Consider the following 55000-nt stretch of genomic DNA (forward strand, 5'->3'; position numbering starts at 1 on the left):
AGTGTTGGTGGAGCTGGAGCGAGAATGAGAGACAGACACAAAAAGACAATTTGGAAAAAATACAAGCGTGTTGTAACCCTGATCCAGGCTCTTGTGGCGACGTTTGGTGGTCCGAGGAACCCACTGGAGGGCAACCTCCACAAAATAATAATCACCTTTTTCTTTTAAGCAGTCACATACAAAGCTACCGTAAATTCGGGACTAAAACACACTATATTTTTTTATGACTCTTTAAACTCTGCGGCTAATAAAACTGTGCCAATAATGTATGGATTTTTCTTTGCTGACGGCCATAAAACAAATATTGTTTTAAAAACAAACAGGCAAAGACACTGAAAAGGTGAGTTATTGTTTGTGTCCTGGCGCCATCTTTTGAACGAGTTCGCTCACTGCAGTTCCTGCCATGCCCTTCTGTTTAAAGCTTTCAGCCGGAAGTACAAACGCCATTCCGTATTACTAAAACTGTTTATACTCACTAAAGTGTCCCATGTGTGATGTGTACAGGGAGTGTTTTCATGCATATTCTAAGATGTTAACGAGTGTCTGTGTTAGTATTATTAACTCACACTTTCTTTGGTATTCCCCCCAAGTCTTCTGTCTTTTCTTTTTACCAACACATCAAATCAAAAGACTCACCTGAGAACGGCAAGGAGGTCTGAGCGTTTGTTGAAGGCTGACGTTTGATAAAGTGAGCTGAGAGACTTGACTGCATGTCCGCCAGAAGTGTGAGCGAGAGGCAACATCCATAAAAGCTGCATGAGAAGACAAAGCAGGCGCTCAGAAAGCAGGACAGATTACTTTCATCCACTGAAGAAACAAACATTGATTGCTGGAAAAAATGTTTAAAAAATAAGACACAGGCAATTGATTAAAGGTTGATTTGCAATGCAGACTCACACTAAGCACTTCACCTTATCGATGACTTGTGAGCACTTCCAGTGTGATAATGTTCGTTGTTGATTGGGATTTATTAGGTTTGAGTGTTGGAATCTCAGTGACCTTACAGATTTACTTCAGTTATTTATTTCTCTGCTGAATACGAGCGGATTAAGATGGCATCTTCAAGAACATTATAGGTAATTTGGTGTCGCCATGGCAACGATGGAGGAGCTTTTATTTCAAGTATATGCCAGAGAACAATTTCAAGCAGAGGTCCACCAAGTTATCCAGGCCAAGGACCCCCGAAGTGATGTAGAGATGAAGTGGGGACCCCCTGCTTTGGTATCTTGTATGAAATTGGGTTTTAAAATACGCTGGTTCTAAATGTACTTTGTGAACCACTTTTTTTTTATATTTATTAACATTTGTAATATATCTTTTTTTGATAATATAAAAATAAAAACAATTATTAATAATATAAATTTTGTATGTATATAATGTACATAATATATTAATATATATATATATATATATATATATACATATATATGTACAGACATTTTTTTAGTAGAAAAATTTGATCTAAATGATTTATTTTTTATTTATAAATATGTGTGTAAAGGGGACAAGGGGTAGAAAATGGATGGATATATATATATATATATATATATATATATATATATATATATGTATATATACATATATATATATACATACACATATACATACATATACACATATACATATATATATACACATATACATACATATACACATATACATACATATATACACATATACATACATATACACATATACATACATATACATACACATATACACACATATACACATATATATATATACACATATACACACATATACATATATATATATATATATATATATATATATATATATATATATATACATATATACATATATACATATATATATATATATATATATATATATATATATATATATATATATATATATATATATATATATATATATATATATATAATGGGTCGGAATAGCTCGGTTGGTAGAGTGGCCGTGCCAGCAATTGGAGGGTTTCAGGTTCGATTCCCACATCAGCCATCCTCGTCTCTTGACACTTTACCCACCTGTTTCAAGTGCCACCCAAAAACTGGTTTAAATGCAACTTAGATATTGGGTTTCCCTATGTAAAGCACTTTGAGTCACTAGAGAAAAGCGCTACATAAATATAATTATTCTATATGTACACACGAATACATATATATATATACATACATGTATATATACATATATATACATACACACATATATACATACATACATGCATGTATATACGTACATACATATATATACATACATACATGCATATATATACGTACATACATATATATACATACATACATACATATATATATATATATATATATATATATATATATATACATATACATACATATATATACATAGAATAGCTTAACATACTTCACTACACACCGCAGGAGGATACGTTAGCTCACCACTAACAGCTAGCTAGCAACCTGAATGTAGACAAACGCCATGGTTGGATCTACACCTGACATCCACTGTAATGATACCGAGTACAAGAGCGTATTTAGTCGATACAACTATGATTAGATTGATTTTTTTATCATCACATTTATATTTTTTAAAATATATATTATGTTTATAAATTCAGGAGATACGTCCTTGGACACCTGAGGACTTTGAATATGACCAATGTATGATCCTGTAACTACTTGGTATCGGATCAATACCTAAATTTGTGGTATCATCCAAAACTAATGTAAAGCATCCGAACAAGAGAAGAATAAGTGATTATTACATTTTAACAGAAGTGTAGATAAAACATGTTGAAACGGAAAACAACCAGATGTTAAAATAAACATTTTTTACAGCTTGTCCCTCATAATTTTGACAAAATAGAATGATAAATGACATAATATGTTACTGCATACGTCAGCAGACTAATTAGGAGGCTTTGTTTGTTTACTTACTACTAAAAGACAAGTTGTCTTGTATGTTCGCTATTTTAAAGAAGGACAAACTTGCAATAATAAACTTATGTTTAATATACCCTAAGATTTTGTGTTAAAACAAAGTTAATAATGCCATTTTTTGTGGTCCCCTTTTTTTAGAAAATAACCGAAAAGTATGAAAATACTTTTTAGTACCGGTACTAAAATATTGGTATCGGGACAACACTACATTGGAGAAGAGACAAGCGGTAGAAAATGGATGGATGGATGGCTGAATTGGTCGGGGCCTGTGAGCCGGTGTTCAGTCTGCAGCCGGACGTGACGTCGCAATAAAACAAAAGGTATGCAAATGTGGCACCGTTTGATATCACGATACCAGGTGGTACTGCCTATAAAATAACCAAATTCGGTACACGCCGCTATGTGGACCTCAGGTACTTTTTCTTCCTAAATTAAACAGGTGTAAGAAATGTGTTTATAGTTCTTGAATAGAGGTGTGTGTGTGTAGGTGTGTGTTGTCTGACAGATATCAACAGCGAGGGGAAGTGTGTGTGTGGGGGGGGGGGGGTGTCTTTTCATTTCCTTGAACTTGAAGTTGCATCAGTAACTTTTCCTTCCTGCCATCCATTAATTTTCCTCTGGCGTTGCTGTCACCGCTGACATTGATGGCGCCCGATGTCTCAATAATGAAACGCGGGAGGAATGTTTTCTTCCACTTTGAAGAAAACTGGCCGCCGCTCGATGGCGGTTTGAAACTGAAATACTGTTGTGCTTTGTGTCTGTGTGGGACTCCCTGGGTAGTAAGTCTGCTGGTGTTTGGAATCTCCAGAAAAGAGCCCTCGATTGTTTCTGACCAAATAAAGGACGGCGTCTAACGTCTCCTGCAATTAACGCAGCCTCGTGAATATTTGTCCAAACGGGGGTCAAAATGTGGCGTGACCGGGGCCCGGTATCGGTATTGATCCTTGGCTGGTTCTCCCCTCTGAGGTTCCACATGTAACCATCAATCAGGAGCAGCAATCCCTGTCTCCAACATCCACTGATGGAATATTGACAAATTATGACATTTGAAAAGAATGATGGCTGCCCTGAAATGTTGTAAATCTATGAGGCCACTTGTTAACTGTCCGCCGCCTCCGGCATTTTTTTTTACCGGATAGAAAAATGTCGGATTGACGGGTAGATAACAAAGCTTGTGAAAGTTCTTTACGATGGGGAGAGGGAGAGGGGAGTCCAACTAAGTCAAGTGTGTCAGATGTAGAGCTGGGTATTGGACCAGAACAACCCAAAACCAAGTAATATCAAAACTGCTTCTGTCAAACGATACCTGCAATCCGTTCTTTTTGTACCCACATCAAGAACAAAATACTGTTTCTATTTTTTTTGCTCACAGACAATCACTGCAAGCGTACTTTGATTCAATGCACCATGTGATTGGTCCACCACCACAACAACAAGAGTTTGGATGGTGGTAAAGTGGGTGGAAGCAATGCAGAATTGGCTGGTCATCATTCTGATGTACACACACACACACATTATATGTATTATATATATATATATATATATATATATATATATATATATATATATATATATATATATATATATATATATATATATATATATATACACACATATATATATATATATATATTTATATATATATATATATATAAATGGGTTGTACTTGTATAGCGCTTTTCTACCTTCAAGGTACTCAAAGCGCTTTGACACTACTTCCACATTTACCCATTCACACACTGATGGAGGGAGCTGCCATGCAAGGCGCCAACCAGCACCCATCAGGAGCAAGGGTGAAGTGTATTGCTCAGGACACAACGGACGTGACAAGGTTGGTTCTAGGTGGGATTTGAACCAGTGACCCTCGGGTTGCGCACGGCCACTCTCCCACTGCGCTACGCCGTCCCTATATGTGTGTATATATAGTATATATTACAGTTGGTACAAAATGCGGCTGCTAGACTTTTGTCAAGAACAAGAAAGTTTGATCACATTACGTCTATACTGTATATACCTTTATATACATATATACATACATATATACCTATACTGTATATACCTTTATATACATATATACATATACTGTATATACCTTTATATACATATATACATACATATATACCTATACTGTATATACCTTTATATACATATATACATACATATATACCTATACTGGCTCACCTGCACTGGCTTCCTGTGCACTTAAGATGTGACTTTAAGGTTTTACTACTTACGTATAAAATACTACACGGTCTAGCTTCATCCTATCTTGCCGATTGTATTGTACCATATGTCCCGGCAAGAAATCTGCCTTCAAAAGACTCCGGCTTATTAGTGATTCCCAGAGCCCAAAAAAAGTCTGCGGGCTATAGAGCGTTTTCATTTCGGGCTCCAGTACTCTGGAATGCCCTCCCGGTAACAGTTCGAGATGCTACCTCAGTAGAAGCATTTAAGTCTCACCTTAAAACTCATTTGTATACTCTAGCCTTTAAATAGACTCCCTTTTTAGACCAGTTGATCTGCCGTTTCTTTTATTTTCCTCCTATGTCTGTCCCACTCTACCTTGTGGAGGGGGTCCGGTCCGATGACCATGGATGAAGTGCTGGCTGTCCAGAGTCGAGACCCAGGATGGACCGCTCGCCTGTGTATCGGCTGGGGACATCTCTACGCTGCTGAGCCGCCTCCGCTTGGGATGGTTTCCTGCTGGCTCCGCTGTGGACGGGACTCCCGCTGCTGTGTTGGATCCGCTTTGGACTGGACTCTCGCGGCTGTGTTGGATCCACTATGGATTGAACTTTCACAGTATCATGTTAGACTTGCTCGACATCCATTTCTCTCGGTCCCCTAGAGGGGGGGGGGGTTGCCCACATATGTGGTCCTCGCCAAGGTTCTCATAGTCATCATTGTCACCGATGTCCCACTGGGTGTGAGTTTTCCTTAACCTTATGTGGGCCTACCGAGGATGTCGCAGTGGTTTGTGCAGCCCTTTGAGACACTAGTGATTTAGGGCTATATAAGTAAACATTGATTGATTGATTGATATAAACACATATACATACATATATACACATATATGTATATATGCACATATGCATGTATATGTATGTATATGTATCTGCTGATGAACTCTTGGAGTTATTAAATTTTTTTTTAAAAAGCTGATACTGATGCAAAAAAAGGCCGATAGCGCTATAAATGATTCCCGAGCGCGGCCACCGTTGCTGCTCACTGCTCCCCTCACCTCCCAGGCAGTGGAACAAGGGGATGGGTCAAATGCAGAGAGTCATTTAGTGTGTGACTATCAGTGGTACTTTAACTTTATTGGTAGATCCCTGTTGAAAACGGCTATAAATCCTGCTAAAGTCAGTCAGACTTCCTTGGCAGAGGTCGGAGCCTCAATCAGGGAACACAAGACAATATCGCGAACAATCAGTATGAAATGATAAAAGCCTTACAGAGGAACTTCATTGGCAGACCAACCCAATGGCGCTCGCTCACACTACATTTCCTGCGCTAATTTCCCCTCCTCCTCTGGTTATTGCCCACGACTGGGGTTTTAATGATTGCATCTGGCGCCGCCACAAATTAATTCCTGCCGCTCTGGCAAAAAGTCGTTCCCCACCTGATTATGCAAAGCAGGCCTATATTCTCCCTTTGAAGTGGAGTGAAAGCTGCTTAGAGATTCTCCCCTCGAGGAACCGAGGCAGCACGGGGAAACGTCAACAAACCAGGAGTTCACTGGGAGGTCAGCAAGATGGCGGCTTGTTTCGTACCCCGACTTCATGGCCACGCGTCCTTTTTGGCGTCGCCTCGCCGTGTGAGCGCACTTAAAGAGGTTACAAAAGTAGAGAAGGTAATAAAAAGGTGTGTGTGTTCACCCAGGAAGAGGGAATGAGACGGGTGTTCCTATTTCAGCAAAGTAATGTAATGTTTCTCAAATATGGTCAGTGGCCTTTTTATGCGGGGAAGAGAAAACATCAACATTTCTTTCTGCAATACAAACCAACCCTATTATATATTTCACATCCAGAAATCTAATATTTTTAATTCCAAACAACCATCATATTTAGTACTAATTGTATCTTATTTTAGCTACTTATTTGCCAAACTCTTTAGTTAGTGTAGTCAAATTTGTCAAAGCACAAGCTTTGAAGAAACTGGAACACAACAAACTCATTTTAGCGGACTGGTCAAATCATGGCATGATAACGTAAAAATAGAGACAACTTCAGATTGTTTAAAAACGGAACAAGGACATTATGAAAATGTACAAATCAGGTTTCTTTTACACTTCCAATTTGCGGTTAATAGTATTCTATCTTCATTTGTCATTATTTATACTTCATGATTAAATGATGTGATAATGTTCATCATGAAAATAGGCGGAGTTGAGTATGGCAGAGTTTTAAAATGCTCCCATTGGGTATGATGATATCAATATCAAATTACAGGATCTTATTAATGTAATTTACTAATTTCCCTAACATAATGTGGGTTTTTTTGTACATGTGTAGAATTATCTACAACAAAACCTGTGAATTAGACTCATTTCAATAATCACACATTAAGTTAGAAGGGGATACATATTTTTTTGGGGCATATTTATGTGCCCCCATAAAGAAAACAATATACACACACACACACACACATACATAGTGAAGTGAATTAAATTTATATAGGCTTTTCTCAAGTGACTCAAAGCGCTTTACATAGTGAAACCCAATATCTAAGTTACATTTAAACCAGTGTGGGTGGCACTGGGAGCAGGTGGGTAAAGTGTCTTGCCCAAGGACACAACGGCAGTAACTAGGATGGCACAAGCGGGAATCGAACCTGCAACCCTCAAGTTGCTGGCACGGCCACTCTACCAACCGAGCTATGCCGCCCATGATTGGCTATAAAAACAGCTTCCTAAAAAATGCTCAGTCTTTCACAAGAAAGGATGGGGCGAGGTACACCCCTTTGTCCACAACTGTGTGAGCAAATAGTCAAACAGTTTAAGAACAACCTTTCTCAAAGTGACATTGCAAGAAATTTAGGGATTTCAACATCTACGCTCCATAATATCATCAAAAGGTTCAGAGAATCTGGAGAAATCACTCCACGTAAGCGGCATGGCCGGAAACCAACATTGAATGACCGTGACCTTCCATCCCTCAGATTGAAGGTGCAAGCGGGGATCGAACCTGCAACCCTCAAGTTGCTGGCACGGCCGCTCTACCAACCAAGCTATACCGCCATCCACATATATACATGTATATACTGTATATATACACACATATATATATATATATACACACACACACACACACATATGTGTATATATATATATATATATATATATATATATATATATATATATACACATATATATATACACACATACATACGTATGTATGTATATATATACTGTATACACACACACACACACACATATATACATACACATACATATATACATATACATATATACATACACATACATATACACACACATATACATTATATATATACACATTTTATATATTTGTAATAAAAGTAAAAGCAACTTTTCTTACCTTCTGCTAACGTGTATTTGGGATCTGCAAGTCCTGGAAATTTGCGCACCTCCGCCTTTGTAGTCCGTGTCAACACCGTAGTCGATAAGCTTCTTCTTTTTCTCTATCTTCTTGTTATGGGACATTCATCCTCAGCTGTTGCCATTTCTAATATAAAGTAGTGTAAAGTTCTTACTTATATCTGCCAGTAAACTCGCCATGGATGCCCTAAAACATACCGGTGTAGTGAGTTTATATTATTCACCGAAGGAACTTTAATTAGAGAGTTCCGGTCGGACGCTTTTTTTACAGGACGCATTTCCAGAGTTGTTGTTGCAGTAGTGAGCCCCGGATGAAGAGATGCTGCTCCGTTATTGATTTAAATAAAGTCTAAAATAGACCTGACTTGGCAGTGCGCCTTATTACAATCCTGTGTGTTCTATGTCCCGGAAAACACGTCACCAAAAAATGACAAAGAACAGCCAACCATGTGGGAAAGTAGTCGAAAGTAACTGAATGCAATTCACATATGAAGTGATTTTAAAACGTTTTTTTTTCATTTTCACATGTCATTTATTTTTCCTCTTTCTGAGCCGAGACACAAACATCGGTCCCCAGGTTTTACGAGGCTGCGGGAGGACTAGAATGCCCAGTTTGTGGTCAGGAGAGGACGCACGGACACACTGCGGCTGCAGAGGCTGGGGGTGGGTTACCTGCCCGCCTACGCGGAATGAGAAGTGGGTCGATAGGGGAAGAGCAATCTCCTCCCGGAGGTCCTCGGGTTCGGCTTCAGGACAGTCTCTGAGCACCGCCTCCACCACGCCAAAGTTCTCGGCGCTGGACATGGTGCATGTTGAGTAGACCACAGCCCCCCCTGGACGCACCGCAGACAGGGCAGACCTGCACGGAGCGGACATGCAACACATTTCATTCCAAAGGCGGCCGAAAAGAAACTTTTGACTGAATTTTATCCTCACCTGGGACATAACAACATCTGCAGTCCAATGAGCTATTAAGCTGTGTCAGACATTCTAACACTGATACTGATAACTGAGAAATATGTCAAACCTTCTGGGTAATGTAGTATGTAAACGTTTACTTCTAGATTCATATATTCATTTAACATTTATTTATCCGGATATTTTTTTTGTTGCAAAGCTGAGCTAGCAAAGAGACAGCATTTACATATATTATATGTATGATAGATGTGTTGAAGTGTGATGATAATCTCGCATCATCTCCCAATTATCAACAAACATTTGCGCGACAGATCGCTCTCAACAGTTCACAAATGTAAGTCAATATTTTGGGAAAATAAATTAATGTTTAGGATGGACGGACACTTTTCAAGTGCCAAACATACACGGAGAATGTCTGCAACTTAAAGGGGAACATTATCAGCAGACCTATGTAAGCGTCAATATATACCTTGATGGTGCAGAAAAAAGACCATCTATTTTTTTAACCGATTTCCGAACTCTAAATGGGTGAATTTTGCCGAATTAAACGCCTTTCTGTTTATCACTCATGTGGTGATGACATCAGAACGTGACGTCACCGAGGTAACACAGCCGCCATTTTCATTTTCAACACATTACAAACACCGGGTCTCAGCTCTGTTATTTTCCGTTTTTTTGACTATTTTTTGGAACCTTGGAGACATCATGCCTCGTCGGTGTGTTGTCGGAGGGTGTAACAACACTAACAGGGAGGGATTCAAGTTGCACCACTGGCCCCAAGATGCCAAAGTGTCTGCCGCCAGACCCCCATTGAATACGCCAGAGTGTCTCCACATTTGACCGGCGATGACAGACATGGCACAGAGATGTATGGATAACCTGCAGATGCATTTGCAACGATAAAGTCAACTAAATCACAAAGGTGAGTTTTGTTGATGTCGACTGCCAGCTAATCGATGCTAACATGCTACGCTAATCGATGCTAACATGCTATTTACCGGCGGTGCTAAAGCAGACATGGTACAGAGATGTATGGATAACCTGCAGATGCATTTGCAACTATATTACGTTTCCTTCCACCCACATTTAATGCGAAACAAACACTTACCAATCGAAGGATTTAAGTTGCTCCAGTGTCACGAGATTCGAAAGTCCTGATCGTTTGGTCCGCACATTTTACCGGCGATGCTAACGCAGCTATTCGGCCATGCTATGGCTATTAATAGCGTCAATAGCTATTCGCTCAATAGCTTCAGTTTCTTCTTCAATACTTTCATACTCCAACCATCTGTTTCAATACATGCGCAATCTGTTGAATCGCTTAAACCGCTGAAATCAGAGTCTGAATCCGAGCTAATGTCGCTATATCTTGCTGTGGTATTCCCATTGTTTGTTTACATTGGCAGCACTGTGTGACGTCACAGGGAAATGGCCAGTGTCTTCGCAGAGAGCGAAAATCAAGCACTTTAAAGCTTTTTTTAGGGATATTCGGGGACCGGTAAAAGTTTGAAAAAAACTTCAAAAAATATAACAAGCCACTGGTAACTGATTTTTATTGTTTTTAACCCATTTGAAATTGTGATAATGTTCCCCTTTAAGGACGGAGCAGACCTTGGACAATATAGGACCCTTTGGCGGTGTTTCTATTTATGGTTATAATTAGTTACTACTGTTAATAGTTATAATTAAAACAGTGCAGTCATTTAACAATGACCTATAATTACATACATTTTTCTGCAATTTAGTGTTTACTCTAGCGTGGTATAAATCAAGTAAAACATCAGTACAGTATTTGCTTTTCAAATTTTTGTGAAACCATGTGCTTTTTGAGGTTAAGGTTTGCAAGGAACAATTAAACATGAACTCCATCCATTCATCCATCCATTTTCTACCACTTATTCCCTTTTGGGGTCGCGGGGGGCGCTGGCGCCTATCTCAGCTACAATCGGGCGGAAGTCACGGTACACCCTGGACAAGTCGCCACCTCATCGCAGGGCAACATGAACTCCTTTGATATATTTTGTACATTAAAGATGCTAAAACAAATGGAATGAGTAAGTAAAACTATTCGGAAAAAACATTATCTTAGGTTTTCTGTTGTAGGTGACATATGTATACACATATACAGATTAATATACACATATACATACACATATATTTATACATATACTGTACATACACACACATATACAAACCCTGTTTCCATATGAGTTGGGAAATTGTGTTAGATGTAAATATAAACAGAATACAATGATTTGCAAATCCTTTTCAAGCCATATTCAGTTGAATATGCTACAAAGACAACATATTTGATGTTCAAACTCAAACTTTTATTTTTTTTTTAAATAATTAACTTAGAATTTCATGGCTGCAAAGTAGTTGGGAAAGGGCATGTTCACCACTGTGTTACATCACCTTTTCTTTTAACAACACTCAATAAACGTTTGGGAACTGAGGAAACTAATTGTTGAAGCTTTGAAAGTGGAATTCTTTCCCATTCTTGTTTTATGTAGAGCTTCAGTCCTTCAACAGTCCGGGGTCTCCGCTGTCCTATTTTACGCTTCATAATGCACCACACATTTTCCATGGAAGACAGGTCTGGACTGCAGGCGGGCCGGGAAAGTACCCGCACTCTTTTACAACAAAGCCACGCTGTTGTAACACGTGCTGAATGTGGCTTGGCATTGTCTTGCTGAAATAAGCAGGGGCGTCCATGAAAAAGATGGCGTATATGTTGTTCCAAAACCTGTATGTACCTTTCAGTATTAATGGTGCCTTCACAGATGTGTAAGTTACCCATGCCTTGGGCACTAAGGCACCCCCATACCATCACACATGCTTGCTTTTGAACTTTGCGTCAATAGCAGTCTGAATGGTTCGTTTCCCCTTTGGCCCGGATGACCCGATGTCGAATATTTCCAAAAACAATTTAAAATGTGGACTCGTCAGACCACAGAACACTTTTCCACTTTGCATCAGTCCATCTTAGATGATCTCGGGCCCAGAGAAGCCGGCGGCGTTTCTGGATGTTGTTGATAAATGGCTTTCGCTTTGCATAGTAGAGCTTTAACTTGCACTTACAGATGTAGCGACGAACTGTGTTCCTGAGCCCATGTGGTGATATCCTTTAGAGATTGATGTCGGTTTTTGATACAGTGCCGCCTGAGGGATGGAAGGTCACGGTCATTCCATGTTGGTTTCCGGCCATGCTGCTTACGTGGAGTGATTTCTCCAGATTCTCTGAACCTTTTGATGATATTATGGAGCGTAGATGTTGAAATCCCTAAATTTCTTGCAATGTCACTTTGAGAAATGTTGTTCTTAAACTGTTTGACTATTTGCTCACGCAGTTGTGGACAAAGGGGTGTACCTCGCCCCATCCTTTCTTGTGAAAGACTAAACATTTTTTGGGAAGCTGCTTTTATACCCAATCATGGCACCCACCTGTTCCCAGTTAGCCTGCACACCTGTGGGATGTTCCAAATAAGTCTTTGATGAGAATTTCTCAACTTTATCTGTATTTATTGCCACCTTTCCCAACTTCTTTGTCATGTGTTGCTGGCATCAAATTCTAAAGTTAATGATTATTTGCAATAAAAAATGTTTATTTTTTATGTTATTCCAAAACCTGTATGTACCTTTCAGCATTAATGGTGCCTTCACAGATGTGTAAGTTACCCATGCCTTGGGCACTAATACACCCCCATACCATCACACATGCTGGCTTTTACACTTTGCGCCTATAACAATCCGAATGGTTATTTTCCTCTTTGCTCTGGAAGACACCACGGCCACAGTTTCCAAATATAATTTGAAATGTGGACTCGTCAGACCACAGAACACCTTTCCAAAGAGAAGCCAGCGGCGTTTCAGGATATTGTTGATAAATGGGTTTTGCTTTGCATAGTAGAGTTTTAACTTGCACTTACTGATGTAGTGACCAACTGTAGTTACTGACAGTGGTTTTATGAAGTGTTCCTGTGCTCATGTGGTGATATCCTTTACACACTAATGTCAGTTTTTGATGCAGTACCGCCTGAGGGATGAAAAGTCTGTAATATCATCGCTTACGTGCAGTGATTTCTCCAGATTCTCTGAACTTTTTGATGATTTTAAGTACCGTAGATGGTAAAATCCCTAAATTCCTTGCAATAGCTCGTTGAGAAATGTTGTTCTAAAACTGTTTGACAATTTGCTAACAAAGTGGTGACCCTCACCCCATCCTTGTTTGTGAATTACTTAGCATTTCATGGAAGCTGCTTTTATAGCCAATCAGGGCACCCACCTGTTCCCAATTAGCCTGCACACCTGTGGGATGTCCCAAATAAGTGTTTGATGAGCGTTCCTCAACTTTATCAGTATTTATTGCCACCTTTCCCAACTTTTTTGTCCCGTGTTGCTGGCATCAAATTCTAAAGTTAATGTTTATGAGTTTGAACATCAAATATGTTGTTTTTGTAGCATATTCAACTGAATATGGCTTGAAAAGGATTTGCAAATCATTGTATTCTGTTTATATTTACATCTAACACAATTTCCCAACTCATATGGAAACGGGGTTTGTATGTATACACACACACACACACACACACACACACACACACACACACAAAATAGTGTCTTCAAAATGTGCAGTACTATCAAAATATGGACTTTTGTCAAGGCGAGAACCTATCATCCATGTTTACACTGTTCTTTGGGAGGGACTATGCTTCACAATACAAACTTTCTGATTTATGAACCATGTTCAATTAAGTTTGTAAATGCAGGTTCCATTATAGCTATTTTTGGGCTCACTTTTCAAGCAGTGACCTCAAAGGCAGTAGAAAGTTGAAAGTGCAGCTCCTAATAAATCTCCAGAGAGCAGGCAGACATTGGGACTTGCCGTAGAAGTTGGACCTGGAGCCGTGGCAGCCGGCTTCTCTCCTTGAACCTCTGTTCCACCTGCTGGTCAGCAGACGAGAACAGCCAGCTCCTGTCGTTGGAGCATGGAGCGTCAACCAGGACCTGTCACACACGTGCAAGTGAGATGTTGTTCCTGCTCTGCTGCTGAACCCAGCCTTGCTACACAAGCAGGCTCTGCTTTGACACGCCACAAGATACCAGACCCAGCAACCAATCAGGACGCAGGAATAAAAAAATGCCCCAACTCACTTTTTTTTCCCCACTCTCTGATCTATATCCTGGAGAAAATGTCTTACTGTCCAGTCAGTGCAATCTCTTGCAACACCCTGATGTTTGATTTATCTCAGCAAGACCTGCACCATCAAAGAACTTCTAATAGATGGCAAGGTGAAAAGGTGCTTTCAACAAGAAATCTTAATAAATCCCATAAATAATATTACATACGTAATAGTACTTTTTTATGTTGTGCATATTAATAGGGTACATTTGGAATCTAATACAAAGACACTACTATTTTGTCATACTAATAATTAATAGAACATTTTAGGGATGCACCAAAATGAAAATTTGTGGCCGAAGCCAAAGCCGAATAAAATTTAAACGCTTGGCCGAAGGCCGAATACCGAATAATGAATGCAGTTTTTCACAATTTTTTTTATATTGCATAAATAGCCTAGAACAGGGGTGCCCACACTTTTTCTGCAGGCGAGCTACTTTTCAATTGACCAACTCGAGGGGATCTACCTCATTTATATATATCATTTATATTTATTTATTTATGAAAGAGACATTTTTGTAAACAAGTTAAATGTGTTTAATGATAATACAAGCATGTGTAACACATATAGATGTCTTTCTTTCACGAAGACAAGAATATAAGTTGGTGTATTACCTGATTCTGATGACTTGCATTGATTGGAATCAGACAGTAATGATGATAACGCCCACATTTTCAAATGGAGGAGAAAAAAAGTTGTCCTTTCTGTACAATACCACATGAAAGTGGTTGGTTTTTGGCATCTAATTCATCCAGCTTCCATACACTTTACAAGAAAAACATTGGCGGCAAATTCCGTAGCTTGCTTGATTGACATTCACGGCACCCGAGGGTCTTGTGAGAGGACGCTGGCTGCTGCCAGTTCATTATTATGAAAAAATGACAGAGAGGAAGGCGAGAAACACTTTTTATTTCAACAGACTTTCGTCAAAACTCTAAAGGCCGACTGCACATTTCCTATCTTCACAATAAAAGCCCTGCTTCATGCTGCCTGCGCTAACAAAATAAGAGTCTCGGAAAGCTGGCGTGCACAAGTGATGTGCACGCCAGCTTTCTGAGGGATCGCTTGTGCACGCCAGTTTTCCGAGACTCTGTATTTAGTTAGCGCAGGCAGCATGAAGCAGGGCTTTTATTGTGAAGATAGGAAGTGTGCAGTCGGCCTTTAGAGTTTTGACGGAAGGTACGGCGCGAAAGTCTGTTGAAATAAAAAGTGTTTCTCGCCTTCCTCTCGATCATTTTTAATAATAATGATCTTGCAGCAGCCAGCGTCATCTCACAAGACCCTCCGGTACCGTGAATGTCATTTAAGTGACGTCTTGGTGAAGATTGATGATCACTCATTTTTAGGTCTAATTTTTTAAAAAGCCTGGCTCGAGATCGACTGACACACCCCCCGCGGTCGACTGGTAGCTCACGATCGACGTAATGGGCACCCCTGGCCTAGAATAAATATTTAGACATGTATTTCAAATAAAGTATTTTTTTATTGAATATTGACATTTTTTTAATATTCCAGTAGTCTTTGCTTTTCAAAAAAAGCACAACCTTTTTCATTTATATTAGGCCTTCAAACAAAACATGCATTCCAAAAAAAAATAAAGTGCATTAAAGTGGATAAACCCACAACAAATGAATTATTGTCCTTTTGGCAAAAGTCTGCTTAGCCACAGTAGATATGCTAATAATGTAAACAGAAGGCTCAAGTAAATCTCAATAAGTGTGTGCTTGTAACCTCATACACTTATACAGGTAGCCTACACAACAGGCTAATAATATAAACAGAGGCCCCACTAAATCTCAATAAGTGTGTGCTTGTAACCTCATACACTTATACAGGTAGCCTACACAACAGGCTAATAATATAAACAGAGGCCCCACTAAATCTCAATAAGTGTGTGCTTGTAACCTCATACACTTATACAGGTACACAACATTGTAACCTCATACACTTATACAGGTACACAACATTGTAACCTCATACACTTATACAGGTACACAACATTGTAACCTCATACACTTATACAGGTACACAACATTGTAACCTCATACACTTATACAGGTACACAACATTGTAACCTCATACACTTATACAGGTACACAACATTGTAACCTCATACACTTATACAGGTACACAACATTGTAACCTCATACACTTATACAGGTACACAACATTGTAACCTCATACACTTATACAGGTACACAACATATCCCAACGTCACTGCACGCTGGTTGATTGCGTCACCGCGTCCAAAAATTGCGTCACACGCCACTATTCGGCCTTGTTTTTAACTCATTCCACCGAAGGCCGAATGTGGCTTTTTTTGCCATATTCGGCCAAAAATATTCGGTTACCGATTAATCGGTGCATCCCTAGAACATATTATATTTGTATTTTGGAAGTTGTTTGCAGAAATAAATTGTATCTAACAAAGAACTGTCAAGTAGCAAATAAAGATAATGATCATAAAAACTTCATTCATTTCAATTAACATGTCTGAAACGGCCAATCATCAATGTTTTTAAGTGTCTCTAATGTAAAAGAAAAATGCACGTGTACTTATAAGCACTAACATGTTTATTAAGATGACTCTTAAGCAGAGGTGGGTAGTAACGCGCTACATTTACTCCGTTACATCTACTTGAGTAACTTTTGGGATGAATTGTACTTCTAAGAGTAGTTTTTATCCAACATACTTTTACTTTTACTTGAGTATATTTATAGAGAAGAAACACTACTTTTACTCCGCTCCATTTATCTACATTCAGCTCGTTACTCGCTACTTTTTTTTTTTTATCGATCTGTTAATGCACGTTTTGTTTGTTTTGAGTTTGTCAGACACGCATTCAAAGTAAGAACTACACATGCCTGCATTTCACCAATCAAATGCAGTCACTGGTGATGTTGGACCAATCAAACAAAACCAGGTGGTCACGTGACCGTCACACGTCGAAGCCGACCTAAACAAGTTGAAAAACGTATTGGGGTGTTACCATTTAGTGGTCAATTGTGCAGAATATGTACTGTACTGTGCAATCTAATAATAAAAGTTTCAATCAATCAATCAAAAGTGTAAAGGAAAAAAGACACTTTTTATTTCAACCGTACTTCCCGTCAAAAGCCTAAAGACTGATCGCACACTTCCTGTCTTCACAATAAAAGCGCCGCTCCATCGCGCCTGCGTTAACAAAATAAGAGTCTCCCAAAGCCAGCGCAAACAAGCGAGCAAGCTACGGAGTTTGCCGCCAATGTATTTCTTGTAAAGTTTATAAAAACCAATATGGAAGCTGGACAAATAAGATGCCAAAAACCAACGACTTTCATGTGCTATTAGACAGAAAAGAGGAACTTTTTTTCTCCTCCATTTGAAAATGTGGACATTATCAGCACTATACTGTCTGATTCCAATCAATGCAAGTCATCAGAATCAGGTAATACACCAACTTATATTCTTGTCTTCATTAAAGATAGGAATCTATATGTTAAACATGCATGTATAGTCATTAAAACAGCTTTAACATGTCAACAAAAACGGCAAAATAAATAACTATAAATTATATACTGTATATATATATAATATGTGTGTGTATGTATATATGAGGTAGATCACCTCGACTTGGTCATTTATTAAGTAATTGATTAACATTGAAAAACTTATTGGGGTGTTACCATTTAGTGGTCAATTGTAGGGAATATGTACTGTACTGTGCAATCTAATAATAAAAGTTTTAATCAATCAATAAATGCCTACTGAGCCTATGGTGCTGTTAAGTTATTGTGGCTCAATTTGCCTTAATTTTTTTATTTTAATGTAATATTATTTAATATATATTATTGTTTTAGTTGCTTAAGAGATATTCCTGGCTATGAATTTGCTCATTGCTATTTTTATGTTTTTGTGCATTACTTGTTGCCGTCATCATTAAACAAACAGGTTACTCATCAGTTACTCAGTACTTGAGTAGTTTTTTCACAACATACTTTTTACTTTCACTCAAGTAAATATTTGGGTGACTACTCCTTACTTTTACTTGAGTAATACATCTCTAAAGTAACAGTACTCTTACTCGAGTACAATTTCTGGCTACTCTACCCACCTCTGCTCTTAAGTGGCTATTTTCCTTTTTCAATAAAATGCATGTTAAAACTAATTTGTAGGGGAAAAAATCCACATGTGGTGATGGCTAATATGGAATGAAAACAAGCACAATATATAGCAAATAAAATATTCCAAAAATGATTTGAAAACTAGAATAGCAACATGCAATTAATCATATAGAAAGATATGCAACCCCCAAAATAAATTTGCACACAAAAAATATAGATTTGCAACCAACACAAAATATTTGCAAACCAAAAACCATAATAAATATTTTTGCAATGACAAATATATATATTTGCAAACAAAAACAAATATTTACACACATAATTAATGGACTTAAAAGCACGGAACAATAATTGCAACCCCAGAAAAAATTTGCTAACTAGACAAAAAAATTGCTAAATAATCATAATGGATTTGCAAAAATATATTTGCAGCCCCCCTCACTAAAAAAAAATTAAATAAAAAAATATTTTTTGTGTTACAAATGATTATTGTTACCACATGATTGATGTTGAGTCGAACCCCTCAATTGCAACTAAAACGTTCTTGTTTGAAAATATATTTTTTGAATTTCAAATATTTTTTGGGGGGCTTAAAAAAATATTATCTTCTTGGTTTCATAACAAGACAATTCTCTCCTTTCTTGGGTGACCAATAAAAAGGATTCTAACCTCTTCTTATTAGGAGGCCCCGCCCACAAGACTTGCATGGAGTCATCCATCCATGCATTTTTCTACCGCTTTTCCCTTTTGGGGTCGCGGGGGTTGCTGGAGCCTATCTCAGCTGCATTCGCTTGTAAGGCAGCATACACCGATAGTCAAATACATAGAAGTTGTGATTAAAAAATATGTTTAAACTCAACCAAAATATTACTTGCAACCACCCCAAAAATGCTTTTAACAAAAAATATTATGTTTTTATTTTTTATTTCAAATCCTTTTGTGCTTGGTTTCATAAAAAGATGCACATTTCTTTCCATACTAGGAGGTGACTGAGACTGACCAATCAAATGTCTTGTTGAGAGGAGGCCACTACCACAAGATTGAAGTAAAAAAAAACTAATTTATTTTGTAATAAAAAAAAATATTTCCAACCTGAAAAAATACTTTAAACAAAAACGAGGTTTGCAAACTAAAAAACTAATTCCAACCAAATAAAGCAGCGGTCCCCCAACCTTTTTGTATCCGCGGACCGGTCAACGCTTAATAATTTGTCCCGCGGCCCGGGGGGTGTGTCCTTTTTTTTTCTTTGTCATGAAAAAGGGACGTTTTTGTCTTGAAAAGGGGAGTTTTTTGTGGTTAGTGCACTATTTGTAAGTGTATATTGTGTTTTTTATGTTGATTTAATAAAAAAAAATAAAAAAAACATTTTTTTTTTAAATAAAAAATTCTTCTGCGGCCCGGTGGTTGGGGACCACTGAAATAAAGGATAGGAAAAAAAAAAGGTTTTGGTTTGACTTATTATAATTTTTTCATTTAAAATCCATTATTATTGTTAGTGTGTGAATGTGAGTGTGAATGTTGTCTGTCTATCTGTGTTGGCCCTGTGATGAGATGGCGACTTGTCCAGGGTGTACCCCGCCTTCCGCCCGATTGTAGCTGAGATAGGCGCCAGCACCCCCCGCGACCCCAAAAGGGAATAAGCGGTAGAAAATGGATATTATTGTTATTTGCAAATCAATTGTTTGTGGGGTGGGGGGTTGAAAATGGCCTCTAAAGTTCCTATTACTCTGTGAAGTGAATTATATTTATATAGCATTTTTCTCTAGTGACTCAAAGCGCTTTTATATTGTGAAACACAATATCTAAGTTACATTTAAAGCAGTGTGGGTGGCACTGGGAGCAGGTGGGTAAAGTGCCTTGCCCAAGGACACAACGGCAGTGACTAAGATTGCGGAAGCAGGGATCGAACCTGGAACCCTCTAACAACCGAGCTATACCGCCCCTGCGAAGGCTTAGTTAGTATGGTCAGGTTTCTTTTCTTCTTCTTCGTTTATTTAAAAAAAATGCATGTAAGATTATTGTTATTATCAAATAGCAATGTTGACATAATTGACAGTAAAAGGGTGTCTGCTAAAGAGCAAAAGAAAGTGTGTATTTGTTTACCTTGTCATATTTCCCAACTTCCCTTTGCCCAAAGGAGCGTCCGTCCTGGGCCGCCACCAGCACTCTGCTGCTCATCCAGCGCGGCAGGAAGGACTCCAAGGTTTTGGCCAGCCGCTGGCGTCGCTGAGAGTCGGGTTCATTGCAGCAGAGGAAGGCTGCAAAGTAATGATCAAGAGCTTAATGCAGGGATGTCAAACTGTTTTTTTATTGAGGGCCACATGGCAGTTATGATGAATTATTGAATACTTCACAGCAAGTATTCCACTTTGAAATATGTTTTGGGTGAAAATGTTGCTTTTTTTTCCCCCACAAAGAGCATAAAGAATAAAAAAAATAAACTAAATAAGTCATGTATTGAAAATTAAGACAGTGCTGCACATTTTATGTTTTTTTTTCAATAAAAAAACAGGATTTTCGTTAAAAAAAAGGACATACAATAAAATATAAAAATCTAACTTTATATCGATAGATAGTATATTTAGAGATTTAAAGTCCTACTGAAAGCGACCACACAGTCTGATAGTTTATATATCAATGATGAAATATTAACATTGCAACACATGACAATACGGCCGCTTTAGTTTACTAAATTGCAATTTTAAATTTCCCGCTAAGCGTCTGTTGAAAACGTCCCGGTATGACGACTTGTAAGATGACACGTGCGCGTGACGTCTCGGGTTGTAGCGGACATTCTTTTCCAGCCCGATCCCAGCTATAAGTAGTCTGCTTTAATCGCATCATTACACAGTATTCTGGACATCTGTGTTGCTGAATCTTTTGCAATGTGTTCAATTAATAATGGAGACGTCAAAGAAGAAAGCTGTTGGTGGATTGCGGCCGCCTTTAGCAACCGAAACACAGCCGTTGTTTCTTTATTTGTTGTGAAGCTTTAATATGGAACAGAGCGGTCAAGCGAACATGTTTCTTTACCACATGTCAACAGGCAGGTTTCGGTGAGAAAATTGTGGTAATAAGTCGACTCTTACCGGAGACATGACCTGAGCTTGCGTCCTCCTGCAGCTGTCAAAGAGGCAGCTGCGACTTTCTTGGCAGCTCCATGGCTTCTATCAGAGAGACTGGGGGTCAAAACACCCCTCCGACTTTCAGGTATGACTTTATAATCTCACTAAAACACTAGTAACACAATAAGCAGATAAGGATTTTCCAGAATTATCGTAATAAATGTGTCTAATTACACCTGAATCGCTCCTACTACCGTCGCCTTTTTTTTTTTGCCTAGTGCTTCACTCTAACTTTCCTCATCCACAAATCTTTCATCCTCGCTTAAATTAATAAAGAAATCGTCGCTTTTTCGGTCCAAATGGCTCTCGCTGCTGGTGGCCATGATTGTAAACAATGTTCAGATGTGAAGAGCTCCACAACCCGTGACGTCACGCGCACATCGTCTGCTACTTCCGGTACAAGCAAGGCTTTTTTATTAGCGACCAAAAGTTGCAAACTTTATCGTCGATGTTCGCTACTAAATCCTTTCAGCAAAAATATAGCAATATGGGGAAATGATGAAGTATGACACATAGAATGGACCTGCTATCCCCGTTTAAATAAGAACATCTCATTTCAGTAGGCCTTTAACATACTTTGTAGTTAATAATTTAAGTATTTAAAGTTTGTAGGTAGCCTCAGTCATTTAATTCAGTGGTCCCCAACCTTTTTGTATCTGCGGACCGGTCAACGCTTAATAATTTGTCCCGCGGCCCGGTGGGGGGCTCCTTTTTTTTTCTTTGTCATGAAAAAGAGACGTTTTTGTCATGAAAAAGGGAGTTTTTTGTGGTTGGTGCACTATTTGTAAGTGTATATTGTGTTTTTTATGTTGATTTAATAAATTTGAAAAATTCTTCTGCGGCCCGGTACCAATTGGGCCACGGCCCGGTACCGGGCCACACCCCGGTGGTTGGGGACCACTGATTTAATTGATTACTATTGAAATTGTTGTATGGTGTTCTAAATAAACTTGAACTTGAACTATTTTGCTACATAGAATTTTTCAGGTACACACCTTAGATTAATATAATTCAGTACTAGATGCATGTTACGGTTAGCATTTTTGCTTTTTTTAACTGATTTAGCAGGCACAGAACTCAGGTCATATTTGGGTATTTCACTAATGCTAACTGTAAGCACACTATTGTTAGCATAATACATTTTTAAAAATCAATATATTGTACTGGTTTTGAAGGTGAAAACTACCAAAAATGGCCACGCGTCCTTTCATTAGTCCGTCTGCGGCCCCACTGGTGAAAATATGCCTCATATTATGCCGCGCTGCACAAACTTTTAAGTGCCGCATCACTTTTTGAGGATTAATTCTTAAAAGAGTGCTTAAGTAAAGGCGGCGTCACCTGGGGTTGCGCACTGCATTACGGCCAAAGCTTTGCCCCCGGGGGCGGCGCACAGGTCCAGAACTTTCTCCCCGTCTCCGACTTGCAGAGCGAGGACGGGAAGCAGGGAGGCGGCGTTGAGGAGGTAGTACGGCTTCAGCTGCCCGGCCCTGTGAGCAGGCGACGGGAACCGCGTCGGACGCGGGTGGATGTAACACCGCAACGGCGGCGGGGGCGGGGCGAGGTCCGCCTCCGACGGGAGGGGGCGGGAGTCGCCCTCGGGACCCTCTCTCCGAGGCAGCAGCGTGGAGAAGCCCTGTGACAGGAGGGCGCGCTCGGCGTCCGTCGCCGCGGCGAAGCGGTTGAGCATCACGCCGTGCTGCCAGGATGCGGGGTCGAGGAGCACCGACCTGCGGGACGGGAGCGGCACCGGTGGGCAAAACACCATACAGTAAAAAAATGACGCAATCACATCCTCTTACCTGACGGACGCCCACGAGTCCCCGAGCTCTTCGCCGTACTGCCGGTCAAAACGATCCAAAACCGGCTGACAAACCTCTCTTTTGCCTCCTCTGGTGACCTGGAATGATCGGAATGAAATCAGCGTCAAATTTGGAAATATAATAGTCCTACGGGGTGGTGTGGCTCGGTTGGTAGAGCGGCCGTGCCGGCAACTTGAGGGTTGCGGGTTCGAGTCCCGCTTCCGCCATCCTGGTCACTGCTATTGTGTCCTTGGGCAAGACACTTTGCCCACCTGCTCCCAGTGCCACCCACTGGTTTAAATGTAAAAAAAAAAACTAAAGATGTTGGGTTTCACTATGTAAAGCGCTTTGAGTCACTAGAGAAAAAGCGCTATATAAATATAATTCACTTCACAATTCACTACTTGACTGCTGGCGTCCCGCTGGGAACCGTGGCAACGCTCTGTTTATGTGGGGCTGACTCATTCAGCTCTGCAACCTCGTTTGAGGCACCGCCAGGAGGGAGACAAGCTCATATTTTCACACGCAATCAAGAGCGATATTCAAAAAAATAACTTAATCATCAACAAAAATATCACCAAAATACAAAACCCAAAACCAGTGAAGTTGTCACATTGCATAAATGGTAAATAAAAATCGTTTTCAATTGAATAGACTGCTAAGACGGGCTTCACGGTGGCAGAGGGGTTAGTGCGTCTGCCTCACAATACAAAGGTCCTGCAGTCCTGGGTTCAAATCCAGGCTCGGGATCTTTCTGTGTGGAGTTTGCATGTTCTCCCCGTGAATGCGTGGGTTCCCTCCGGGTACTCCGGCTTCCTCCCACCTCCAAAGACATGCACCTGGGGATAGGTTGATTGGCAACACTAAATGGTCCGTAGTGTGTGAATGTGAGTGTGAATGTTGTCTGTCTGTCTGTGTTGGCCCTGCGATGAGGTGGCGACTTGTCCAGGGTGCACCCCGCCTTCCGCCCGATTGTAGCTGAGTAAGGCGCCAGCGCCCCCCGCGACCCCAAAAGGGAATAAGCGGTAGAAAATGGATGGATGCATGAACTCCTCGACTCAAAAATAACACTAGCAGAAGAGCAATGTTGTAACTTACACGACGGCGACCTCTGCTGGACAGAATGTGAATTACAGCAGGCGTCAACACCGGTTTAGAGGCTGCTTTATATTTCATTTCATTAGCGATACTTAATTACCTAAATTGGCGTACATTTTGTAACACATATTAAGTGAGCAAGTAATAAAGATTATAGTTTACCTGGGTAATGGAGTCTTCTTGTGTGTTTATGGCAGCCACGTGACCCTCATCGACATTAGACCAACACGGCCGTCGAAGCACGAGTCTAACGCCCAACGTCCTCTGTAAACACAAGAGGAAGTGAAACATTTGTCTTCTCCATAGAAGTAAAAGTAAAAGTAAAAACGCCGAGGATGAGCAACAAACTGATGTTACTTCAACATTTACCCCAGGAAGTGTTGGGAGTTGAATGCCAAATTTCAGGTATGAATCTGGACCACAGCGCCACCTGCAGTACTGGAGGACACACGACACAGCAGTGCGAGTGCTGGGGAGTATCTAACCAGCTTTCTTTTGAAATAATCCACACACAATTTATACATAAATATTATTTTTAGACTTCGGTCTCTGTTACTTCAATGTTCATCCTCCCTTACTATAATCATCTGGTCCCAAGTATTTATTTTCAGCCCACGTTGACCATATTCAAAGCATTTAAAAACATTTGTATGGAGGTACATTTGTGTCTTAACTATGAAAGCTTTTTGGAGTCTGGGGACGTATTTATCTAACGTCTTAGAGTGCTATTTTACACTTAAGTCCTGAGAATTTGCAAATTTAGTCCTGCTCTCAAACTTAACAATAAAGCTATTTATCAACTTTCTTAAAGGCCTACAGAAAGCCACTACTAGCGACCACACAGTCTGATAGTTTATATATCAATGATGAAATATTAACATTGCAACACATGCCAATACGGCCGCTTTACTTTACTAAATTGCAATTTTAAATTTCCCGGGAGTTTCGTCCTGGAAACGTCATGTAATGATGACGTGTACACAAGACTTTTTTAAGGTTTTTAAGAAGTATGAGCGCTACGCACACACACAGCTAAAAGTCGTCTGCTTTAACTGCATAATTACACAGTATTTTGGACATCTGTGTTGCTGAATCTTTTGCAATTTGTTCAATTAATATTGGAGAAGTCAAAGTAGAAAGACAGAGTTGGGAAGCTTTAGCCTTTAGCCACACAAACACATGGTGATTCTTTGTTTAAAATTCCCGGAGGTGAAACTTTACTATGGATCAGAGCGTGGTCAAGAGAACATGGATCCCGACCAGCAGGTTTCGGTGAGAAAATTGGGGTTAAATAAATCAATCAATCAATCAATGTTTACTTATATAGCCCTAAATCACTAGTGTCTCAAAGGGCTGCACAAACCACTAGGACATCCTCGGTAGGCCCACATAAGGGCAAGGAAAACTCACACCCAGTGGGACATCGGTGACAATGATGACTATGAGAACCTTGGAGAGGAGGAAAGCAATGGATGTCGAGCGGGTCTAACATGATACTGTGAAAGTTCAATCCATAATGGATCCAACACAGCAGCGAGAGTCCAGTCCAAAGCGGATCCAACACAGCAGCGAGAGTCCCGTTTACAGCGGAGCCAGCAGGAAACCATCCCAAGCGGAGGCGGATCAGCAGCGCAGAGATGTCCCCAGCCGATACACAGGCAAGCAGTACATGGCCACCGGATCGGACCGGACCCCCTCCACAAGGGAGAGTGGGACATAGAAGAAAAAGAAAAGAAACGGCAGATCAACTGGTCTAAAAAGGAGGTCTATTTAAAGGCTAGAGTATACAAATGAGTTTTAAAGTGAGACTTAAATGCTTCTACTGAGGTGGCGTCTCGAACTGTTACCGGGAGGGCATTCCAGAGTACTGGAGCCCAAATGGAAAACGCTCTATAGCCCGCAGACTTTTTTGGGGCTTTGGGAATCACTAATAAGCCGGAGTCTTTTGAAGGCAGATTTCTTGCCGGGACATATGGTACAATACAATCGGCAAGATAGGATGGAGCTAGACCGTGTAGTATTTTATACGTAAGTAGTAAAACCTTAAAGTCACATCTTAAGTGCACAGGAAGCCAGTGCAGGTGAGCCAGTATAGGTATATATGTATGTATATATGTATATAAAGGTATATACAGTATAGGTATATATGTATGTATATATGTATATAAAGGTATATACAGTATAGGTATATATGTATGTATATATGTATATAAAGGTATATACAGTATAGGTATATATGTATGTATATATGTATATAAAGGTATATACAGTATAGGTATATATGTATGTATATATGTATATAAAGGTATATACAGTATAGGTATATATGTATGTATATATGTATATAAAGGTATATACAGCATAGGTATATATGTATGTATATATGTATATAAAGGTATATACAGTATAGGTATATATGTATGTATATATGTATATAAAGGTATATACAGTACAGGCATAATGTGATCAAACTTTCTTGTTCTTGTCAAAAGTCTAGCAGCCGCATTTTGTACCAACTGTAATCTTTTAATGCTAGACATGGGGAGACCCGAAAATAATACGTTACAGTAATCGAGGCGAGACGTAACAAACGCATGGATAATGATCTCAGCGTCTTTAGTCGACAGAATGGAGCGAATTTTAGCGATATAACGGAGATGAAAGAAGGCCGTTTTAGTAACGCTTTTAATGTGTGTCTCAAAGGAGAGAGTTGGGTGGAAGATAATACCCAGATTCTTTACCGTGTCACCTTGTTTAATTGTTTGGTTGTCAAATGTTAAAGTTGTATTATTAAATAGAGTTCGGTGTCTAGCAGGACCGATAATCAGCATTTCCGTTTTTTTGGCGTTAAGTTGCAAAAAGTTAGCGGACATCCATTGTTTAATTTCATTAAGACACGCCTCCAGCTGACTACAATCCGGCATGTTGGTCAGCTTTAAGGGCATGTAGAGTTGGGTGTCATCAGCATAACAGTGAAAGCTAATACCGTATTTGCGTATGATGTCACCTAGCGGCAGCATGTAGATGCTGAAGAGTGCAGGGCCAAGGACCGAACCCTGGGGAACTCCACACGTTACCTTAACATAGTCCGAGGTCACATTGTTATGGGAGACACACTGCATCCTATCAGTAAGATAAGAGTTAAACCAAGACAGGGTTAAGTCTGACATACCAATTCGTGTTTTGATACGTTCTAATAAAATATTATGATCGACGGTATCGAAAGCACCGCTAAGGTCGAGGAGCAGCAACATAGATGACGCATCAGAATCCATCGTTAGCAATAGATCATTAGTCATTTTTGCGAGGGCTGTCTCCGTGGAGTGATTTGCCCTGAAACCGGATTGAAAGGTTTCACATAGATTGTTAGACGCTAAGTGTTCATTTAGCTGCTCCGCAACAATTTTTTCGAGGATTTTCGAAACAAAGGGAAGGTGAGACGCCGGTCGGTAGTTTACCATGAGTTAAACTACCGACTGCCTTTAGCAACACAAACACACGGTGATTCCTTGTTTAATATTCCTGTAGGTGAAACTTTACTATGGATCAGAGCGCGGTCAAGAGAACATGGATCCCTACCACATGTCAATCAGCAGGTTTCGGTGAGAAAATTGGGGTTAAAAAGTCAGTTCTTACCGGAGATCAGCTGAGCTTGTGCCGTCCATGAAGCTGCAGTCGACTTCCCTCAGAGACACTGGCGTCAACACACTCGTGGACACACCCCTCCGACTATCAGGTACTATTCAACTCACTAAAACACGAGCAACACAATAGAAAGATAAGGGATTTCCCAGAATTATTCTATTAAATGTGTCTAAAAACATCGGAATCTGTCCCAATTGCGTTTTTTTTTTCTTCCTAGTCCGTCACTATCAATATCCTCAAACACAAATCTTTCATCCTCGCTCAAATTAATGGGGAAATTGTCGTTTTCTCGGTCCGAATACCACTTTTTGTTGGAGGCTCCCATTAAAAACAATGTGAATATGTGAGGAGCCCTCACACTTGTGACATCATCGTCTGCGACTTCTGGTACAGGCAAGGCTTTTTTATTAGCGACCGAAAGTTGCCAACTTTATCGTGGATGTTCTCTACTGAATCCTTTCAGCAAAAATATGGCAATATCGGGAAATGATCAAGTATGACACATAGAATGGACCTGCTATCCCCCTTTAAATAAGAACATCTCATTTCAGTAGGCCTTCAAGTGTAAGAATCACTCCTACTCTCCAGGATATTTAAGAGACCTTCAGAGGTGTAGTAAGTGGTTAGGAGTTGCCAGTGGGGATGGCACTGAGGCCAGAGAGACGTGCGCCAACGTTCAGGGAGCGGAAGGATCCATCCATCCATCTTCTTCTGCTTATCCAAGGTGATGGTCGCGGGGACAACAGCCTAAGCAGGGAAACCCAGACTTCCCTCTCCCCAGCCACTTCGTCTAGCTCTTCCCGGGGGATCCCGAGGCGTTCCCAGGCCAGCCGGGAGACATAGTCTTCCCAACGTGTCCTGGGTCTTCCCCGTGGCCTCCTACCGGTTGGACGTGCCCTAAACACCTCCCTAGGGAGGCGTTCGGGTGGCATCCTGACCAGATGCCCGAACCACCTCATCTGGCTCCTCTCCATGTGGAGGAGCAGCGGCTTTACTTTGAGTTCCTCCCGGATGGCAGAGCTTCTCACCCTATCTCTAAGGGAGAGACCCAAACTCATTTGGGCCGCTTGTACCCGTGATCTTGTCCTTTCGGTCATGACCCAAAGCTCATGACCATAGGTGAGGATGGGAACGTAGATCGACCGGTAAATTGAGAGCTTTGCCTTCCGGCTCAGCTCCTTCTTCACCGCAACGGATCGATACAGCGTCCGCATTACTGAAGACGCCGCACCGATGAGCGGAAGGATGTTTTATTTATCACAATATTTATTAATATATTCAACAATATAAAACATATCAAAAATAGTTAAATTATTCCACAACTAGAAAATTTGAATGGACTGTTTTTGTATTGTGAGGCTTTTCAATCTAAGGTTGAATACTGACTTCTTCTAGGCACTGACATTTTAAGAGTTAAACGCACATGTTAAGTGTGTTAAGTGCACCAATAAAGTGCACATGTGATGTGCACTTACTGTATATAAGTGTGTAAAATAAGTGTAAATATATAAGTGTACAATAAGTGCATTAATCAAGTGCACAAGTTATGTGTAAATACATAAGTGTGTAAATAAGTTCATTAACAAAGTGCACAAGTTATATGCACTTGTAAAAATGTGTAAAAAAAGGTGCACCAATAAAGTGCACAATGAGTGCATTAATAAATTGCAGAAGTCATGTGCACATTTATAAGTAAAATAAGTGCACAAGTAGTGTGCTCATATATAAGTGTGTAAAATAAGTGCACAAGTTGTGTGCTCATATATAAGTGTGTAAAATAAGTGCACAAGTTGTGTGCTCATGTGTGTAAAATAAGTGCACAAGTTGTGTGCACATATATGTGTGTAAAATAAGTGCACAGGTTGTGTGCTCATATATAAGTGTAAAATAGGTGCACAAGTTGTGTGCTCATATAGAAGTGTGTAAAATAAGTGCACAAATTGTGTGCTCATGTGTGTAAAATAAGTGCACAAGTTGTGTGCACATATATGTGTGTAAAATAAGTGCACAGGTTGTGTGCTCATATATAATTGTAAAATAGGTGCACAGGTTGTGTGCTCATATAGAAGTGTGTAAAATAAGTGTACATGTTGTGTGCTCATATATAAGTGTGTAAAATAGGTGCACAAGTTGTGTGCTCATATATGTGTGTGAAATAAGTGCACAAGTTGTGTGCTCATATATAAGTGTGTAAAATAGGTGCAAAAGTTGTGTGCTCATATATAAGTGTAAAATAGGTGCACAAGTTGTGTGCTCATATAGAAGTGTGTAAAATAGGTGCACAAGTTGTGTGCTCATAAGTGTGTGAAATAAGTGCACAAGTTGTGTGCTCATATATAAGTGTGTAAAATAGGTGCACAAGTTGTGTGCTCATATATAAGTGTGTAAAATAGGTGCACAAGTTGTGTGCACATATATAAGTGTAAAATAAGTGCACAAGTTGTGTGCTCATATATAAGTGTGTAAAATAAGTGCACAAATTGTGTGCTCATATATAAGTGTGTAAAATAATTCACAAGTTGTGTGCTCATATGTTTGTAAAATAAGTGCACAAGTTGTGTGCTCATATATAAGTGTGTAAAATAAGTGCACAAGTTGTGTAATCATATATAAGTGTGTAAAATAAGTGCACAAGTTGTGTGCACATATATGTGTAAAATAGGTGCACAAGTTGTGTGCTCATATACAAGTGTTTAAAATAAGTGCACAAGTTGTGTGCTCATATATAAGTTTGTAAAATAAGTGCACAAGTTGTGTGCTCATATATAAGTGTAAAATAAGTGCACAAGCTGTGTGCTCATATATAAGTGTGTAAAATAAGTGCACAAGCTGTGTGCTCATATATAAGTATGTAAAATAAGTGCACAAGTTGTGTGCACATATATAAGTGTGTAAAATAAGTGCACAAGTTGTGTGCTCATATATAAGTGTGTAAAATAAGTGCACAAGTTGTGTGCTCATATATGTGTAAAATAGGTGCACAAGTTGTGTGCTCATATACAAGTGTTTAAAATAAGTGCACAAGTTGTGTGCTCATATATAAGTTTGTAAAATAAGTGCACAAGTTGTGTGCTCATATATAAGTGTGTAAAATAAGTGCACAAGCTGTGTGCTCATATATAAGTGTGTAAAATAAGTGCACAAGCTGTGTGCTCATATATAAGTATGTAAAATAAGTGCACAAGTTGTGTGCACATATATAAGTGTGTAAAATAAGTGCACAAGTTGTGTGCTCATATATAAGTATGTAAAATAAGTGCACAAGTTGTGTGCACATATATGTGTAAAATAAGTGCACAAGTTGTGTGCTCATATATAAGTATGTAAAATAAGTGCACAAGTTGTGTGCACATATATAAGTGTGTAAAATAAGTGCACAAGTTGTGTGCTCATATATGTGTAAAATAGGTGCACAAGTTGTGTGCTCATATACAAGTGTTTAAAATAAGTGCACAAGTTGTGTGCTCATATATAAGTTTGTAAAATAAGTGCACAAGTTGTGTGCTCATATATAAGTGTGTAAAATAAGTGCACAAGTTGTGTGCTCATATATGTGTAAAATAGGTGCACAAGTTGTGTGCTCATATACAAGTGTTTAAAATAAGTGCACAAGTTGTGTGCTCATATATAAGTTTGTAAAATAAGTGCACAAGTTGTGTGCTCATATATAAGTGTGTAAAATAAGTGCACAAGTTGTGTGCTCATATATAAGTGTGTAAAATAAGTGCACAAGCTGTGTGCTCATATATAAGTATGTAAAATAAGTGCACAAGTTGTGTGCACATATATAAGTGTGTAAAATAAGTGCACAAGTTGTGTGCTCTTATATAAGTGTGTAAAATAAGTGCACAAGTTGTGTGCTCATTTATAAGTGTGTAAAATAGGTGCACACGTGTGCTCACATATGAGCGACAAGTAAGTACAAAAGTTGTGTGCTCATATAAGAGTGCAACTTTAGTGCACAAGTTGTGCGCTCACTTATTAGTATGTAAAAAAAGTCCACAAATGAGTGCTAAAACTCCTCGCTCTGAGATTTTTAGGATAAGTTACGCACCCCTTTGGGTGCATAAATAATGCACACAAACAAATAGAAATGACTTTCACTGAATGTGTTGAAAAAAACTAAATTGCAATTTTAACTGAAATGTGAACATTTGCAAAACAGAAAAAATGTCCAGACAAATTAAATGTTTTTACTGTTGTTCCAGGATATTTAACAAAAACATTTGATTAAATATACAATATACTAGTAAAACCTTAGCCAAATTCCGCAGGTCACGGGTTTAACAATCAAAACAGACGAAGATGACGACTAAGCACCATGTTTGGATTAATTTGCAGTACCATTCACGGGCGTCCCGGCGGCTCATTCTTGATAACGTGACGTGTCCGTGGCAACAAGGGGACACCTTCGTGGGTTACATGGCAAACAGGATGAGGAACGCCACCATCAGACAGAAGAGACCCATGGCCTCGGACAGAGCAAAGCCCAGGATAGCGTAAGAGAACAGCTGCTGCTTCAGTGAGGGGTTCCTGGTGACAACACAAAGGAATATGAAATGAATAAAAGCATTAAATCCAGCAATTGTTAAAGTCCAGTAGGTCTTTAAATTGTGCCGTGTACAAAAAAAATGAGAAAAAAGCTAGGGGGTTGTCTTCATCACATACCCGCAAAAAAACAAGTAGTGGATGATATCGGCGTGCGTGTAAAATGTCCGATACAAGCGGTCCTGCAGCATGTTTATTGTGCAACGCTGGACAGCCAGCGGGCATCGAAATGTCCTCCAATAAACACACAATTTATTCTACTTTACTAAAGTCCTTCGCAAAATATAAACATGGCTACAGGCTACTAAGAGCTAGCAGCTACAAAACGGCTAAGCAGAGAAAGGAATCTTACAACAACACCCCAATTCGATTCCGATTCTTGGATTGACAATTTGATTCAACGCATATCCACACAAGATATTATGTAGCTTAAAAATGATACTAAAAACTTTCACAACAGGCTACATGTTTCAAAATCTCCCCATGGCTGCTGACACTTCACAAGTAAGCACATAGATGGCCTAAAAAAGCCTATTAAAAATAGATTCTTGAACATTATGACTTGATTCAGAATCGGAATAAGTAAGAATTTTGAGTCAGTTTAAGTTTCCTTAATTGGACAATATAGAGTTTAAAACAGGACATTAGTCAATACAAGCAAGTCATCACAAAATATATACTTAGAGGTACAAAGGCTCCAAGACAGAAACGTGTTAGAAAATATTCAGAAGCAAACATGTCATCATTTAACAGGCTGCATCATGAACTTATTAATAAATTATTGTGTAGAGGTGGGGGAAATTTTAGACACATCGCAATTCGGACATGGACGATTATAGAATCAATTAGCAAATGTCAATAATCGATTTATTTATTGTAAATAAACTAATGCAGACAGTTCTAAAATGTGGCTGACTGCAGAAAGCCACCTCAGCACTTATGTTCCAGTTTTGGACACATTTACATTAATTAAATACATTTATTTAACTGTTTTTTATTCCAAATAAAAATTTTTTTTAAAAGATGCAAGTGATAAACACTTATTAAAGATGCGATAATAATCGATTTGAAGCTCCTGAATTGTAATTGAATCGCGAGGTGCCCAAAGATTCCCACCTCTATTATTGTGACCTCCTAAGTGTCACCAAAAACTTCAACCTAAAGTCAGCATAAGTTTACTCTAGACTGTCAATACTTTAATAATGTTTTTCATTGCAACTAATGTTCAGTATTTTCACTTGATTAAGCCTTTACTAACATTTCCCACTATAAAAGTATGTATGATTTTGTGTGTGTATGTATATATATATATATATATATATATATATATATATATATATATATATATATATATATATGTATATATATATATATATATATATATATATATTAGGGGTGGGCAAATTAATGCGTTAATTACGCGTTAACTATTAACGCCGACAATTATTTTATCGCACATTTGCGTATGTTGTTTACATGCTTTTATTTTGTTAACGCCTTTTCTTAACAAGATGGCATCTCCCGGATGTACTTCGGCGTGGAGGGGCTCTTGGTAAAGATGGAACATTTGGCAAAAATACCGGACAATTCTGCAAATGTCCTGGCTGGCTTACAGCGTGGTCACTCCGGGATCACTTACGACCGCCAGACAATTCTGGATGTGGATAGATCGGGCCGTTTTGGACTGAATGAGGCGTGCTTGCTAGAGCGGCTAGCTAGCATGGGAATACTTTGCCGGCTACATCCAGCGGCCTGTGAAGCAGCGGAGTATATGTGTTGTCTGTCTATTTATGAATAATGCAGACCAGGAGTGTTGGCTGACTTCTTAACGTTTGCTTTCAGAGCGTGCATATCACAACATACAAGATGCTGTCATGGCGACACAACCTATACATGCTCGTCACTCCTGTTGCATGCTGGGTAGGGTAGTTCTTTTATTCCCTGGCTCATAACATCACAATATAGTACCATGTATATGATGCCTTCAGTTTATCAAAGCACCAAGCAAACAATCGGAAAATTCCCATCATATCAATTCCTAGATATGGTCATAATTATTTTAAGTGCACTACGCAGAATAAACACAACATTATTAATATTGCTACTATGGATAATTTGATTCAAAATTCCCTAAAACAGCCCACTACCTATAATATAGTTTTTTTAAACATAAGACCCTGATAAAAAAAATGTTTCTGCTGTTACCTCAGAAATTGCCTGTTCAGATGTTATGATTGTGGCTCAGAGATTTGTATGTAGATTATATTTATTTTCCATAACAAACAGGATAACTTAAATACCCTGGCAGTGGCAATAAGCTTAAATGTTTGTATTTACATTTTTGGAGTTGATTTTCATCAAATATGCTATTTAACTGCTACTGTTTAACAAGGACTGATTTAAATTGTGTTTGCACAACAAATGTTTTGGCGATTTTGTTCATGTGGGAGAATATTCCAATAAAGGTGCACTACACACTACTTTTGAATTCATTATTGGGCTTTGCGTATACAATGCAGTTAATCGCGATTAATCGGACAAATAGTGCGATTAACTTCGATTAAAATGTTTAATCGTTGCCCAGCCCTAATATATATATAAAAATAAAATATTGTTTGTGTGGGACACCCCGAAAAAAACTATTATTTATTGTGACCTTAACCTGAAAGATATGCCTGCAGTGTTAAAAAAATGGTGGTATCTACAAAAGATGGTTTACCTGGCATAGCCGATGATGAGGCTACCAAACACGGTACCGATACCGGCTCCAGAGCCGGCCACTCCCACGGTGGCGGCTCCGGCACCGATAAACTTGGCGGCGGTGTCAATGTCACGGCTCACCGCGCTGGTCTGAAACCCACGCAGCGTCACCATTTGCTGGGAGATGGAGGTGCCATGTGCTGGCAGGAGTGCAGCGGTCTGAAAAGTCAAAGTATTCACAAGTTTTGCCTCCGTAATACATCATCAACCGGACCCTGCGTGATTTGAGGCTTCTCACCTCTGCCCTCTTGGCATCGGACACTACAGCTGCTGACAGCGGCCTGTACACAACCCGAGATCCAGCACGGACCTGTTAGAAGGGAGAACATTAGTTTGATGATTGCAACACTGCTATAATAAAATAATCACAGAACATTTTTGTAATAGTTCCTATTCACAAGTTTTGGCCCGCATCAGACATTAAACCCCGACCATACACTGCAGGTCTCCTGCATAACATGCACTTGTGTGAATTGTATGTTTACAAGGGGTTGTGCTAATTATTAGCCTCCATACACAGTTTGGAGCCGCTCCCGTGAGATAACAATCACCTACCATGAATTGATTTACGTGGACCCCGACTTAAACAAGTTGAAAAACTTATTGGGGTGTTAGCATTTAGTGTTCAATTGTACGGAATATGTACTGTACTGTGCAATCTACTAATAAAAAAGTTTCAATCCATTTCAATTCAAACCTCAACTACAAAATAGATACTGCATTTTGTTAGTCTTAAAGGTGAACTGCGCTTTAGTTTTTTGAATTTTGCCTATTGTTAACAATCATTACGTGAGACAAGTAGACATTCATTTTTTAAGCACGGGGAAAAGGCAGGCCATGAGGCAGGAAGTACCTCTGCCTCAAAGCAGAGGGCGATATATAGTGAACGTGTAGTTCAAAAGTTCATGAACTCCCAACACCGGTTAACCCTTAAGAAGTAGAAGAAGAAAACAACACACAACTGCTACGTTTCCTGCAAACTGTGATGCTTTTTTGCCAGAAAAATGGAGGATTTGATTTGTCAAATAAGGACTTTTTCAAGACTGGACTTTCATTCAAAGCAACAGGTCATTAATACTGAGCGACCAATGCCAGAGCTGCCATATTTGATTCAAAGCTGTGTAGTCCGAGGACAGAAAATAACATGTTAATTTCAAAAGGACTGGTATACTGGAAAAGAATAGCTTTGTGGCTGTGCTACAAAAAACGTCTTTATTGCTTTCCCTGCCTTTTCATTCTCAACGAGTGACCGTGTTTGGACCACAATGGGATATACTGATCTGAAAAACCTGTTTTTAGAATATCACGTATTGATTTGGCTCTAAATGAACAACGCAGACTAAACATTAGCATCCACAATGCCAATGTAAAGAAGCCACTTGCTTTTTGGAGAAAAAGGAGCTTGCATTTGGTGATAACGACGAGAGTGGAAGCTCCTCCAAATGTGGGAATTATGTGGAACTATTGTACTTATGCAGAGAAAATGAACGTTTAGCTAAACACCTGGAAACATCCACTGTGTTTGAGTTTGCTGGCACATCAAACAGGATACAGAATGATTTGATAGAAGCAGTAGGTGATGTGTTCAAAAATGACATTAAAAAGGATTTTAATGCAGCCAGATTTGTCAGTGTGGAGACTTTTAAAACTCAAAGAAAAATAGAAGATGGAGGACTTCTACAACAATAGTCAGAGATCTTCGTCCAATGGACTTCATTTATGAGAAAAGGTAAGATATACAGACTAATATCATCTCTGCAGTGCTGTGTTAATTGTGTGCTAAGTGTGTTGAAATGTTTATTCTAGCATCATACTGTTTGTTTTTGTGATTTTGAGCCGGTGCCTTTGCATCATACTGTCAATGTTTGTAAATCTGACTTGTGAATGAATCAGTGACTTGGTAAATCTGACTCGTTGGTCAGTGCTTCCCCAATCTCAAACCTCACTGCACTTTGCGGGTATGAAATATTAATCAGAATCTTTTTTTACTGCCACTGGCAGGAAAGGTTCACAGAATGTGTTTTTGTTTTCCTCTTTTCAGTACAATGGTGCTACATGAAACATTACCTTGCAAAACGAAGTAGAATTAAAAATAGAACAAGATGAATACAATGAAATGAGTAAGTGCCTCAGACTGGAAGTCTCTGCAGAGAGTGGTGGGGATGGCGGAAAAGATCATCAGGACTACTCTTCTCCCTATCCAGAAGATCACAAAAAGCCGCTGCCTGACCAGGGCACAGAAAATCTGCTGACTCCTCCCACCCCCACCAAAGACTGTTTTCACTGCTGGACTCTAGAAAGAGGTTCCTCAGCCTCCATAGCAGAACCTCCAGCTTCTGTAACACCTCCTTCCCTCAGACCGTAAGACTCTTGAACTAGAGCTGGGCGATATATCGAATATACTCGATATGTCGCGGGTTTGTCTCTGTGTGATATAGAAAATGACTACATCGTGATATTCGAGTATACGTTCTCACGCAGTTGCTTTTAGCTGCGGGCATTACACTGCAGGTGTTTCTCATTCTTTTTTTGTCTCTGCTTCTCACAGAGTTAAAACAAGCAAACCTTCTTACATACGTAACGAACTGTTGGATGTGTAACGTCACACGCCCTCGCCGAGCAAAGAGGTAGTGACACGGGTAACGCAATGGTGCTAACGGAGCGGTGCGAGTGGTAAAACGAGAGAAAGAACGTGCGAATCTGGTAACAAATGAAGGAAGCATTAACTCCCAAGAAAAACAGCACAGGGTCCACAGTCTGGCGGTGGTTTGGCTTCAAGTGGGAATATGTTTCACAAGTATGCGGCAAAAGTGTTGCTACAAAAAGTAGCAGCACTGCTAATGTGTAGCAACAGTTGAAAAGTCACCCGCTAGAGAATGAGGAGTGCTTGAAACTCCGCATGTCAACATCTCCGGCCAGTGCCACAGCCAACAAAATGCCCAAGCAACCATTTCTACATGTACACCGTATGGAAAAAATAGTCAACAGAAGGAGATGACATCCGCAGGAACCTACCAAATAGCGAAGGACATACACTGTTAATTTACTATTATGCAGCTCATTTTTATTTGACAGTTGTTGAAATATCTTGTGTGACATCATGCACAAAAGTGCACTATATGTTTTAAATTATTGTAGTGGCATTCTGTACAGAAAGTGCACTTTAATTTAGTGTTGTTTTGATATGTCATCTTAGTGACATCATGCACAAAAGTACACTAATAGCTTGTTTTAAAATGTCTCTAACAATCTTGCACTTTCTGTTTTTGAATTTACATGAATGTTTGTGCCACTGCTGAATAACTGTTTAATAAATACAGTTGTGGTCAATTGACTTAGTTGTGATTTCCTTCTCTGCATGAAAGTTTAAAAGGAGCATATATTAATGCAGTATGAAGAAGAATGTTTTAATGTAGATACATAGAATGTTCATACTGCTGTGATTATATGCATCTAGTGTTCATTCAAGGCCAAGGCAAAATATGGAGATATATATCGCATATCGCGATATGGCCTAAAAATATAGAGATCTTCAAAAAAAGGCCATATGGTCCAGCCCTAGTATAGAGTGAGTAGAGCATAAAGAGGATGACAATGACGAAAGTGAAAGAACAGGACAACATATTTGGATAATTTGTTTAACAGAGGGCTAATGAGACGTTTGAAATTTAGGTATTAGTCAATGACGACCCCCAGGAATTTTGTGGAGTTAACTCTCTGTTAGGGCTGGGCGATATGGCCTTTTTTTAATATCTCGATATTTTTAGGCCATATCGCGATACACGATATATATCTCCATATTTTGCCTTAGCCTTGAATGAACACTTGATGCATATAATCACAGCAGTATGATGATTCTGTGTCCACAATAAAAAAAATCTAGTTCATACTGCATTAATAGATGCTACTTTTACACTTTCATGCAGAGAAGTAAATCACAACTAAGTCAATTGACCGAAACTGTATTTATTAAAGTAATTAGCAGGTGACTCTTCAAATGAAGCTACATATTAGCAGTAATGCTACTTTTGGTAGCAACGCTTGTGCCCCACACATGACAAATTAAAGTTGTCTATTCGAATTCTTCCCGCTTGAAGCCGAACTACCGCCAGACGATGGACCCCTTGCTGTTTTTCTTGAGAATTAATTCTTCCTTCATTCGCACCTTCTTTCTCTCGTATTAACACTCGCTCGGCTCTGCTAACATCACCCATGCTGCTACCTCTCTGCTCCGCGAGGGCGTATACGTATGACGTGACAGTAGATAGATAGATAGATAGTACTTTATTGATTCCTTCAGGAGAGTTCCTCCAGGAATATTTAAATTCCAGCAGCAGTGTAGAGAGTTGAGATCAATTTAAATAAAAGTAAAAGGTAAATAATGGGGGTTTAAATGGAAACAGAATAGAGAAATATGACAATAAGAATAAAAACTAAAAAGCAACAATGGGAATAAAAATATAACAGTAAAATAAGAATATAAGAAGACAAAGTAGGCAGTAGTGACCATGTTATGAAAAACGTATTGCACTGTTATTGTTTTGCATCCCCTGTCATCCTAGTACCCCCCCGCCCCAGAGAGGAGTTGTACAGTCTGATGGCGTGTGGGACAAAGCAGTTTTTGAGTCTATTAGTCCTGCACTTGGGATGAAGCAGTCTAGCACTGAACAGGCTCCTCTGGATTATGGAGTATGCGACGTATGTAAGTTTGTGCGCTTGCTGTCTGTGAGAAGGAGACACAAGGAGTGGGAACATCCTGTAGTGTAATAACCGCAGATAAAAGCTGCGAATATCACGAAATAGTCATTTTCTATATCGCACTGAGACAAACCGGCGATATGTCGCGTATATCGATATATCGCCCAGCCCTACTCTCTGTATTTCCTGCCCATTGATGTTGATGTGGCAGTGCTATATTATGATTAAGACAGTAAAAATAGGCTGAATAACTACACCATTTCCATATGAGTTGGGAAATGGTGTTAGATGTAAATATAAACAGAATACAATGATTTGCAAATCCTTTTCAAGCCATATTCAGTTGAATATGCTACAAAGACAACATATTTGATGTTCAAACTGATAAACATTTGTTTTTGCAAATAATCATTAACTTTAGAATTTGATGCCAGCAACACGTGATATAGAAGTTGGGAAAGGTGGCAATAAATACTGATAAAGTTGAGGAATGCTCATCAAACATTTATATGGAACATCCCACAGGTGTGCAGGCTAATTGGGAACAGGTGGGTGCCATGATTGTCTATAAAAGCAGCTTCCATGAAATCCTAAGTAATTCACAAACAAGGATGGGGTGAGGGTCACCAATTTGTTAGCAAATTGTCAAACAGTTTTAAAACAACATTTCTCAACAAGCTATTGCAAGGAATTTAGGGATTTTACCATCTACGGTCCCTAAAATCATCAAAAAGTTCAAAGAATCTGGAGAAATCACTGCACGTAGGCGATGATATTACAGACCGTTGATCCCTCAGGCGGTATTGCATCAAAAACTGACATCAGTGTGTAAAGGATATCACCACGAGCTCAGGAACACTTCAGAAAACCACTGTCAGTAACTACAGTTGGTCGCTACATCTGTGAGTGCAAGTTAAAACTCTACTATGCAAAGCCAAACCCATTTATCAACAATATCCTGAAACGCCGCCGGCTTGGCCCGAGCTCACCTAAGATGGACTGATGCAAAGTGAAAAGGTGTTCTGTGGTCTGATGAGCCTACATTTCAAATTATATTTGGAAACTGTGGCCGTGGTGTCCTCCAGAACAAAGGGGAAAATAACCATTCGGATTGTTATAGGCGCAAAGTTGAAAACCCAGCATGTGTGATGGTATGGGGGTGCATTAGTGCCCAAGGCATGGGTAATGTACACATCTGTAAAGGCACCATTAATGCTGAAAGGTCCATACAGGTTTTGGAGCAACATATGTTGTCATCCAAGTAACGTTATCATGGACGCCCCTGCTTATTTCAGCAAGACAAGTGTTACAACAGCGTGGCTTCATAAAAAAAAAGAGTGCGGGTACTTTCCTGGCCTGCCTGCAGTTCAGACCTGTCTCCCATCGAAAATGTGTGGCACATTATGAAACCTTAAATACGACAACGGAGACCCCGGACTGTTGAACGACTGAAGCTCTACATAAAACAAGAATGGGAAAGAATTCCACTTTCAAAGCTTCAACAATTAGTTTCCTCAGTTCCCAAACGTTTATTGAGTGTTGTTAAAAGAAAAGGTGATGTAACACAGTGGTGAACATGCCCTTTCCCAACTACTTTGGCACGTGTTGCAGCCATGAAATTCTAAGTTAATTATTATTTGCCAAAAAAAAAATAAAGTTTATGAGTTTGAACATTACATATCTTGTCAACTGAATATGGGTTGAAAATGATTTGCAAATCATTGTATTCTGTTTATATTTACATCCAACACAATTTCCCAACTGATATGGAAACTGGGTTTGTACAACATTGCCCGGGCAGGTGTTAGAAGTCCTGTTTCTTGTCATTAATAGCTATTAACCCAGAGACACGCCCTTGTAGGGGTCATGTGCTGCTACATAGCACTGCTAGCATTAGAGCTGCAAAGTGCTAACACCTGCAAATAAATAGAATGTGAGGATTGAAAGATGTGTAAATATGACATGTTTATTTATTTCATTCATTGCTGACTTTCTCACCAGGGAGGCAGTGGAGGCCAACTTAGCACAAGCATACATCACGACGGCACGTCCTCGTCAGGTCAACCACGGCAGCAGGAGATGAGGATCTGTTTCATCACAAATACATTAAAAAACATGAGAAAGTGAAGTAAAGTAAATAAGAGGTTAGTTGGCTTGCTGAAGGACAGGCCGCCATGTTTGCTACTACAAGAGTGGCCGCACTTTGCTAAGGTCGTTGGTCGGAAGCGGGAAAAAAAAGCTCGCTTCCAGCTAGATAGTTGGAACGTAATGGAGCGATTGTTCGTGTTTGGCGCTAAATACACCGCCTGAAGGTTGAAAAATGAGTGAAATTGCTGGGAAAAGCGCGCAGAAAGAGGAGAAGATTTACTTCTTACCTGACGGGTGGAGGTCGAACGCACGAGAAGACTGCGCAGGCGCAGAGACCCGTTGGCGAGGCGGACTTCCGGCGTGGAGCCGCCAGCACGCATGCGCGTTACAAGCGTCCTTCACCTCCAGTTTTTAAGACCTATTAATATTTAAACTGACTTACGACGATTTGTACATAATACAACGTAACATATATGACACAACGTATTTATTACAAATATAGCACACTGTTAATATACAAACGTTATTTATAATGAATATACTAAACCAGTGGTTCTCAAATGAAGGTACTACTAACCCTGGGTGTACTTGAAGGTATGCCAAGGGGTACGTGAGATTTAAAAAAAAACATCCTAAAAATAGCAATAAATCCTTTATAAATATATTTATTGAATAATACTTCAACAAAACATGAATGTAAGTTCATAAAGTGTGAAAAGAAATGCAACAATGCAATATTCAGTGTTGACAGCTAGATTTTTTGTGGACATGTTCCATAAATATTGATGTTAAAGATTTATTTTTTTGTAAAGAAATCTAGTCCTTCACTCTCACTATCCTCATCCACAAATATTTCACCCTCGCTCAAATTAATGGGGAAATTGAAGAAAGGTGCTGAAGAAAGGTGCAGGGCCAACCTTTAGGTTGTACAGGTATGACCATATAATTCTACTAAAACACTGGTAACACAATAAGCAGATAAGGGATTTTCCAGAATTATCCTAGTAAATTTGTCTAATTACATCTGAATCGCTCTGCTGTCTAGTTTTTTTTCTTTTTCTAGTCCTTCACTCTCACTTTCCTCATCCACGAATCGCTCAAATGAATGGGGAAATTGTCGCTTTCCCAGTCTGAATCGCACTAGCTGCTGGTGGCCATGATTGTAAACAATGTGAGGATGTGAGGAGATCTACAACCCGTGACGTCACGCGCACATCGTCTGCTACTTCCGGTACAGGCAAGGCTTTTTTATTAGCGACCAAAAATTGCAAACTTTATCGTGGATGTTCTCTACTAAATCCTTTCAGCAAAAATATGGCAATATGGCGAAATGATCAAGTATGACACATAGAATGGACCTGCTATCCCCGTTTAAATAAGAACATCTCATTTCAGTAGGCCTTTAAAGCCTGTGCTGTGTTGCCCTGACTCAGGAGGTGAAAAGGAAACTCGGGTTGCCAATGGGGGGGTTCGGGATGGGGATGGGGATGGTCGGAAGCGAGACGAGACAAGGCTTGGGCGTGATGCTGGAGATGTGCGAGGCGGCGACATGTTCTGGCGCTGAGCGGAGGGAGCCTTGGGCTTGAGGGACGCATGGGGGGTAGTGGGGAGCAGGTGGAAAAAATCAGGGATGATGTCAGACTGATGACACAAAAGGAAGGGCAAGGGACCTAAAGCGAGAGGAGAGTTACTTTTCAAACTAAAACATAAAATTTACAGGACAGAAAAAACAAAGACAAGACATCCCTCACCACGGTGTGACAATTTTTCACTATATAAATGAGGTCATTTGTGTTTTTTGTTTCCAACAACAATTCAGCATGTCTGTAGAAAAAAAGGAAGAACCAGAATATATTAAATCCTACAATTTCTAAAAAAAAAAAAATTCTAATCCTTTGACCTGAACCCGATAGATTAGGGCAGCACGGTGGAAGAGGGGTTAGTGCGTCTGCCTCCCAGTAAGAAGGTTCTGAGTAGTCCTGGGTTCAATCCCGGGCTCGGGATCTTTCTGTGTGGAGTTTGCATGTTCTCCCCGTGACTGCGTGGGTTCCCTTCGGGTACTCCGGCTTCCTCCCACCTCCAAAAACATGCACCTGGGGATAGGCCCCTCCCATCTCCAAAGACATGCACCTGGGGATAGGCCCCTCCCATCTCCAAAGACATGCACCTGGGGATAGGCCCCTCCCACCTCCAAAGACATGCACCTGGGGATAGGCCCCTCCCATCTCCAAAGACATGCACCTGAGGATAGGCCCCTCCCACCTCCAAAGACATGCACCTGAGGATAGGCCCCTCCCACCTCCAAAAACATGCACCTGGGGATAGGCCCCTCCCACCGCCAAAGACATGCACTTGGGGATAGGCCCCTCCCACCTCCAAAGACATGCACCTGGGGATAGGCCCCTCCCACCGCCAAAGACATGCACTTGGGGATAGGCCCCTCCCACCTCCAAAGACATGCACCTGGGGATAGGCCCCTCCCACCTCCAAAAACATGCACCTGGGGATAGGCCCCTCCCACCTCCAAAAACATGCACCTGGGGATAGGCCCCTCCTACCTCCAAAGACATGCACTTGGGGATAGGCCCCTCCCACCTCCAAAGACATGCACTTGGGGATAGGCCCCTCCCACCTCCAAAAACATGCACCTGGGGATAGGCCCCTCCCACCTCCAAAGACATGCACCTGGGGATAGGCCCCTCCCACCTCCAAAGACATGCACCTGGGGATAGGCCCCTCCCACCTCCAAAGACATGCACCTGGGGATAGGCCCCTCCCACCTCCAAAGACATGCACCTGGGGATAGGCCCCTCCCACCTCCAAAAGCATGCACCTGGGGATAGGCCCCTCCCACCTCCAAAAGCATGCACCTGGGGATAGGCCCCTCCCACCTCCAAAAACATGCACCTGGGGATAGGCCCCTCCCACCTCCAAAAGCATGCACCTGGGGATAGGCCCCTCCCACCTCCAAAAGCATGCACCTGGGGATAGGCCCCTCCCACCTCCAAAAGCATACACCTGGGGATAGGCCCCTCCCACCTCCAAAAGCATGCACCTGGGGATAGGCCCCTCCCACCTCCAAAAACATGCACCTGGGGATAGGTTGATTGGCAACACTAAATGGTCCCTTGTGTGTGAATGTGAGTGTGAATGTTGTCTGTCTATCTGTGTTGGCCTTGCGATGAGGTTGAGACTTGTCCAGGGTGTGACCTGCCTTCCGCCCGATTGTAGCTGAAATAGGCACCAGCGCCCCCCGCGACCCCAAAAGGAATAAGCGGTAGGAAATGGATGGATGGATGGAACACTTATTTATTATTACTATGCAAAACGTATGTAATAATATACAACACTTATTATATACAACAATTAATTAATATTAATATACAACTTGTTAATATAGTACACTAATGTATTATTAATATACATCACTTATATATTATGAATATACAGCACTTAATGTTCTATTTATATACAACACTTATTTGTTACGAATATACAACACTTATTACTAATATACAACAATTTTTATGAACAACACTTAATTATTAATATGGTAGAAAATGGATGGATGGATGGACATTTTATCAACATGTAGTCAAAAACAGCTTTTTCATCGACCTAAATAACGACATAAATGGATATTGGGGGCCAAGTGCAATACGATATTTGGTCGTTAGAGGGCAGCAACATTCCTTGTGAGTAAACGGGCTGCAGGACAGGACATCACAGCAAACTTCAACCACAATTGTGCACCTTTTTTTTTTTAATTCCTCACTTACAACGAAAAGCAAGAAGAAAATCAAATTAGACTGAAATATTTTTTTCCTTTTTGCAGTTAATTTGCTGATTTGAGCATGAACCAATCGTAGTTTACAATATTTCACCTTTTGTCCATTTTAAAAATGTTATTAGACTGATTTGTTTTTTGGTTTTAGCTGTAAGCTCTAATCATTACAATTATTGAGAAATTAATAAAACATTATTAATACATTACAAATATTTCATTCCGCATAACAAAAGTATACAACAGAACAGGGGTACCCAAAGTGCGGCCCGGAGGACATTTGTGGCCCACACCTCATTTTTTATTTACCCACGATCCATTCTAAAGACAACAAAAGAAAAAAATCCCAATTACCAGTCCCGTATTGGAAGGTTAAATAACAAAACAAAACAACAATAAAAAAAAACAATCCACCCTAAAAATGTGAGATGAAAACCAAAATGGCCGACCTTGTGTGTGAATGTGAGTGTGAATGTTGTCTGTCTATCTGTGTTGGCCCTGCGATGAGGTGGTGACTTGTCCAGGGTGTACGCCACCTTCCGCCCGAATGCAGCTGAGCTAAGCTCCAGCACCCCCAGGACCCCGAAAGGGAATAAGCGGTAGAAAATGGAGGGATGGATGAATGGGCTTGTTCTATTCCTAAACAAAGAAAACAATCTGAAGTTGTCTTTATTTTTTATATTATTTTTTTTAATTATTATTTTTTTTTTGTGTCCTTTCCAGCTTCTCAGGCAAATCATATAGTTGATGTAGATGCCCTTTATTTGTAAGTTATCGTACCGTGATTTTACCAGTCCGGGTAGCCAAACTATGCCCCCTGTTGTCTGTGCCGTCAACTCCCTCCTTTACATAACAATGAAAATGAACACAAATGAGTTGACTGATGAACATTATTGTATAATTTATTCAGAATATTTAAATAACGACAAATAAAGATAGAATACTATTAACCGCAACAAACTGTATCAGTGTAAAAAAACAAAAAACTACATTTTTTGTACATTTTCAGAATGTGCTTGTTCTATTTCTAAACAAAGAAAACAATCTGAGGTTGTCTTTATTATAAATTTATCGCGCCGTGATTTTACCAATCCGGCCCACTTGGGAGTAGATTTTTTTCCACCATCTAAAATGAGTTTGACAGCCCGGGTCTATAAGAATGTACGGATGGAGATTTATTGTGTAATCAATCCCGGGCTCTGGATCTTTCCGTGTGGAGTTTGCATGTTCTCCCCGTGACTGCGTGGGTTCCCTCCGGGTACTCCTGCTTCCTCCCACCTCTAAAAACATGCACCTGGGGTTGATTGGCAACAATAAATTGGACCTAGTGTGTTGATGCGAGAGTGAATGTTGTCGGTCTATCTGTGTTGGCCCTGCGATGTGGTGGCGACTTGTCCACGGTGAATGCAGCTGAGATAGGCTCCAGCACCCCCTGCGACCCTGAAATGGACAAGCGGTAGAACATGGATGGGATGGCATAGAACCAAACTACACCCACCGTTGTCTGTGTCGTCAACTCCCCTCCTGTACATAACATTGAAAATGAACACCAATGAGTTGACTGATGAACATTATCATATAATTTATTCAGAAAGCATAAATAATGAATAAATGAACATAGAATACTATTAACCGCAACATATAAGTGTAAAAAAAAATGAACAACATGATTTGTACATTTTAGAATGTGCTTGTTCTATTTCTAAACAAAAAAAATAATCTGAAGTTGTCTGTATTTATAAGTTATCGTGCCGTCCGGGTAGCCAAACTGTTTCCCCTTATAGTCTGTGCCGTCAACTCCCCCCCGTACATAACATTGAAAATGAACACCAATGAATAGACTGATGAACATTATCATATAATTTATTCAGAATATGTAAATAACGACAAATAAAGTTCGAATACTATTAACCGCAACATATAAGACCTAACAACATGATTTTTACATTTTCAGAATATGCTTTTTCTATTTCTAAACAAAGAAAACAATCCGAAGTTGTCTTTATTTTGAAGCTATCGCGCCATGATTTTTACCAGACTAGATTTGTCACCACGATCTAAAATGATTTTGACTCCCTTGGTGTATTAGAATGTATACTTATTGTGCACAAAATGACATATAAGTGTAAAAAACAAAAAAAACAGACAACATGATTTGTACATTTTCAGAATGTGCTTTTTCTACTTCTAAACAGACAAAACAATCTGAAGTTGTCTTTATTTTTAAGTTATCGTGCCGTGCGGGTAGCCAAACTGTGCCCACTATTGTCTGTGCCGTCAATTCCCCCCAGTACATAACATTGAAAATGAACACCAACGAGTTGACTGATGAACAATATCATATACTTTATTCAGAATATATAAATAACGACAAATAAAGTTGTAATACTATTAACCGCAACATATAAGACCTAACAACATGATTTTTACATTTTCAGAATGTGCTTGTTCTATTCCTAAACAAAGAAAACGATCCAAAGTTGTCTTTATTTTTAAGTTATCGCGCCGTGATTTTACCAGAGTAAATTTGTCGCCACGATCTAAAATGATTTTGACTCCCCCGGTGTATAGGAATGTATACTTATTGTGCAAAAATGACATATAAGTGTAAAAAAAAAAAAAACAGACAACATGATTTGTACATTTTCAGAATGTGCTTTTTCTACTTCTAAACAGACAAAACAATCTGAAGTTGTCTTTATTTTTAAGTTATCGTGCCGTGCGGGTAGCCAAACTGTGCCCACTATTGTCTGTGCCGTCAATTCCCCCCAGTACATAACATTGAAAATGAACACCAACGAGTTGACTGATGAACAATATCATATACTTTATTCAGAATATATAAATAACGACAAATAAAGTTGTAATACTATTAACCGCAACATATAAGACCTAACAACATGATTTTTACATTTTCAGAATGTGCTTGTTCTATTCCTAAACAAAGAAAACGATCCAAAGTTGTCTTTATTTTTAAGTTATCGCGCCGTGATTTTACCAGAGTAAATTTGTCGCCACGATCTAAAATGATTTTGACTCCCCCGGTGTATAGGAATGTATACTTATTGTGCAAAAATGACATATAAGTGTAAAAAAAAAAAACAGACAACATGATTTGTACATTTTCAGAATGTGCTTGTTCTACTTCTAAACAAAGAAAACAATCTGAAGTTGTCTTTATTTTTAAGTTATCGTGCCGTCCGGGTAGCCAAACTGTGCCCACTATTGTCTGTGCCGTCAACTCCCCCCTGTACATAACATTGAAAATGAACACCAATGAATAGACTGATGAACATTATCATATAATTTATTCAGAATATGCATCTAACGACAAATAAAGTTGTAATACTATTAACCGCAACATATAAGACCTAACAACATGATTTTTACATTTTCAGAATGTGCTTGTTCTATTCCTAAACAAAGAAAACGATCCAAAGTTGTCTTTATTTTTAAGTTATCGCGCCGTGATTTTACCAGAGTAAATTTGTCGCCACGATCTAAAATGATTTTGACTCCCCCGGTGTATAGGAATGTATACTTATTGTGCAAAAATGACATATAAGTGTAAAAAAAAAAAAAACAGACAACATGATTTGTACATTTTCAGAATGTGCTTGTTCTACTTCTAAACAAAGAAAACAATCTGAAGTTGTCTTTATTTTTAAGTTATCATGCCGTCTGGGTAGCCAAACCGCGCCCACTATTGTCTGTGCCGTCAACTCCCCCCTGTACATCACATTGAAAATGAACACCAACGAGTTGATTGATGAACATTATCATATAATTTATTCAGAATATATAAATAACGACAAATAAAGTTAGAATACTATCAACCGCAACATATAAGTGTAAAAAAAAAAACAACAACATGATTTTTACATTTCCAGAATGTGCTTGTTTTATTTCTGAACAAAGAAAACGATCTGAAGTTGTCTTTATTTTTAAGATATCGTGCCTTGATTTTACCAGTCCGATTAGCCAAACTGTGTCCCCTATTGCCTGTGCCGTCAACTCCCCCCTGTACATAACATTGAAAATGAACACCAATGAATAGACTGATGAACATTATCATATAATTTATTCAGAAAATGTAAATAACGACAAATAAAGTTGGAATACTATTAACTGCAACATATAAGACCTAACAACATGATTTTTACATTTTCAGAATGTGCTTGTTCTGTTTCTGTGTCAAGTTGTCTTTATTTTGAAGTTATCGCGCCGTGATTTTACCAGAGTAGATTTGTCACCACGATCTAAAATGGTTTTGACTCCCCTGGTGTATAGGAATGTATACTTATTGTGCACAAAATGAGGACTTGCCTCTCAGGTTCTCTAAATTTAACTCCGCATTAAATATTGATATCACCTTTAGTGGGTTTCCCCATTGCAAAGAAGCACGTAGGAGGATGAGGATGCTCCATTTGGCTGTGCGGAAGGGAGATTCCTTCACTCTTCCAGCCGCCCCCTCCTCTGTGACGCACCACTATAATAAGCAGGCGCGCGCGATTCCCTCTGACGTCACCGCCTGCTGGGTATAAATAGGGGCCTGGACTGGAGCAAAGTCACTTTGGAGCTACCACGACCACTAACAAGGATTTATTACCGCGCCTGACTTCGTTGGATTTAAAACAAAATCGGACCTCACCTAGTAAGTGATTTGACTTTGATGTTATTGATGAAATGTCCTTCTGGATGGCGCCCATGATGAGATGGTCCATGTGTCCCCAGGTGTCGACTTTAAAGCGCAAAATGACTTTGAACAAGAGCGACAAATTGCGGAGCATGGAGAAGAGGCGAGGCAGCACGCCCGTCCCCACCAACATGCACCGGAGAAGCATGCCGGTGGACGACCGGGACCTGCGCGCCGCCACCGGCGTGCGTCAAAGCGCGCAGAACGAGCAGCTGTCCAGGCTGCTGCGCTGCACCTCCTACTCGCCCGACGAGCCGCAGCCGCCGCAGCCGCAGCAGCAGCAGCAGCACCGGGGCAGCTGCGGATCCGAGTCCTCCGACTCGGTCATTTCCACCGGCAGCGAGGCGGAGGCGCAGGTGTACAAGGTGGTGCTCCTCGGGGAACACGGGGTCGGCAAGTCCAGTCTGGCGCGCGTCTTCGGGGGAGTCGAGGATGCTGGTCACGACGGCGAGGATGCAGGTATGGACCAGGGATGCAGGAGGAGGATGAGTCATGCGCCATTGTGTGTGTCATCTCGCTCAAAGGTCAAGTAGTCACTATATGAATCCAAAGAAAAACTATAATTTGGTGTATGTGACAATTTTGGATTGGCGTCTTATTTCTGCATGTATCGATTGTTGCTATTTCCATCCCCAGCCAGGCAGGCAGAGCTGCACTCAGCTGGCACACATACACTTGATCTAATAACATAACACTATCAATATGCTTTAACAGCTACAGCAGGGGTAGGGAACCTACGGCTCGAGAGCCAGATGACTGCACCTGGCTCTCAGATAAATCTTAGCTGACATTGCTTAACATGATAAACCAGGGGTGCCCACACTTTTTCTGCAGGCGAGCTACTTTTCAATTGACCAACTCGAGGGGATCTACCTCATTTATATATATCATTTATATTTATTTATTTATGAAAGAGACATTTTTGTAAACAAGTTAAATGTGTTTAATGATAATACAAGCATGTGTAACACATATAGATGTCTTTCTTTCACAAAGACAAGAATATAAGTTGGTGTATTACCTGATTCTGATGACTCGCATTGATTGGAATCAGACAGTAATGATGATAACGCCCACATTTTCAAATGGAGGAGAAAAAAAGTTGTCCTTTCTGTACAATACCACATGAAAGTGGTTGGTTTTTGGCATCTAATTCATCCAGCTTCCATACACTTTACAAGAAAAACATTGGCGGCAAATTCCGTCGCTTGCTTGATTGACATTCACGGCACCCGAGGGTCTTGTGAGATGACGCTGGCTGCTGCCAGTTCATTATTATGAAAAAATGACAGAGAGGAAGGCGAAAAACACTTTTTATTTCAACAGACTTTCGCGCCGTCCCTTCCGTCAAAACTCTAAAGGCCGACTGCACATTTCCTATCTTCACAATAAAAGCCCTGCTTCATGCGGCCTGCGCTAACAAAATAAGAGTCTCGGAAAGCTGGCGTGCACAAGTGATGTGCACGCCAGCTTTCTGAGGGATCGCTTGTGCACGCCAGTTTTCCCAGACTCTGTATTTAGTTAGCGCAGGCAGCATGAAGCAGGGCTTTTATTGTGAAGATAGGAAATGTGCAGTCGGCCTTTAGAGTTTTGACGGAAGGGACGGCGCGAAAGTCTGTCGAAATAAAAAGTGTTTCTGGCCTTCCTCTCTGTCATTTTTTCCTAATAATGAACTGGCAGCAGCCAGCGTCATCTCACAAGACCCTCGGGTGCCGTGAATGTCAATCAAGCAAGCTACGGAATTTGCCGCCAATGTTTTTCTTGTAAAGTGTATGGAAGCTGGATGAATTAGATGCCAAAAACCAACCACTTTCATGTGGTATTGTACAGAAAGGACAACTTTTTTTCTCCTCCATTTGAAAATGTGGGCGTTATCATCATTACTGTCTGATTCCAATCAATGCAAGTCATCAGAATCAGGTAATACACCAACTTATATTCTTGTCTTCGTGAAAGAAAGACATCTATATGTGTTACACATGCTTGTATTATCATTAAACACATTTAACTTGTTTACAAAAATGTCTCTTTCATAAATAAATAAATATAAATGATATATATAAATGAGGTAGATCCCCATTGAAAAGTAGCTCGCCTGCAGAAAAAGTGTGGGCACCCCTGCTCTAGAGCCAGATGACTGCATCTGGCTCTCAGATAAATCTTAGCTGACATTGCTTAACACGATAAGTAATGAATAATTCCACTGGTAGTCACAGTGTCAAAAAATAACGTTCAAAATATAAAACATTCTCATGCATTTTAATCCATCCATCTGGTTGTATATATATATATATATATATATATATATATATATATATATATAAAATGCAAATTAGAGGTAGAATGTAAAGACAAAAAGCTGAAATCACAAGACTTTTTCATTTTGTAAATCATTTACACAAAATATATATATTTTTCATGAAAATATCAAATCCAGATCCACTTTATTTATAGATGGATTGATTGATAGTACTTTATTGATTATTTCAGGAGAGTTCCCTCAGGAAAATTTAAATATATGGCACCATTAGCCAACTGTTTACTGAGTGCTGCACATAAAAATAATACAAATAAATTCAATTAAAAGCATTTAAAATAATCGATAAAAAAATACAATTAAAATTCAAAATAGTTAAAAATACCAATACAAATATATTGATTTAAAAAAAAAGTACAAACATGTCAAAAAAATTGACTAAAACAATAAAAGATGCGGAGGAAACTATTCATATTGTATATGCCAGGGGTCCCCAAACTATGGCCTGCAGGCTGGATTAAAAGTTAATTAGTAAATACATTATATATATATATATATATATATATATATATATATATATATATATATATATATATATATATATATATAGTCAAGGTTTCTGTGGTTATAGTATTCTAACAGTATTATACGTTAGGTGTGGGAAAAAAACACAGAGGCTATTTCATCCCTACAAGGTTTCCCTGCTCTTCAGGGTATTATCTTAAAGTTTGCATAAAAAAAACCCTGAACAGCAGAGAAACCTGCAAAACAGGCCTGTAGAGATGAAATAGCCTCTGTGTTTCAAAAAACACAGAGGCTATTACATTCCTACAGGCCTGTTTTGCAGGTTTCCCTGCTCTTCAGGGGATTATATTAAAGTTTGCATAACATCCCCTGAAGAGCAGGGCAACCTGCGAAACAGGCCTGCATGGATGTTTCAAAAAACACAGAGGCTATTACATTCCTGCAGGCCTGTTTCGCAGGTTTCCCTGCTCTTCAGGGGATTTTTTAAAAGTTTGCATTATACCCTCTGAAGAGCAGGGAAATCTGCGAAACTGGATTGTAGGGATGAAATAGCCTCTGTGTTCTTTCCTGACCCAGTATATATATATTTAATGTTATTATATTGTAAAGTTCTGTCTAGGATAGTCGTCTCTGAATTGAACACTGACGTGAATTCCGTATTTCCCCCCGGCAGGAAACACGTATGACAGATCCATTGTGGTGGATGAGGAAGAAGCGGCCATTATGCTGTATGACATCTGGGAACAGGTAAGATACGGACTGATATCGCGTCACAGAAAAAAAAGGATATCGCCGCGTACGATGCTGACCATTGTGATGTTTTCTGCCCACCAAGGACAACAGCCAGTGGCTGAAGGAGCAGTGCATGAGGATGGGCGACGCCTACATCATCGTGTACTCGGTGACGGATAAGTCCAGTTTCGAGAAGGCGTCGGAGCTGCGGATTCAGCTGCGCAGAGCCCGGCAATCTGAAGATATTCCCATAATCCTCGTGGGCAACAAGAGTGACCTGGTGAGGTCCAGAGAAGTGTCAGCAGATGGTAAGTCGGAGTTATTTAACCCCGCGTAGATACATCACAGAAGCATGACTCAAAATAACGTTAACGCGATAATAACAAGTAACCGCAAATAAAAAATTTAATAAAAAATGCTAAAGCAAACAAATCATCCAGTCCTATGCTGATTGTATTAAAACTTGAAAATGATCTGTCTAGATAGACTTATAAGAGATGTTTACATTTTTTCCCCCCGTGATTAATCGAGATTAATTATGACTATGGACTAATGTGATCAA

General features: G+C 39.7%; 3 protein-coding genes across 3 annotated transcripts in view; 1 reads left to right on the forward strand and 2 right to left on the reverse strand.

The window, feature by feature from the left end:
• Positions 1 to 8978: 8978 nt before the first annotated feature.
• Positions 8979 to 25106, reverse strand: nsun3 (NOP2/Sun RNA methyltransferase 3). The gene is made up of 6 exons (XM_061887674.1): positions 24868 to 25106; positions 23608 to 23705; positions 23147 to 23535; positions 20787 to 20941; positions 14282 to 14403; positions 8979 to 9337 (listed from the first exon to the last, which is right to left on the reverse strand). Exons 1-6 carry the CDS (start codon positions 24994 to 24996, stop codon positions 9007 to 9009), a joined length of 1224 nt encoding a protein of 407 aa, XP_061743658.1. The 5' UTR covers positions 24997 to 25106; the 3' UTR covers positions 8979 to 9006.
• Positions 25107 to 32529: 7423 nt separating this feature from the next.
• LOC133542881 (ATP synthase F(0) complex subunit C3, mitochondrial-like) lies at positions 32530 to 42810 on the reverse strand. The gene is made up of 5 exons (XM_061887114.1): positions 42732 to 42810; positions 42355 to 42443; positions 35897 to 35968; positions 35618 to 35817; positions 32530 to 32883 (listed from the first exon to the last, which is right to left on the reverse strand). Exons 2-5 carry the CDS (start codon positions 42391 to 42393, stop codon positions 32769 to 32771), a joined length of 426 nt encoding a protein of 141 aa, XP_061743098.1. The 5' UTR covers positions 42394 to 42443; positions 42732 to 42810; the 3' UTR covers positions 32530 to 32768.
• A 7960-nt stretch (positions 42811 to 50770) lies between these two features.
• The window catches only part of rrad (Ras-related associated with diabetes), a 6696-nt gene continuing 2466 nt past the window's right edge, over positions 50771 to 55000 (forward strand). Inside the window, exons 1-4 of the mRNA XM_061887260.1 lie at positions 50771 to 50882; positions 50963 to 51383; positions 54380 to 54453; positions 54542 to 54746. Of these exons, the coding sequence (XP_061743244.1) occupies positions 50984 to 51383; positions 54380 to 54453; positions 54542 to 54746 (679 nt within the window). The 5' untranslated portion in view covers positions 50771 to 50882; positions 50963 to 50983. The remainder of the gene's footprint in view (positions 50883 to 50962; positions 51384 to 54379; positions 54454 to 54541; positions 54747 to 55000) is intronic.

This window comes from Nerophis ophidion, linkage group LG25 (assembly GCF_033978795.1).
Source record: "Nerophis ophidion isolate RoL-2023_Sa linkage group LG25, RoL_Noph_v1.0, whole genome shotgun sequence".
Taxonomy (NCBI): domain Eukaryota; kingdom Metazoa; phylum Chordata; class Actinopteri; order Syngnathiformes; family Syngnathidae; genus Nerophis; species Nerophis ophidion.

What these genes read in the sequence shown, in the direction of transcription:
- LOC133542881 (XM_061887114.1), bottom strand. Translation starts at nt 42,393, where the DNA reads ATGTATGCTTGTGCTAAGTTGGCCTCCACTGCCTCCCTG. An exon ending in CCGATGCCAAGAGGGCAGAG is followed by an intron (nt 35,818 to 35,896) that starts GTGAGAAGCCTC and finishes TTGACTTTTCAG; the next exon opens with ACCGCTGCACTCCTGCCAGC. An exon ending in CTCATCATCGGCTATGCCAG is followed by an intron (nt 32,884 to 35,617) that starts GTAAACCATCTT and finishes TGTTGTCACCAG; the next exon opens with GAACCCCTCACTGAAGCAGC.
- nsun3 (XM_061887674.1), bottom strand. Translation starts at nt 24,996, where the DNA reads ATGTTTCACTTCCTCTTGTGTTTACAGAGGACGTTGGGCGTTAGACTC. An exon ending in GACTCGTGGGCGTCCGTCAG is followed by an intron (nt 23,536 to 23,607) that starts GTAAGAGGATGT and finishes CCCGTCCCGCAG; the next exon opens with GTCGGTGCTCCTCGACCCCG. An exon ending in AAGTTGGGAAATATGACAAG is followed by an intron (nt 14,404 to 20,786) that starts GTAAACAAATAC and finishes CGTGTGTGACAG; the next exon opens with GTCCTGGTTGACGCTCCATG.